At 45.8% G+C, this 72,089-nt stretch overlaps 1 protein-coding gene and 1 non-coding gene across 2 annotated transcripts; both read right to left on the reverse strand.

Annotated features, from left to right (window-relative positions):
- Window positions 1-8,133: 8,133 nt before the first annotated feature.
- Window positions 8,134-48,897, reverse strand: LOC137363009 (late histone H2A.2.2-like). Its single transcript, XM_068027128.1, has 3 exons — window positions 48,842-48,897; window positions 8,799-9,021; window positions 8,134-8,241 (listed from the first exon to the last, which is right to left on the reverse strand). The coding sequence occupies exons 1-3, from the start codon at window positions 48,895-48,897 to the stop codon at window positions 8,134-8,136; spliced, it is 387 nt and encodes a 128-aa protein (XP_067883229.1).
- On the reverse strand, window positions 45,109-45,197 carry trnar-ucg (transfer RNA arginine (anticodon UCG)). Its single transcript is given in 2 exon segments — window positions 45,109-45,144; window positions 45,161-45,197. It is a non-coding gene; the product is annotated as a tRNA-Arg (tRNA).
- Window positions 48,898-72,089: the final 23,192 nt, after the last annotated feature.

Raw genomic sequence — 72,089 nt, forward strand, 5'->3', positions numbered from 1 at the left:
GCTTGCTGCACCTGAATATTTGCTTTCAGCGACTGGTGTACAAGGACACCCAGGTCTCTTTGCACCTCCCCCTTTCCCAATCTGTCACCATTCAGATAATAATTTGCCTTTCTGTTTTTACAACCGAAGTGAATAACCTCACATTGATCCAAGTTATACTGCATCTGCCATGCATTTTCCCACTCACCCAACTTGTCCAAATCACATTGGAGCCTCTTTGCATACTCCTCACAACTCAGTTTCCTCCCCAGCTTTGTGTCGTCTGCAAACCTGGAAATGTTCCCTCACCCAAGTCATTAATATATATTGTGAATAGCTGGGGCCCAGGCACTGCTCCCTGTAGTACGCCACACTTCACTGCCTGCCACCTGGCAAAAGGCCCGTTTATTCCTACTCTCTGTTTCCTGTTTGTCAACCAATTCTCAATCAATGCCAGTATATTACCCCCAATCCCATCTGCTTTAATTTTGCACACGAACCTCTTATGTGGGACCTTATTAAAAGCCTTCTTAAAATCCAGATACAACACATCCCCTGGTTCTCCTTTTTCTATTCTACTAGTTCCATCCTCAAAAAGCTCCAGTAGATTTGTTAAGCAAGATTTCCCTTTCGTTAACCCATGCTGTCTTTGTCCAAACACGTTTATGCTTTCCAGGTGTTCTGCTACCACATCCTTCATAATAGACTCTCGCACTTTCCCCACTACTGATGTAAGGCTAACTGGTCCGTAATTCCCTGTTTTTTCTCTCCCTCGTTTTTTAAATAGTGAAAGTTACATTTGCCACCCTCCAATCTGTAGAACATTTAGAAAATTATAATACAATCATGCAGAGTCAACATGGATTTATGAAAAGGAAATCAAGTTTGCCAACATTACTAGCGTTCTTTGAGGATGGAAGAAGCAGGGTAACTGAAGGGGAACCAGTAGATGTAGTGTAGTTGTATTTTGAAAAGGCATTCGCCAAAGTGCCATGCAAAATGTTTCTACAAAAGGTAAGAGCTTGTGGTGTTCACGGGTAATATATTGTTTATTTGATTTATTTAGAGATACATTACTGAAACAGACCCTTCAGCCACCGAGTCTGTGCTGACCATCAACCACCCATTTATACAAATCATACATTAATCCCATTACCCTCTCACATCCCCAACTTCCCTCAATTCCCCTACCACCTACCTATACTAGGGGCAATTTATAACGGCCAATTTACCTATCAACCTGCAAGTCTTTGGCTGTGGGAGGAAACCGGAGCACCCGGCGAAAACCCATGCGGTCACAGGGAAAACTTGCAAACTCTGCACAGGTAGTACCCAGAATCGAACCCAGGTCGCTGGTACATGCTTACTAACAAGAAACAGAGAATTAGGATAAATGTGTCATTTTCAGGTTTGCAAACTGGAACTCGTAGAGTGCCACAGGGATCAGTGTTGGGGCCTCAACTACCTCCAGTCTATATTAATGATTTGGATGAAGGGATCGAGTGTATTGTAACTAAATTTGCAGTTGATACAAAGAAAGGTGTGAAAGCAAGTTGTGCGGAGGACACAATGAGTCTGCAAAGAGATAAAGACAAGTTAAGTGTGTGGGAAAAATTTGGCATTTTAAGTATAATGTGGGAAAATGTGAGGTTATCCACTTTGGTATGATGTAGAGAAAAGAAGAATATTATTTAAATAAGGAGATACTGCAGAATGCTGTGGTATAGAGGGATCTGAGTGTCCTCTTATATGAATCACAAAAAGTTAGCATGGAAGTACAGCAAGTAATTAGGAAGGCTATTGGAATTTTGGCCTTTATTGCAATGGGGATGGAGCAGAAATGTAGGGAAGTCTTGCTACAACTGTACAGCGTGTTGGTGAGACCACACCTTGAGTGTGTATACAGTTTTGGTCTCCTTATTTAAGGAGGAAAATACTTGCATTGGAGGTAGTTCAGGCAAACATCACTAGGTTGATTCCAGGGATGAAGATGTTGTCTTATGAGGAACGTTTGACCTGGTTGTGCTACACTCATTGGAGTTTAGAAGAATGAGAGGTGATCTTATGAAACATATAAGATACTGAAGGGGCTTGACAGGGTATTTACTGAGATGATGTTTCCCCTCATGAGGGAATCAAGAACTAGGGGGAACAGTTTCAACATAAGGGGGCACCCATTTTCGATGGAATTGAAGAGGAATTTCTTCTCTCAAAGGGTTGTTGTTCTTTGGAATTCTCTACCCAAGAGGATGGTGGAAGCTGGTCATTGAATATATTCAAGGCTGAGTTAGACTGACTTTTGATTTACAAGGGAGTGAAGTGTTATTGGGACAGGCAGGATAGTGGAGTTGAGACTATGATCAGATCTGCCATGATCTTATTAAATGTTGGAACAGACTCGAGTGGCGGAATGGCCTAATCCTGCTCCTAGTTATTATGTTCTTGCATTATAATGCCAGGTGGAATTAAAAACTTGACTTGTGCAAATATCCCTGCTCCAGCAGGTATTCCCATTCATGGAGCAGTGCAGATGTTGGGTTGTTCCTGGCTGCCACCAAATTGTTATAAAACTACCAAAGAAAACCTGATCAGCAGAAGCTGAGTGCTGCAGTGGAATCAGACACTGACACTCTTTGTGTTACTGATCATCCTGTGTGGTTGGTCATAATGATTATTAATTGAAATATTACATTCATGTCTTTTCGAGCTTCCACCTCAATTGATCTTGAGTTACAAGAGATATTTTTCTTTCTTTCTGTCAGCAAATACTTGAAGGAACCAGAAGGATTGTGATGATTCCCCGGCACAAGGATATGTCCAGTCCACTCCTTCTAACACAGAGTAGGTACATTATCACTCCCAGAGCTCAGAGACACAGACAGGCCATGAGTTCCACAGTCACAGAGAGCAGAAGCAGTCAGACTCACACTGATCCCAAGTTCCAGAGACACATTTTCAATCCAGCAGACAATCAAACAAAGCAGGAGAGGCAGAAGTTGTTTCCAATTCACCCCAACTCAGTACTGCTGAAAGCTAGGTACATCAATCTTAGTTCAAAATCACACCACTATCATATTGAAAAGCACCGGATCAATCCCACAAGAGTGCACCCTAAGCTACAAATTAAATATGAGGTAGAGCAGCTGATGGAAAGGTACAGAATGAATCCTAATAATGTCGCCCAGGCTGCAGACTGAGTGACAGATTACAATGTAGTACAAACATCTGATACAGTATCAAAAGGAAAGTTACAGTATTATGTCAATTAGTGCACACTGCACTACACATTACATACCAATCCAATAATCTCTCCAAGAGCTGTACTGAATGATATCTTATCAATTGAATGATTCTGATTATACTGAGCATGCCATGTGTGAGTTTGAAATATATGTTGTCATTCACAAATGTGTTCATACAGTTACAGACTAAATACTAGTCCAAAAAGCTCAAACTACAACTCAGTAATACACACAGTTAAAATGTGCAGTGATCTATATTTTAAAATACCAGTGAGACAAGAAAATAGTGATACATTATGGCATTAAACAAATAGTTCTCAATACCATCCCGTAGATACATATTAAGTACAGGTACAGAAGAATTCCACACTCATACAGCACCAGCGTCACATAGATACAGAATGTACACTTGCAGACATAACCAGCAGCTGAGAGGTACAAAATTAATCCCACTGTAATGGACTGGCCAAGAGACAGACACATAAAAAATGAATTGTAACGCATATTTCGTCCCAGCGACTGCCAAATGCAAAATGAACCGTGGATATGCGCACGCAGACTGTACCAGAAACTGACTGATACAGAATGAGACCCATACTCATACACGGTACCAGAGGCTAACAAGTAAAGAATAAATACAATATACACTTCCAGTTCCAGAAAATAATATATGCATAACAGATATCACTCACGTACATTAGCAGAGATTGACAGACAACAGAATGAATCCCACAATCTCATTCAGTACCAGATACTGACAGGTACAGAATGAATCCCATACACACTGTACTAGGCACTGAAAGACATAGGAGGAATTGCACATTCACATACAATAGAAAACACTGACAGATACTGTAGGAGTCACATGCTCACAGTCAGTACCAGATACTGTTGAAAAGAGAGTTAATCCCACACTTGCATTCATTGCGAGAGACTGACAGATACATAAAGGATATCGACACTCACATGGAGTAACAGAGACTGACATGCAGAACTTGAACCACACATATGCATAGTACCAAAGTCTGAAAGGTATTGAGTCAATCCCATAATCAGATACAGTGTCAAAGACTGACAGGTACATTCGAGTTCACGTGGCTAGAATACCAGAGATTTTCACGTACAGAATGAACCTTATTTCTCATTCAGTCTGGATACTGATAGATGCACAATGAATCCTACAATCATACTCGATACCAAGTTCAGACAGACACCATATATATTCCCCTCTTATTCACAGTATCATAGACTGACAGGCACAGAGTGAGTCACAAAATCAATTAATTTCAGAGACCAACAGGTAGAGAATTAATCTCACTCTCACAGAAAGAACCAGAGATCGACAGATATACAGTGAGACCATAAAATGACTCACATACAATGACAGACACATAATTAAAACCACTGGCATATATAGTACCTTAGACTGACACATAGAGAATGAACCATACAGTCACATTCTGACTGTAAGATTGATGCATACACAATGAATCTCACACTCACATTTAGTTCTGGACACTGACAGATACCGAATGATATCCACATTCACCCACAGTAGCAGATAGATACAGAAGCTGCCACACATTCACATACAATACTCATGATTGACATACAGAATGAATCAAGCAATCACATTTAGTTTCATGGACTGACACTGAAATAATTTCACACTCAGACACAGTACCACAGACAGATAGATGTAGAATTAAACTCGCTGTCACATAATGTACCAGTAAGTGTGTCAAAATTAATCTCATACAGTACAAAAGATGGATTGAATTTGTCCCACACTCAATGTAATAGGTTTTAAGCAAGTGAAGCGGGGGTGGGGGGAGGTGGGGAAGAGAACAAAAGGGAAGGTGTGTAATAGGGCAGAGGGCAGGAGAGATTAACTGACAAGGAGGTCATGGGGCAAAGGGAGTGTGCTAATGGTGTAGTGAAAGACAAAATATTAGTGCAGAGAGAGTGTTAATGACAGAATAATCAATAGGTCTGTCCAAAAGCACATACTTGAAAAACCAAGTTTAAAAAAAATGATAAAATAAAATAATAAAAAGTGTTGAGAGCCCTGTCAACCACAGTGAGGGGGAAATCGGAAACGAAGTTGATGAAATTTTCCAGTTCGGAGCGGGAGCAGGAAATGACACTGATCCAGTCATCATTGTACCGGAAAAAGAGCTGGGGGTGGGGTCCTGAGTAGGACTGGAAAAAAGAATGTTTGACATACCTGACAAAAAGACAGGCATAACCATTTACAGAGATAGGGCACAAAGAATCATCATGGAAAGAGGCATGAGCTTCAAATCCAAAGCTGAAGTGACAGGATCAGAGGAACAGCTGTTTGTTCTGCAGTGTGGACTTCGGTCAGATCTGTAAACAAGCAGTTCCACAACAAAGGGAGAGAACTCAAAAATTAGATTTCTGTCTTTCAGGAATATTGCCAGGAAGCACCTTTTCACACAAAGAGTAGTGGGAACCTGGAATTCTCTCCGAAAAATCAGATATTTCTGAGGGTCAATTGACAATTTCCAACCTGTGATTGAGAGATGTTTATCCAGTGATGGTCTGAGGGTTTATGAAATCACAGCAGGTAGCTGGAGTTAAGATACAGGTGAGCCAGGATCTAATTGAAAGGTGCAGCAGGCTCGAGGGGCTGAATGGCCTACCCCCATTTCTATGTTCCTATGGCTGCAACAGGGCAGAAACAGCTGCGAACATACGTTGCATTTCATATTTAACAGCAAAAATACCAGCAGTCAGGAGCTGAAAAGGGAAAGATGACCCCTCGATGACCTGAGAATAAGTACAGAATGGCCTCCTTCAGAACTGGTGATTTTATCAGGATAAGATGCCGAACATTAGAAATTAATCCAACGGGAATCGCCATCCTCCGCCTCCAGGAATTGGACAATATAATGCTGGGATGTGGGAGTTTGGTTTGGGCAGGGGGTTGGCTGTGACACCACGAACACTCCCTCTCCACCTCCTCACTCCATCACCCCACCCCCTTCCCCTCTCCATGGGACCCCGGCATCATCCGATCCACAGATACTTTCCAGCAGACATCGCTGGGGAGTGACCGGAGTCCTGGTTCTCTGTCTCCATTTTCCCTGTCCCACCCATGGCCACTGAGGCTCCTCTCCCCCCACCCACCCTGAGAGCAACTAACCCACCTTGTCCATAAATTTAAACTGGAAAAGTGTCTCGTCAAGAGCAGGAGCAGAGGGGAGGCTGTAACCTATCAGAGAGGATTGTGTTCCTGAATCCCCAACTCTTTTTGCCATGTTTCCATTCAATGTCCACACTCTCTCCTTGGTCTGTCCCTGGAGACCTGTCATATCACGATTCTCTCCAGGGAATTTTGAAATATATTTCCCCCATCCCTCCAGGATTGGCCTGGAGTCTCCAGCACTCCCTCCATTGCAGTACTTTCTGAAATACTACACGTGCCATGTAATAGTCAAGAGAGACAGAGGGGAACGAGACAGATCAACAGGATGTCTGGCAGATTCAGTGTGAGACGGTAACACTGCCGGGTAAAGGCCGCTTTCCAACTCCAATCTTAACACAGGAGATTCCCCAAACAGCTGCAATAAGGTGTTTGTAAACTGCTGGAAGAGGATGTGTGTGGAAATGGTGATGTTACTGAGTAGGTTATTTGTTATAGAATGGACTGTGTTTAGGTGGGAATATTACTGAGTGTTAATTGTAGCGGAACCATATTTAAAAGCTCCGGCTTTCTGGAAAGCCTTGACTATGAAGGCCGAGTCTGGAAGGGTTTGCGTGGAGAGCTGGGTTTCGGTTCCACTGTTAATAAAGGGTTTGAAATTGGCGAACCAGAGGAAACTGGAGGTGGAGCTGAAAGATGAGGGGCCGTTCTCTCTCTGTCTGTCACTCTGGATGTCTCCTCCCCATCTGCTCTCTGTTCAATCTTCACTCTGTCTCCTCCCCTTCCTGCTCTCTGCCATTCTCAGGCAGGTCCGGGCGGTCTGTGTAAAGTAGAGCCTGCAAGAGTCTGCTTCTTATATTGTGTAGTGATCTGAGTGAAGAATCATCATGTCTGGCAGAGGTAAAGGAGGCAAAGGACTGGGCAAAGGGGGAGCAAAGCGGCACCGCAAAGTGCTTCGTGATAATATCCAGGGCATCACCAAACCAGCAATCCGCCGCCTAGCTCGCCGTGGCGGTGTCAAGCGGATCTCGGGTTTGATCTATGAGGAGACTCGCGGGGTGTTGAAGGTTTTCCTGGAGAATGTGATCAGGGATGCGGTCACCTACACTGAGCACGCCAAGCGCAAGACGGTCACTGCCATGGATGTGGTGTACGCTCTGAAACGGCAGGGCCGCACTCTCTACGGATTCGGCGGTTGAACAATTTGACCCTTTCCAGCAAACACAAAACAAAGGCTCTCCTAAGAGCCACCCGCCGCCTCACAGAGAGAGCAGTGACCGAGAAATGGGAGCTGGGATAGGCTGTTTGGAACAGTTCAATCAATCTGAAATATTTCAGATTTTCAGCATTCGCAGTATTTTACTTTTAATTCTTTGTTCAATCAATCTGCTGTGTTCGGGATGAAAAAAACTGGAATCCCCGAATTTGACATTTCATTTGCAGCAAGGATGTGCAGTGGATTTGATTTTCTAAACGGGCTGTGTAAACAGTGCCTGAGGCTCGACAGTTAGTTATTTCCCCAGTCCACACATGCCCTCAGTGAAAAGCCACATCACTCCTCCAGAATCACTCATTGTTTTCATAGAATTTCAAAATGATTTCGCTGCAATGAGGGAATCCGAGAGTTTTGCAGCAGCCGTTAAATCGTTCACTGGAACCAAACCCACTTGTGATGTTATTTCTCCCGAGACGGTGTTTCCTGCACTGAAACTGACAGGGTTTGTGAAACTGATCAGTTTCAGCTCAGTCATTCAGGGACCTGGAATTCTCGCAATTTGAGCCCGCGCCATCCAGAGCCCACTTCTGATTGGTCACCCTCTTCTCATTCACATGTCTTAACCAATCGCAGAGCTTCGAATTAGGAAATACAACAAATCACTGGCTTAAATTGGCAGAAAGTTTGAATTCGAAAAAGCCGTCAATTTCAGTGTCGGAAAGAAGCGAATTAATGGTAAATCTGGCGTTAGTTTAAAGCTGTTCGTAAAATCGGGCCAGGACTTTGTGCTGATAAAAGCGGAATAAAAAAAGCTTTTGATGGATTATATATATTACGAAGTTTTAATCTCTAATTTTTTTGTCTACTTATCTGTACACGGCGGTAAGACTCTATTCAGCAATCTGTAACGGGACACATAACTCACTCAGTGTGGAAGTAATAAATTAGACAGGCTTTGGGGTGACAGTGAGAAATCACTGAAACAGATGCTTAAACATTTGAAATAGTTCTCATTCGGTCCTGTTACTGGCATTCTGGAATCCGACAGTAACCAGCCCTTTCACAGAGACTGTGGGTGGCTCTGAAAAGAGCCTTTGGTTTATTAGGTGACATTTTGGCCGCTTTACTTTTTCTGGGAGCTCTGAGCACTGGTTTTCTTAGGCAGCAGCACGGCTTGGATATTAGGCAGCACCCCACCCTGAGCGATAGTCACTCCCCCCAGCAACTTGTTGAGTTCCCCATCGTTGCGGACGGCCAACTGCAGGTGTCTGGGGATGATGCGGCTCTTCTTGTTGTCCCGGGCCGCGTTACCGGCCAGCTCGAGGATATCAGCAGTCAGATACTCAAGCACAGCAGCCAGATAGACCGGGGCTCCGGCACCCACACGCTCAGCATAGTTGCCCTTTCTCAGGAGCCTGTGAACACGGCCCACCGGGAACTGCAATCCAGCCCGGGAGGAGCGAGACTTGGCCTTGGCCCGAGCTTTGCCGCTGGTCTTTCCTCTTCCAGACATTTCCACAATCTCGCAAATACTTTCACAAAGAATGGATAATTTCCGCCGCATTTACTTTACTTATAGACTGAAAACTCTCCCCATTGGCCGGTACTTAATTCACCTCATTTGCCTATATTCATCACCAATCAGGTCACTGACAACAGAAGAGGGCGGGGTTTACCGCCAAAACATCAGAAGCAGAAAATTTATCAATTTCAAAAAGACCGCCAATTTCATTGTCAGAAAGGAGCGGATTAAAATAAATTTCATCCTTCGTCAAATATTTAAAATCCCTTCTCTTTATTTTGTTTTATTCAACTTTTTCCGTCACGAATTACAGACGCGGGTTTAAAATGTTATTTAAATTGTGGATCTTTCTACAATTGCTTTCAAACTGTCCCGGGAGGTACTAAATCCCTGTTCACAGCATTTCCCTGAAGGGAAACATTCAGTTTATCTTCAATCAGAGCCCAGTGTCCTTCTCTGAAAAGAGGAAGCAGGATCGAGTCCTCAAACTGCCCTTAGTCTGCTGTGTAATAATCCCATTCCGGGCTGTTACACTGCAGAGAGTTACTGTTAATAAAATGATGAATCAGTTCACATTTCAGGAATAGAGTGAAGGGACTGAGGTCTGACCCTTACCGCTGAAAGCAGCTGTTAATGCGGTCATTCAGGGGCTGTGCAAAACCACAATAACAGCTTTAAGCAAAAAAGTAAAGGCGGATGAGCGGATTATGGGTTTGAGTTCGGTTTATGGGACAGCAGACAAAAACACAGCAGTGGGACATTTATTATGTTACACATTGTCTGAAAATGATTTCATAGAGATGTTCGGATGCAGCTTTTTCAGAGAGATTGTGGGTGGCTCTTAAAAGAGCCGTTGTGTTTGGGATGTTATTCAGTCCATTGTGCAGTTTTACTTGGAGCTGGTGTACTTGGTCACCGCCTTTGTCCCTTCCGACACGGCGTGCTTGGCCAGCTCCCCGGGCAGCAGCAGGCGGTCTGGATCTCCCGGGAGCTGATGGTGCTGCGCTTGTTGTAATGGGCCAGGCGGGAAGCCTCACCCGCGATGCGCTCGAAAATATCGTTCACAAACGAGTTCATGATGCTCATGGCCTTGGAGGAGATGCCGGTGTCGGGGTGAACCTGCTTCATCACTTTGTAGATGTAGATGGAGTAACTCTCCTTCCTCGACTTTCTCCGCTTCTTGCCGCCCTTTGCTGACGGTTTATTTAAGGTTTTCTTGGCGCCCTTCTTAGCAGCTGCTTTCTTCTTCTCCTCAACCATCTTCAGTTTCAATTTCAGACTCAGAAATAAACCAAACCCCTTCCGAGTGCGGATTAAATAGACAATCCCACAGCTCTATGCTAATGAGGGATGGTGAAAAGTAAAGATTGTGATTGGGTGATTTGGAAAGATGTCCCAACGATTTAATATTGTAATTCGACATTTGGTCTCTTTCGCCATCCAATCAGATTAAATATTTGCAACCAATCACAAATTCCCTTACTGCAATCAGGAAGTATATTTCACAAAGACTCTCTCCAGCCCCAGTTAAAATTGAAAGAGCTGCTCCCTGTGTGGAGCTTCCTGGAAATGTCCTGGCTGTTGTTGGGAGGACACTTATTGACTGATTCTGTGTCGTTGTGTCTCTGCTATTGCATGTGAGTGTGCAATTAATTTTATTTTTAGTCTAGGCTGCTGTGTTTGAGTGTTTTATGTAATTTGGTAACTCATTCTCTGGTGCTGTATGGATTCATTCTGTCTCTGTCAGGTACTGTGTTTGAGTGTGAGGAGATGAGGTGGAGTGATGCCGCAAGGAAGATGGAAAAGAGCATTGGTGCGATGACAGCCTTACTTGACCCCAGTTTGCACTCGGATTGGGTCAGTGATAGATCCGTTGGCAAGGATTACAGCTTGCATGTCGTAGTGCAGTATGTTTGAGGAGGACATTCCATAATCCCTCTCGGTTGGTAGAGTCGAAGGCCTTTGTCAGGTCAGAGAAGGCCATGGATAAAGGTTGCTGCTGCTCCCTACATTTTCTTGAAGTTGTCTTGCTGTGAAGATTATGTTCACTGTGCCTGTTGATGGACAGAATCCACATTGTGATTCCAGTAGGAGCTCTTCAGCCACGGGGAGGAGGCAGTTGAGAAGGACTCTTGTGATGACCTTCCCTGTGGTGGACAGCAGGGATACCCCTCTATAGTTAACACAGTCGGTCATGTCAACTTTTTAAAAAGATGATCACAATTACCGCATCGCGGAGGTCCCCTGACATGCTCTCCTCCTTCTAGATGAGGAAAATGAGACATGTATTTGTGTCGAGTGTTTCTCTGCCATATTTTAGAATTTTGATGTGAATTCTATCTATTCTGGCAGTCTTATTGTTTTTTGGTTGTCCATCTCTAACGTCATGTGTGAATGTGGGATTCATTCTGTACCTGTCACTCACTGGTACTTTGTGTAAGTGTGAGATACATTCTGTATCTGGCAGTCTTCGGTATTGTATGTGAGTGTGGAATACATTCTGTCAGTGGCACTGTGTGTGAGTATTTGATTCATTCTGTCAGTCTCTGGAATGTTATGTGATTTGGGACTTAGTCTGAATCTGTCAGTGGTTCTGTATGTGTGGAATTCAAGCTATATCTGTCAGTATCTCAGTGTGTGTGTGAGTTCATTCTTTATCTGTCAGTCTCTGGTGATTTATGTGAGTTTGGCAGTCACTGAATCTGCCAGGTACTGTAGGAGTATTTGAGAATGATTTTGTTTGTGTCAGTCTTTGCTACTACATAGGAGTGTGGGATTAATTCTGTATCTGTCAGCCTTTGGTAGTGTGTGTGATTGTGGGATGAATTAATTCGCAGTCATTGGTGCCCAGTATGAATGTGGAAATCATTCTGTAACTCAGTCTGATATTGTTATGTGAGGGTGGGAATCACGTGTATCTTTCTATCCCGGGTGCTGACTGTGAGCATGGGATTCATTCTGTACCTGTCGGTGGTACTGTATCTATCTGTGGGATTAATTCTGTACCTTTCAGTCACTGGTATTGTGTATGAAAGTGGGATTAATTCTAGATCCTCCACACATTGGTTGTGTGTGTGTGTGTGTGTGTGTGTGTGTGTGTGTGTGTGTGTGTGTGTGTAAGAACATAAGAAGATACGAAATAGGACAGGAGTAGACCATTTGGCCCATCAAGCCTGCTCTGCCACTCAATAAGATCATGGCTGTTCTGATTGTGGCCATAACTTCACTTTCCTGCCTGCCCCCATAACCATTGACTCTGTTGTCGATCAAAAACCTGTCTATCGCTGCGTTGAATATATTCAATGACACAGCCTCCACAGTCCTCTGGAGAGCAGAATTCCAAAGATTAACAACCCTCTCAGAGAAGAAATTCCTCCTCATCTCCTTCTTGAAAGAGAGACTGCTTATCTTAAACTCTGGCCCCTAATTCTATAATCCCCCACAAGGAGAAACATCCTCTCAGCATCTACCTGTCCAGCCCACTGAGAATCTTACAGGTTTCAATAAGATCACCACTCAATCTTCTAAACTCCAGTGAGTATAGGCACAACCTGCTCAACTTTTTCTCATAAGACAATCCAACATCCCAGCAATCAGTCGAGTGAACCTTCTTTGAATTGATTCCAATGCAAGCATATTCCTCCTCATGTAAGGAGAACAAAACTGTATGGAATTGGGATGTCACTAATGCCCTGTAAAGTTATAGCAAAACTTCCTTACTTTTAAACTCCATTCCCCTTGCTAAAAATGCCAACATTCCATTTGCCTTCCTAATTACTTGCTACACCTTCATGCTAACATTTTTGTAATTCATGTACCTGGACACCCAGATTCCTTGGTACAGCAGCATTCTGCAGTCTCTCTCTATGTAAATAATATTCTGTTTTTCTATTCTACCTGCCAAAGTAGACAATCTCACATTTCCCCATATTATACTCCATCTGCCAAATGTTTTCCCACTGACTTAACCTATCTATATCTCTTCGCAGACACATTGTGTCCTCCTCACAACTTACTTTCCTACCTATCTTTGTACCATCTACAAATTTGGCAACAATATACGTGGTCCCTTCATGCAAGTTATTAATATAGACCATAAATCGTTGAGGCCCCAGCACTGTACCTGTGGCACTCCATTAGTTACAGTTTGCCAATCTGAAAATGCTCCATTTATCCCCACTCTCTGTTTTCTGTGAGTTAGCCAATCCCATATCCATGTGTGTGTAGTTTTCAGTTTGTATCTGTCAGTGCCTGGTACTCTATGTGAGTTTTGGACTCTTTCTCAATCTCTCAGTGCTACTATTTGTGTGTTAGGTTGCTTTAGATGACTCGGGCTGAGGTACTGTGAGTGAGTGCAATAATCAACCTATACTTTTCAGCATCTGGCACTGAGCCTGTGTATCAGCATCACTTTATCTGTCAGTATCTGGTACTCTGTGTGATTGGGGGATTCATTATATAACCTTCCGTCCCTGGGACTGTTTGCAAGTCTGGATTCATTCTGCATAAAATGTCAGCACAGCAGCAGGCCACAGATGTGGTTGGTTTTAAGCAGACAATATGTTTGAAGTTTTGCCAAGTATTAAATATCTGTCACTGTGAACATAATAGCGAAAGATCATGTATCTTTCAATCTGATACAGGATTGATGTGCAAATGTAACTCAGGCTGTACTAATCAATTTGATCAATGCCATTCAGTCTGACTCGGAGGGAGAATCTTGGACTTGTGTGTAAAATGAGCTCAGTCTGGAATTGTACAGTATCTTCCATCTGACACTATGAGGTTTCAGGACTGGTATGTAATTTATAGCTCAGACTAAACTCATCAAATTTATAATGTATCTTTTAGTTTCACAATCCGGATGAGTTTTAAACTGGAATCTGAGTTTGTATCTCAGGTTATACTATATTTCAGAATCTCTCAATCTGATTATGCATTTGAGATTTGGACTAGTATCTAATGTATATGTCTGGACACATTATGGGAATTAATACTGATAATAAACTGATAACATGTGTAAATATTGGGCTGGTATTTAACTTGAATCTCAGATTATATTAGTTTAGTTTAGAGATACAGCATTGAAACAGGCCCTTCGGCCACCGAGTCTGTGCCGACCATCAACCACCCATTTATACTAATCCGACACTAATTCCATATTCCTACCACATCCCCCCTGTCCCGATATTTTCCTACCACCTACCTATACTAGGGGCAATTTATAATGGCCAATTTACCTATCAACCTGTAAATCTTTTGGTCATGTGGGAGGAAACCGGAGCACCTGGAGGAAACCCACGCAGACACAGGGAGAACTTGCAAACTCCACACAGGCAGTACCTAGAATTGAACCTGGGTCGCTGGAGCTGTGAGGCTGCGGTGAGAACCACTGCACCGCCCTTAATTCTGTAACTTTGAAACAGCAACCATGTGTCAGTTCTATGTGTATTTAATTTGTAGCTGAGGTTGCACCATTGTGGGATTGACACACTGATAATTTGATAGTGGGTGAGAATTTGGACTGGGATTTATGAATCTACCTGTCAGTGGTACTGAGTTGGGGTGACATGGAAACAACGTCCGTCTCTCCTGTTCTGTTTGATTGATGTATTGAAAATGTGTCTCTGGAACTATTTCTGCTGTCTGAGACTGTGGAACTGATGACCTGTCTGTGTCTCTGCGCTCTGTGAGTGATAATGTACGGACTGTGTGTGAGAAGGAGCTGGTGACACTCTTCCTTGTAACTTGGGTGGAGGAAACATCACATTTATTCTGGTTCATTCAATTATTTGTCTGTTTGAACAAAAGTATGTTTATAACTAAAATACAGGTGAGATAGAAGATACAGGATTTTAATGAATTTAATCTCTCGAATAATAATGAGCCCCCACAAAGGAAGCCCAGTCATACAAATATCATCATTGTTTGACTGCACTGCAGTAACAGGTTCTTCCCATTCTGTCTCCTTTCCCCGTCGACACACAGCCTGAGAATGGCCTCTCCCTTCCCCCACTCACCCCATGTTCCGGGACCAGTTGATTCTCCATTCCGCCTCTTACAAACAGCCCCCGCCTGCCCCTGAACTTGCCCCGGACTCGATGCTGATCTCTGTGTCTATCTGCGGACACGCTCCCAAAGCGATGTGCTGCTGGAAGGAGGCTGCTGTTTGCTTCCTTCCCCCGGGAACGGGATCTCTCCATTCGCGACTGTTTCAAACCATCTTCTTCCGCTCACAGGCAGTGCTGGGGGAGGGGAGCGCAGGCGCAGATTCAGGCAGCAATTCAGCAAACAGAAACATAGAAAATTTCCGGCGCAGAATGAGGCCATTCGGCCCAACATGTCCGTGCCAGCTCAAAGAGAGCGATCCAGCCTGGTCCCGCAGTTTATTGTTATTGGACAGTGAAGTGTGGAAATAGAAGCGGACAGTCAGAATGTGGGGAGTTACACAAAGAGAATCTATTATAGACACCAGGTGAGAAGTGTGAAGGACACATTTTGAACAGTGGCTGTTTGGTTTCGCTTGAACGGTTAGACCATGGGAGCGGGAACTGGAAATCTGACCTGTGTAAAAGTCCCTGTTCCGTCGGTCAGTCCCATTCATGGCCCAGTGGATTGTTTCTGGATGTCATTTAATTGTTGTAAAACGGCCAAAGCCCCTGGTATGCAGTAGCTGGGGGCTGAAGGACTGCAGTGGAATCAGACACTGACTCTGTTTGTATTGCTGGGTTTCCTTTGTGATTGTTCACAATGATTATTCATTCAAAGATTGTTTTGGTCTCTCTTGTAACATCCACCACACCTCTTCCTGAATTATAATAAATACTTTTTCTTTCTACAGGCAAATACTTGAAGGAAGCAGAATAAATAGAATGATGCCTCAGCACAAGGGGAAGTGCAGCCGGCTTCTCACACACAGTAAGTACAGTATCACTCAGAGAGAAAAGAGACATCAGTTCCACAATCACTGCCAGCAGTACTAGTCAGACTGGCACTGATCCCAAGTTCCAGAGACTAACAGTCAATCCAACAGTCACACAGAGCATGACAGACTGAAGTTGTTTCCATTTCATCCCAACTCCGTCCCACTGACAGGTAGATACATCAATCCCAGTCCAAAATCACACCCGCTATCAGATTGCAAGGCACTGTGTCACTCTCACAAGACAGCAGCCTGAACTACAAATTCAATGTCAGATAGAACAGACAAACAGTACCTGATCGTAAAGTACAGAATTAATCTCAATAATGTAACCAGACTGCAGACTGAGCTACATGTTACACACCACTCCACAAATCTCACAAGTGGTCAGACTGGAGGATACAGTATTAATTCCATTACTGCAGACTGAATGCACTGTTATCTACCAGGACATAAAGCATATTGTAAAATGAAAGGACACAGACCTGAAATGTTAATTGTGTTTCCCCCTCCACAAATGCTGCCTGAACTGCTGAGTATTTCCAGCATTTTTGTTTATTTCATATTTCCAGCATCTACAGACTTTTGCTTTTATTTTCGAGTTAAAGAAACATTGCATTGTGAGGTGGGAGTGACTGCCCTTGACATCAAGGCAGCCTTTGACATGTATGGCAACAAGGCAGCCCTAGCAAAACCAATGTAAATAGAAATCGGGGCAAAATGCTCTGCTGTTTGCAGTCATACCTAGCACTAAGGAAGATGGCTGTGGTTGTTCAGGTCAATCATCTCAGTCTCCGGCCATTACAGCTGGAATTCCTTAGGCTCGTGTTCTAGGCCCAACCATCTTCAGCAGCTTCATCAACGACCTTCCCTCCATCACAAGGCCAGAAGTGTGGATGTTTTCTGATGATTGCCCAATGTTCAGCACCATTCATGACTCCTCAGATACTGAAGCAGCCCATGACCAGATGCAGCAAGACCTGCACAACATCCAGGCTTGGGCTGATAAGTGGCAAGTAACATTGGCATCAGATAAGTGCCAGGCAATGAGCATCTCAAACAAGAGAGAATCTAATCATCTCCCCTTGATGTTCAATGGCATTACCATCACTGAATCCCCCACCATTAACATTGACCATTGGTTACCATTGACCAGAAACTGAACTGGACCAGCCATATAAGTGCTGTGACTGCAAGAGCAGGTCAGAGGCTAGGAATTCTGTGGCGAGTAACTGACCTCCTGTTTCCCCACATCCGTCCACCATTCACAAGGCACAAGTCAGGAGTGTGATGGAATACTGCCCACTTGCCTGGATGAGTGCAGCTCCAACAACACTCAAGTAGCCTGTTTGATTGCCCACATCCACCACCTTCAATATTCACTCCATTCACCACTGATGCACAGTGGCAGCAGTGCGTACCAGCTAAAAGATGCACTGCAGCAACACACCAAGGCTTCTTCGACAGTACCTTCCAAACCTGGAACCTCTACCACCAACAAGGACAAGGGCAGCAGATGCATGGGAACACTACCACCTGCATGTTCCCCTCCAAGCCACACACCATCCTGACTTGGAACTATATCACCATTCCTGCACTGTCGCTGGGTCAAAATCTTGGAACTCCCTTCCAAACAGCACCGTTGGAATTCCTACATCTCAAGGACTGCAGCAGCTCAAGAATGCAGCTCACCACCATTTTGTCAAGGGCAATTTGGAATGGGCAATAAATGCTGGCATAGCCAGTGATGCCTACATCACACTAACAAATGAAAAAAGTGAGGAAATAGTGAAGGGCTTCTATAGAATACATGCAGATATGTTTCCTCTTGTGGTGTTGTCTGAAACAAGAGCCAAAAATATAAAATCGACATTCATAAAACCAATGAGGAATTCATGAAAAAGGTATTAATGTAGTGAGTGGTTAGAATCTGGAATTTGCAACCACAGGGAGAGGTCGAGGCGATAATATCGATGCATTTCAGGGGAGGTGGAACAACTGTATGGGAAGAAAGGAATTGAGGGATATACATATGGGGCTTTATTTTTCTTTATTTGTGCATATGAAGCAGGGTGGCTGGAAATATGTGTCGAGCATCGAGCAGTTGGGACGATCCCAGTGCAGTGTTTTGTCTGGATGGATCTGCCCAGAATACTTGTGATGCAGGAGCTGGGAGCTTCAGTACTTCAGTGGAGACAGATACTGACACTGGTTTTCATTTGTGGGTGTTTTTAATGATTATTAATTGTGAAATTAAATTCACCTCTTTGATATTTTGCACCTCCCCTGTTCTTGAGTTAAGACATATTTTTTCTTCATACAGGCAAATACTTGAAGGAATCGTGATGAATGTGATGGTTGCTGCACTCGAGGCACAAGGAACAGTGCAGCCAGCTCCTCTCACACACAGTAGGTACATTATCACTCAGAGTACAGAGGGATAGACAGTTCATCAGTTCCCTGGTCTCAGACTGCAGAAGTAGTCAGGCCCACATTGATCCCGAGTTCCAGAGACACACTTTCAATCCAACAATCAAACAAAGCAGGAGAGAAATAAGTTGTTTCCATTTCACCCCAATTCAGTCCCATTGACAGTCAGATACCTCAATCCCAGGTCAAAGTCACACTCATTAACAGATTGAAATACAATGTGTCAATCTAAATATAATGCTGACTTAGCTATCAATTAAATATCAGATAGAATTGGCACACAGTATTGATTGAATGGCACAGAATCTAACGTAATGCTGTACCCTGAGATTTAAATTAAATACCATACTCAAAGCTCACATCCATTCATGATAAAGGATGTTTAAACATCCCCATAGTGTACCCTGAGATACAAGTTACATACAAGTTCAACATTCATTACAGAGAAAGTTTCTAAGGTGCTGAAAGATATTGTAACCTGAGACACAAATTAGATACCAGTTCAGAACTCACCCACACTGTGAAATGGAAAGATACAGAATCAATTCCATTAGTGTAGATCACTTTAAATCTGTTTCCCCCAGTCACTGACCTCTCTGCTAAGGTAAATAGGCCCTTCACTTCAACTCCATCCAGGCACCTCAAAATTTTGTATGTTTCAATGAGATTTCCCCTCAGCCTTCTCTGTGCCAAGGAGAACAGCCCCAGCCTATCCAGTCTTTCCTCATAGCTGCATTTTTCCAATCCCGGCAACACCCTCGTGAATCTCCTCTGCACCCTCTCCAGTGCAATTACATCCTTTCTGTAATAAGGTGATCAGAACTGCATACAGTATTCGTTGTGGCCTGACTAATGATTTATACAGTTCCAGCATAACCTCCCTGCTCTTAAATCTATACCTCGGCTAATAAAGGAAAGAATTCCATATGCCTTCTTACCACCTTAACGACCTGTCCTGCTACCTTCAGGGATCTGTGGACATTTACTCCAAGGTCCCTCACTTCCTCTACACCTCTCAGTCTTCTCCAATTAATTGTGTATTCCTTTGCCTTGTTTAACCTCCCCAAGTGCATCAACTCACACTTCTGAATTGAATTCCATTTGCCATTTTTCTGTCCATCTGACCAGACCATGAAGATCTTCCTGCTGTCTACAGCTATCCTCCTTGCTATTTACCACACAGCCAATCTTTGTGCCATCTGCAAACTCATACCCCCTACATTTGCATCCGTGAAGACTACATCAACTGCACTAACCTCATCTATCTTCCTTCTTAATTCTTCAAAATTTCGATCAAGTTGGTTAGACAAGATCTTCCCTTAACAAATCCATGCTGACTATCCTTGATTAATCTGTGCCTTTCGAAGTAACATTTTATCCTGTCTCTCAGAATAGATTCCAATAATTTGCCCACTACTGATGTTAGACTGACTGGCCTGTAATTATTTGGTCTCCCTCACTCCCTTTTTAAACAAAGGTACAACGTTAGCAGTCCTCCAATCCTCCATCACCACACCTGTATCCAGTGAGGTCTGGAAAATGATGATCAGCTCTTCTGCTATTTCCTCTCTTGCTTCTTTTTAACAGCCTGAGGTGCATTCCATCCGGCGCTCGTGATTTATCAACTTTCATATACACTAATCCCATTAATATGTCCTCTCTCCCTCTGTATGGATCACATCCATACTTCACACCCCTCTTCCTTATCTACAATATATGCATCTTCCCCCTCTTTTGTGAAGACAGATGCAAAGTATTTATTCAGAACAATGCCAGCATCTTCTGCCCTACACATAGGTTACCTTTTTGGTCTTTTCTGTGCCCTATTCTTTCCTTATTTATCCTTTTACTCTCAATGTATTGATAAAACATCTTTGGGTTCACCATAATTTTGATTGCCAATATCCTTTTATGCTCTCGCTTAACTTTCCTAATTTCAATGTTGATTTCCCCACTCCACATTCTATACTCCTCTTGGCTTTCTGTAGTATTCAGTTCTCTGTGTTGGGCATAAACTTTCCTTTACTGCCTTATTATACCTGTCAACTCCTTGACATCCATGGGGCTCTAGATTTGGCCTTCCCACCCTTTTTCTTTGTGGGAACATGTTGACTCTGAACCCCTGGAATCTCCCCTTTGAATTCTTCCCACTGCTCTGACACTGATTTACCTTCAACTACCTGTTTTCAGTCCACTTTCGGTAAATCAATCTTCACCTTAGTAAAGTTGGTCTTACCCCAATTGAGAACTCTAACTCCTGTTCTGTCCTTGTCCTTTCCATAATTATATTAAAACTGACTGAATTATGATCACTACCGCCAAATTGCTGTCCCACTGCCGCTCCTTCCACCTGCCCCTCTTCATTTCCTAAAACTAAGTCTAAAACTTCACCCTCTCTTGTTGGACTTGCTACATATTGGCTAAAAAAGTACTCCTGAATGCACCTCAGGAATTCTGCTCCCTCAATTCCCTCTACAGAAAAAGTATCCCAGTTAATGTTTGGGTGGTACAAATCCCCCACTGTTACTGCCCTATTGTTCTTGCACTTCTCAGATATTTGCCTACATATCTGATCTTCCATCTCCCTCTGACTGTTTTGGGGTCTATAGTACACTCCCAGCAGTGTGATTGCCTCTTTTTTGTTCCTCAGCTCAATCTATACGGTCTCATTTGATAAACCTTCCAACACATCATCCCTCCTCACAGCTGTAATAGTTTCTTTGACCAAAATTGCCACTCCCCCTCCTTTTTTATCCCCTTCCCTCTCACGTCTGAAAACCCTGTAACCAGGAAGATTGAGCTGCCATGCCTGTCCCTCCTTTAGCCATGTTTGTGTAATAGCTATGATATCATACTGCCGTGTGTCTAACTGTGCCCTGAGCTCATCTGCTTCATTTGCTATACTCCTTGCATTGATTTAGATATCCTTGAGCACTGCCAACATTTTTTGTTTTGAATTTTCTAATCAGTGTTTCCTCTCTCTTCCAGACTCCATTAATTTTCTGCCTTCCATTTTCATTTCTGATCTGACTCTACCTTCCAGTCCCCATCTCCCTGCCAAACTAGTTTAAACCCTCCCCAACAGCACGAGCAAAACATCCTGCAAGGAACTCCGTCCTGGCTCGGTTCAGGTGCAACCCGTCCAACCTGTCCCAAAAATCGAAAGTCCTCCCTCCTGCACCATTTTTCCAGCCACACGTTCATCTGTCTTATCCATCTATTCCTGTACATTCATCTGTCTTATCCATCTATTCCTGTACTCACTTGCACGTGGCACTGGGAGTAATCCGGAGATTATTACTTTTGATGTCCTGCTTGCTAATGTCTTACCTTGCTCCCTCCGTTCTGACTGCAGCACAACATCCTTATATCTGCCGATGTTGTTGGTTCTGATGTGGACTACCACTGCTGGCTGTTCACCCTCCCGCTTCAGGGTGCTCTGTAACTGCTCAATGACATCCTTGACCCTGGCACCAGGGAGCCAACACTCCATTCCTGGATTCACGTCTGTGGCCATAGAAACACCTGATTGTTCCCTTGACGATTGAATCACCTATCACTATGGCCTTTCCAGTCTTCCCTGTACTCCCCTTTGCTGCTGAGTCACCCATGGTGTCATGGACTTGGCTCCGGCTGCACTCCCCAGGTGAAGCATCATTGTCCTCTATATTCAGAACTGAATACCTGCTGGAGAGTGAGACGCACTCAGGGTGTCCTGCACTACCTGCCTGATTCTTTTTGACTGCCTGGTGGTCACCCATTCCCTCTCTCCCTGCAGACTCTTAAGCTGTGGGGTGACCACATCTATAAACGTGTTATCTATGTCCAAAGAACAAACAACAGTACAGCACAGGAAATGGCCATTCGGCCCTCCAAGCCCGCGCCGATCTTGATGCCTGTCTAAACTAAAACCTTCTGCACTTCAGGGGACCGTATCCCTCTCTTCCCATCCTATTCATGTATTTGTCAAGATGCCTCTTAAACGTCGCTATCTTCCCTGCTTCCACCACCTTCCCCGGCAGCAAGTTCCAGGCACTCACCACCCTCTGTGTAAAGAACTTGCCTCGCACATCCCCTCTAAACTTTGCCCCCCTCGCCTTGAACCTCTGTCCCCTCGTAACTGACTCTGTCACCCTGTGAAAAAGCTTCTGACTATCCACTCTGTCTCTGCCACTCATAACTTTGTCAACCTCTATCATGTCGCCCCTCCACCTCCATTCTCAGTTTTGGGAAAAATAGAGTATATGACTGTATCAGTAAGTAGGAAAAGTTAAAATATGTTGTGACCAGTGGAGAAGTGTGATGAGAATAAACAGATCCTCCTCTGATTTCAACTACACAAGCATTTGTGATTTGGCTCTGTAGCTTAGTTGGTGAAAGCACCTGACGAGTAAATAGAAGAGCCTGGGTTCAACTCCCAGCAGAGCCTTATTTCACATTCGTGATATGCTTTCGAAGTTTTCTTATCAATCATTTACATCTCTGTTTTGTGAACTTGAACTTGGAATTCAAATTACATGATGAATTTCAGTCACAGGAGAAAACAGCCTTTGTGAAGGATGTGAGTTGGGAATGGCTGTTCCTCCTTGTCCAGAAATTCAGTGCTGATACGCCAAAGGCAACTTCTTTGATACAAATTTTTTCACGGTTACATTCAATCTGGAAAACAGCTCGACATTAATCTCACTGAAGGAAAGTGTGACTGCGTAGTCTGTTTCAGAATGTTGGTCTCGTTATGTGTTGCTTTTAACCGAGACTGGGGACATGACGCGAGTGGGAGGGTTGATCCGAGGTTTGGAATATTTGTCAATCAGGAACAAGAAAAATCAAAGGAAGCAAATAAGAAAACCTATGTCTCGTGGGTATTGAGAGACGGTGAGAAGATATCAAACTTTGTTCCATTCAATCCGGCTGCGATGAACTTTGAATTTTTCCGCCTTTTATAAACATTATTTGAAGGGTCTCTGTTACAATGTTCAGTGTTGATGAGAGTGGGGTCTGGGTGAGCAGCTGCTGAGTGTGACAGGGTCAGGACTGTATGCAGTAAGTTCTCTGACACTCTCTCTCCCTCTCTCTCTCTGATGGCTTTGAGTTGATTTTCAAGTGTTTGAATAAATGAAGGAAGTTCCCTCCACCCATTTGTTTGGACAGACAGTGTAGTATAAGGATGTAAAGGGTTAATGCTGAAGATGGTGGGATCAACCCCTCCCACTGTCAGAGTGATGATGCAACAGTCACATGAGATGAGGTTTGGGAGAAGAGAGAGCAGCACCAAGGATGCTAGCTTAAGAGGTTTGATGAATGTGTATATAGTATTGTGTAAATTAGAAAAGAGTTCTTAGTTCTTTCAGCAGGAAATGTGTCCAGAAAATATTCAGGAGTCGGAATGCAGATATTAACTCCAAGTGACAGTTCTGGGTTCATTTAACAAAAAAAAGGTAGCGAATAATATTGCTCACTGATTGAAATCCCCCAGTGAGGAGACAGTTAAACAGGTGATCTGTTGGGACATCCTTCGATCCAAGGTTTCGGCAGCATTTAATCTCCCTTTTTGGTGAAATTCTCTGTTATTTGCATCTTTTTTTAATCAGCTTTCATGGGTGAGTGAAAAACTCAAAAAAACTTAACAGTTCCATTCTTCCTTCTTCCCATCAGTTTCTCTTTTCTGTCTCAGATCAATATAATGATGAGAGTCCCAATTTAATCTGCTGTTTCTGGTGTTTTATCCATTCCAATCAAAATTCAACATTCCAATCAAATCTATTTGTTATTCCACAGTGTCTCTCCATGTGTTTTATTCTGTTGTATTCTCTCACAGTCTGTTTGATGATCAATTTTACATCTCACTCTCTGTTCTGGTGAAGATCAGAAGCAGTGTTATCTGTTTGCACCACCCGACAAGTCGGCCTGAGGCTGTGTCTCATCGATAATGTGGAGTTAGGAACATCGAAACATAGGAGCAGGAGTCGGCCATTCAGCCCATCGAGACTGCCCCGCCATTCAATATGATGATGGCTGAACATCCACTTCAATGCCCTTTTTCCCACACTTTCCTCATATTCCCTTATGTCATTTGTATTTACAAATCTGTCAATCTCTGCTTTAAACATACTCACCGACTGAGCTTCCACAGCCCTCTGGGGTAGAGAATTCCAAAGATTCACAACCCTCTGAGTAACAACATTTCTCCTCATCTCTGTCCTAAGTGGCTTCCCCCTTATTTTGAAATTGTGTCCCCTGATTTTCGAGTCCCCAACCAGGAGAAACATCTTAGTTTTATCTACCCTGACTGTCCTTTAAGTATTTTGTGGGTTTCAATGGGATCACCTCTCATTCTTCAAAACTCTGGAGAAGACAGCCCCAGTTTCCCCAATCTCTCTTCATTGGACAATCCCACCATCCCAGGAACAAGTCTGATGAACCTTCGTTGAACTCCCTCCATGGCAATAATATCCTGCCTAAGGTAAGGAGACCAAAACTGTACACAGTACTCCAAGTGCGGTCTAACCAGGGTTCTATACAATTGAAGCAAGAATTCACTACTCCTGTACACAAATCCTCTTGTGATAAAGGCTAACATACTATTAGCCTTCCTAATTGCTTGCTGCACCTGCATGTTAGCTGTCAGTGACTTATTGACATGGATACCAGGTCACCCTTATACTCTATACCTCAGTTAATAAAGGAAAGGATTCCATATACCTGCTGAACCAGCTTATTAACCTGTACTGCTACTTCAGGGATCTGTGGACATTCACTCCAACGTCCCTCACTTCCTCTACACCATTCAGTGTTTTCCCATTAATTGTGGATTCATTTGCCTTTTTTGACGCGTGCTCTCGCTGTTCCCTGCTCTCCGAGTGAACTCATGCTCCCTCTCTCTCCTGCGCTCTTTCTGCTCCACTCTGCTCTCACTGTTTCCCACTCTCTTAATGTATCAATATTTGTTTGCCTTGTGTTTAATTTAAAATATGGATTAACTGTATTTTACAGTTGTAGGTTTTATTTGGTAGTCCTGTACAAGTTGTGGATTGGTATTTAATATTTAGCTCTGTGAAAACGATTGTGAATGAAAATATAACTTTCAATCTTATACATGGGCTGGTCGGCAAGCTCCAAGTCCTTCATTTTGTAGTAATGGAATTGATACTGTATCTTTCCGTCTTAATCTCTGTGGGATTTTTGAACTGGTATGTAATGCATAACTTGGTCTAACGTTCCGATGTACATTATTGGGATTCAAAAGATGATAGGAAATAGGGGCATTAGGCCATTTAGCCCATCAAGCCTGCTCCAACATTCAAACAGATCGTGACTGATCATCTACCTCTACGCCATTTTTCCTGCTATCTCCATATCCCTTGATCCTGTTAGTATTTAGAAATCTATCGATTTCTGTCTTTAATATGTTCAATGATTGATCTTACACAGCCCACTGGGATAAAGAATTCCACAGATTTCCCACCCTCTGAGTAAAGAAATTCCTGCTCATCTCAGTCTCAAATGGCCTGCCCTTATTCTGAGTCTGTGTCCCCTTGTTCTAGACTCACCAGACAGAGGAAACATCCTATCCATATCTACCCTGTCACATCCTGTAAGAATTTTGTAAGTTTCAATGAGATCACCTTTCATTCTTCGAAACTCCAGAGAATTTCGGCCCTGTTTTTGCAGTCTCTCATCATAAGACAATCCCACCATCCCAGGGGATTAGTCCGGTGAATCTCTGTTGCACTCCCTCTGTGACAAGTCTATCCTTCCTTCAATATGGAAACCAAAATAGTACAGAATACTCCAGGTGCAGTCTCAGCCAGACTTTATACAATTGAAGCAATACACCTTTAACCATGTACTCAAATCCCCATTCAATTAAGCCAACATACCATTTGCCTTCCGAATTGCTTTCTGCACCTGCACACTAGCTTTTAGTGTCTCATGAACAAGGACACCCAGGTGCCTTTGGACATCGACACTTCCCAACCTCTCACTATTTAAGAAATACTCTGTCTTCCTGTTTATTCTCCCAAAGTGGAGAAATTCACACTTATTCACATTATATTCCATCTGCCATGTTCTTGCCCATTCACTTACCCTGTCCAAATCCCCTTGAAGCCTCCTTGCATTCATTCTGCACCTTTCAATCATGTAAATTTTGTCTGTTCTGTTTCAAGTTTTATATTTAAAATGTAACCATGGTGACAGAGTTTATTTAGATCTGATAGTGAGTTTGTTTTTGGACTGCGATTGATGTATCAACCTATCAGCTCTACTGAATTGGAGTGAAATAGAAACAACTTCTGTCTCTCCTGCTGTTGTTTGACTGTTGGATTGAAAATGTGTCTCTCGACTTTGGGATCAGTGTCTGTCTGACTACTTCTTTTGTTTGTTCCAGTGGAACTGATGAGCTGGCAGTATCTCTGTGCTTTGGGAGTGATCCTGTACCGACTGTGTGTTGGAACGAGATCACTGCACTTTTCCTTGTGTCAAGAATCACCACATCCATTCAGGTTCCTTCATGTATTTTCCTGCAGGAATGAAAGAAATGGTGAGGTAGAAGATACAAAAGCGATCAATGTAATCATCCCAATAATAATCATTATGAACAATCACAAAATGAAAACCAGGAACACAAACAGTGTCAGTGTCTGACTCCACTGCAGTACTGCAGTATTCAGCTTCTGTTTACCAGGTGTTTGCAGTGGTTTTACAACAAGTTTGTGACATTCAGAAACAACACAAGCCATGCACTGCTCAATGACTGGGACTGTCCGATAGAGCAGTGACCTTTACACAGTCACATTTCTATTTCAACAGAAAACAAGCAGCCACTATTTAAAATGTGCCTTTCACACTTCTCACCTGGTGTCTGCAATAAACGCTCGTTATTTGGCGGCTATTTTTCCCCCACTGTTCACGATCCAACAAACAGTGAGAGACTGGAACTAAAGCAGGAAAATTCCCTCTTCTTTTGGTGGTGAAATTGTCAGTGATTTTCAATAGTGATTTCTTCCCATTGTGTCTCCCTGAGCCTGTACAGACACTGTCCGAGAATGAACTCTCCCTTCCCCGTGTCCCCGGCTCACTCCATGTTCCGGGAGCAGCTCCTGCTCCACAGTGTCTGTTCCAAACACTCCCCGACTCCCCCTCAACTTCCCAATGCTAATCTCTGAGCACATCTCCGGACACGCTCCCAAAGCAGTGGCTGCTGGAAGCAGATGCTGTTTGTTCCCTTCCCCCGGGCCCGGGAAGTCTCCATTAGCAGCTGATTTGAAGTATCTTCCCCTGATTGAGTGAATGGCCTCACAGACTGGGTTGGGGAAAGGCTGCGCATGCGCTCCACTCCTCATTGTGACGTCCCACTGGGGGCGGGGCAACACCGCGCGTGCGCAGATCTTTGCAGCAATTCAGCATTCAAACATCAATGGGAACTTTCCCCATTTCACCCTCATCAAAGTCCCAAAGAAAGTGAAGAGGGGCTTGGACTGGAGGGAGGGAGGGGCGGGGTAGGGGGAACCTAGAACCCAGAAAGCTGCCCACTTGCCCCATTTAGATGCTCAATTTGCGGTCATTCCCTGCAGGGGGTTTGTTATTATTGAGCCCCTCCTGGTAAAACAATCCGATCGAAAGGGAGAAAGGAGGGAGCCGGTGTGTTTGCTGGGACCTTGCAGAATTCATTTCAGCAGCAAAAGTCCCGGGTTATATTAACCCGAGTGAAACACGCTGTCAGTGAGAGGAAAACCGAACAGCCCTTTTCATCTTTTCATTGGAAACAAAGTAGAGCTGGAAGTGGAGCCTCACAGCTCCAGCGACCAGTGTTCAGTTCTGGGTAATGTCTGTGCGCAGTTTGAGTTCTCCCTGCAACTGCGTGTGTTTCCTCGCACAGCCAAAGACTGGAGGGGCGGGGTAGGGGGAACCTAGAACCCAGAAAGCTGCCCACTTGCCCCATTTAGATGCTCAATTTGTGGTCATTCCCTGCAGGGGGTTTGTTATTATTGAGCCCCTCCTGGTAAAACAATCCGATAGAAAGAGGGGAGAAAGGAGGGAGCCGGTGTGTTTGCTGGGACCTTGCAGAATTCATTTCAGCAGCAAAAGTCCCGGGTTATATTAACCCGAGTGAAACACACTGTCAGTGAGAGGAAAACCGAACGGCCCTTTTCATCTTTTCATTGGAAACAAAGTAGAGCCGGAAGTGCGGCGAGCAGAGCTGACACACAAGCTCAATGACAGGAGAGCTCGGCCGTCCCTGAGTTTCAGCTCCCAGCTCTTACATTTCCTCATCCACACTGTCTTTACTGTGGATGTTCAGGGGTTCCTTGTCGGATCTGAGGACTGTATCCATTAAACATTCTGAGCCAGGAGATCCACACACTCTCTGTTATCAAGATTTATGGGCAGGAATGTTTCAAAACTTTGTCTATTAAATCATTGTATTATTCACAGAACTAATGAGGCAATCGGTTCATTGTTCAGGCCTTGAACTTGGTTTGGGTAGACTGAAAACTGAGAGGTTCAGCACCTTTCCACTTCTTCACTACTGGCCGTGTTGCCTCATGGATAAAGAGTCTGACTTCGGTGTATTTAACGAGGTTATCAGAAGATTGTAGGTTCGATTCATACTACAGTCATTTTGGTCGATCAGTGTTCAGCACCGCAGCCTCACATCTCCAGCGACCCGTGTTCAGTTCTGGCTCATGTCTGTGCGCAGTTTGAGTTCTCCCTGTGACTGCGTGGGTTTCCTCGCACAGCCAAAGACTTGCAGATTGATTGGTAAATTGACCATTGTGAATTGCCCCTAGTGGAGGTAGGTGGTGGGGGATGTGGTCGGGAATATGGGAATAATGTTGGATTAGTCGAAATGGGTGGTTGTTGGTTGGCAGAGACTTGGTGGGCCGAAGGGCCTGTTTCAGTGCTGCATCTATTAATAAATAACTGATTTTTTTGATGAAATAACAGAAAAGGTTGATGAAGGGAAAGCAATGGATGTTGTCTAGATGGATTTTAAGAAAGCGTTTGACAAACTACCACATAAAAGGCTGGGTAACAAAACTGTGGCTCCTGGAATAGGAGGGTCAGTATCTGCTTAGATTAAAAAATGTATGAAATATCAAGAAAAGCGAGTTGTGGTATTTGGTTATTTTTCAGAATGGAAGATGGTGAACAGTGATGGCCACAAGTGTCAGTGTCAGGACCACCATATATATAAATGACTTGAATATTGGAATCACAGAATTGTTACTGCACAGAAGGAGGCCATTTGGCCCATCGTATCTGCACTGACTCTCCAAATGAGCAATTCACCTCATGTCACTTCCCCGTCTTCTCCCCATAATCCTGCACATTCTTCCTTTTCAGATAACAGTCTAATTCCCCTTTGAATTCTTCAATTAAACCTGCCTCCATCACATTATCAGGCAGCTCATACTTTAACCACTCGCTGTGTGAAAAAGTTTTTCCTCATGTCGCTTTTGCTTCTTTTACCAATTACTTTAAATCTGTGCCCTCTCATTCTCGATCCTTTCACAAGTGGGAACAGTTTCTCCCTATCCACTCTGTCCACACCCCTCATAATTTTGAATACCACTATGAAATCTCCTCTTAGCCTTCTTTTCTCTCAGGAAAACAGTCCTAACTTCTCCAATCTATCTTCATAACTGAAATTCCTCATCCCTGGAACCATTCTCATGAATCTTTTCCATAATCTCTCCAATGCCTTCACATCTTTCCTAAAGTGTGGCACCCAGAACTGGACTCAGTACTTCAGCTGAGGCTAGTGTCTTATACAAGTTCAACATGACCTCCTTGTTCTTGTACTCTATGCCTCTATTACTAAAGCCGCGGATACTGTATGCTTTATTAAACGCTCTCTCAAGCAATGACTTATACCCCCAGGTCCCTCTGCTCCTGCACCCCCTTTAGAATTGTACCCTTTATTCTATATTGTCACTCCATGTTCTTCTGACCAAAATGAATCAATTCACATTTCTCTGCATTGAACTTCACCTGTCATCTGTCCTCCCATCCCACCAACTTGTCTGTGTCCTTTTGAAGTTCTACACTATCATCCTTACAGTTCACAATGCTTCCAATTTTCGTATCATCCATAAACTTTGAAATTCTGCCCTGTACACCAAGGTCTCGGTCATTAATATATATCAGGAAAGGCAAGGGTCCCAACACTGACTCCTGGGGAACTCCACTACAAACATTCCTCCAGCCCGAAGAACATCCATTGCTCACTACTCTTTGTTTCCTGTCACTCAGCCAATTCCATATCCATGTTACTGCTGTCCCTTTTATTCCATGAGTTATAACTTTGCTCACAAGTCTGTTGTGTTGCATTGTGTCAAACTCCTTTTGAAAGTCAATAAAAGCAAAATACTGCAGATGCTAGAAATCTGAAATATAAACAAAAAGTGCTGGAAATACTCAGCAGGTCTGGCAGCATCTGTGGAGAGAGAAACAGAGTTAATGTTTCAGGTCAGTGACCATTCAGATGCTGCCAGACCTTTTGAAAGTCCATGTACACCACATCAACAGCATTGCCCTCATCAACCCTCTCTGTTACCTCATCAAAAAACTCCAGCAGGACAGTTAAACATGATTTTCCCTTAAGAAATCCATGCTGGCTTTCCTGAATTAACCCACATTTGTCCATGGGACTATTAATTTTGTCCCGAATTATTCTTTCGAGAAGTTTTCCCACCACCGAAATAGAACTGACTGGGGAGTGAGACGAGGTGAGTTGCTTTAGCAGAGAGCCAGCATGGGTTCGTCAGGCCGAATGGCCTCCTTCTGTGCTTTCGCCATTCTATGATTGTATGATTCCAGCAACAACTGTTGGTGGAGAGGCAGTGATGCAGGAATGGGTTGACAGAAAGGGGAAAGTCTGGGCTGGTCTGTGTTTGCAGCATTTGCAGCTTGTGTTCGGGTTTGTGAATAAAGGTAATTTGGAAGCTGTGTTCCAAATTGAAGTGTTTACTGGAAGGAAGAAATTGATGTAAACAAAGAGTAAAACGTGTGAAGATGAAGCGTGGTGTGATTGTGGATAGCAGTAAATATTGTGTTGGTGAATTATTTCTGTTAATAAACATCCACTGCACCCTCTGCTGCAGGCTGCTGTTTATATCCAGCTGTGTATTAGTGCTGTGTGTGAGCGAGACAAATGTTTGTTTCAACGCTGTTTATAAAGCAATAGCATTGCACTCAAACAGTCCCAGACACAGCAACACACGTACAAAAGCAAAATACTGCGGATGCTGGAAATCTGAAACATAAACAGAAAATGCTTGAAATAGTCAGCAGGTCTGGCAGCATCTGTGGAGAGAGAACAAAGTTAATGTGAGCTAAGGAAACAAACCTGAACTCTTAACTGTTTCTCTCTGCACAGATGCTGCCAGACCTACTGAGCATTTCCAGCATTTTCTGTTTTTATTACAGCAACACCTTTGATCAGCAGTAGCGGTGATAGTGCGAGCCAGGGGGCAGCTGGGAAGGTACGTTTCACTATTAAGTACTTACCTGGCGATTCGGCGGACGCGGACACGGGGACTGCTGGGTAAGTGAACTTATATATTCGGGCAGTGGCTAAACCCGAAACACTACACGTGTAGTGTCTCCCACCCATCCTCCTCCTCCAACCAAAAAAATGGACTCTTGTGTGGAGGGTTTGGTAAGGTAAGGTTTTCCTTTATATTTTTTTATTCTCTGTTGTCAATTTAGAGCAGAGCGGATGGAAGCTAGGGCAGTTGCATGCTCCTCTTGCAGGATGTGGGAGGTAAGTGTCACCACTTGTGTCCCTGCTGACTTCACCTGTGAGAAGTGCACCCAACTCCAGCTCCTCGCAGACCGCGTGAGGGAACTGGAGCTGGGGCTGGATGAACTTCGGATCATGCGGGAGGCAGAGGGGATGATAAAGAGCAGTTATAGGGAAGTACTGACACCGAAGTCGCAGGATAAAGGTAGCTGGGTGACCGTAAGGGGTGGGAAAGGGAATAGGCGCACAGTGCAGGGAGCCCCTGTGGTTGGTGGGGGGGGGGACCTACCAGGGGAAAGCCACAGTGGCCAGGTCTCTGGCACTGAGCCTGGCTCTGCGGCTCAGAAGGGAAGGGTGGAGAATAGGAGAGTGATAGTGATAGGAGATTCAATGGTTAGAGGAACAGACAGGAGATTCTGTGGTCGCGAACGAGACTCCCGGATGGTATGTTGCCTCCCGGGTGCCAGGGTTAGGGATATCTCGGATCGAGTCTACAGGATTCTTAAGGGGGAGGGGGAGCAGCCAGAAGTCGTGGTACATATCGGTACCAATGACACAGCTCAGAAATGGGATGAGGACCTGAAAAGCAAATATAGGAGTTCGGTTGGAAGGTAAAAGGCAGGATGAGCAGAGTAGTAATCTCAGGATTGATACCGGTGCCACGTGCTAGTGAGGCTAGAAACAGAGAGCGAGTGCAGCTGAACACGTGGCTACAGAGCTGGTGTAGGAGGGAGGGCTTCAGTTATGTGGATCATTGGGATACCTTCTGGGGAAGGTGGGACCTGTACAAGAAGGACGGGTTGCATCTGAACTGGAGGGGCAGCAATATCCTGGGCGGGAGGTTTGCTAGAGCTCTTTGGGAGGGTTTAAACTAGTTTGGCAGGGGGATGGGAACCGGAGCTATGGATAAGTGGATGGGGTAGCTGTTGATCAGGCAGATACTGAGTGCAGAGAGTCTGTGAGGAAGGTTAGACAGTTGGAAGGGCAAAGTTGCAGCCAGTATGATGGGTTGAAGTGTGTCTATTTTAATGCAAGAAGTGTCAGGAATAAGGGTGATGAACTTAGAGCATGGATCAGTACTTCGAGCTACGATGTTGTGGCCATTACGGACACTTGGAGATCACAGGGGCAGGAATGGATGTTGGATGTTCCCGGGTTTAGATGTTTCAAAAGGAATAGGGAGGGAGGTAAAAGAAGTGGGGGAGTTGCATTGTTAATCAGGGATAGTATCACAGCTGCAGAAAGGGAGGTCATCGACGAGGGTTTGTCTACTGAGTCATTATGGGTAGAAGTCAGAAACAGGAAAGGAGCAGTCACTTTATTGGGATTTTCTATTGACCCCCTAATAGCAACAGAGACACGGAGGAACAGATTGGGAGGCAGATTTTGGAAAGGTGCAGAAGTTGCAGGGTTGTTGTCATGGGTGACTTCAACTTCCCGAATATTGATTGGAACCTCCTTCGTGCAAATAGTTTGGATGGAGCAGTTTTTGTCAGGTGTGTCCAGGAAGGTTTCCTGACTCAATATGTAGATTTTTTTTTTGTTATTTCCAAAATATACTTTATTCATAAAAATCTGAAAAAATTACATTGCCTAACAGTTTCCAAACAGCACCAAAAAATACAAACATTGCAAGGTAGATCAGTTTCCTTCAATACTGTCATGAGTTTCTTCCCAACCCTTCCGGCCTGACTCAATCTGTAGATTTTTTTTTTCCAAAATATACTTTATTCATAAAAATCTGTAAAAATTACATTGCCAAACAGTTTCCAAACAGCACGAAAAAATACAAACATTGCAAAAGAGATCAGTTTCTTTCAATAATGTCATGAGTTTCTTCCCAACCCTTCCGTTTCACAATTGTCATGTCAATTACAGTTTTACATTTACAGCAATTGAGAATATTAACGATACAGTTCGAGGGGCTTCCCATGGTTCCAACCCCTCAGTCCAGCTTGGTGGGGGAACCTTACACTGTGGTCTTTCCCCATTGAGCCTTTGCTGCGGCTGCCCCAAGCTTTAGTGCGTCCCTCAGCACGTAGTCCTGGACCTTGGAATGTGCCAGTCTGCAACATTCGGTGGTGGACAACTCTTTGCGCTGGAAGACCAGCAAGTTTCGGGCAGACCAAAGGGCGTCTTTCACCGAATTGATAGTCCTCCAGCAGCAGTTGATGTTTGTCTCGGTGTGCGTCCCTGGGAACAGCCCGTAGAGCACAGACTCCTGTGTTACAGAGCTGCTTGGGATGAACCTTGACAAAAACCACTGCATCTCTTTCCACACCTGCTTTGCAAAGGCACATTCCAGGAGGAGTTGGGCGACCGTCTCTTCCCCACCACAGCCAACGCGGGGGCACTGTGCGGAGGGAGCGAGACTTCGGGTGTGCATGAAGGATCTGACGGGGAGGGCCCTTCTCACCACCAGCTAAGCTATGTCTTGGTGCTTGTTTGAAAGTTCTGGTGATGAGGCATTCCGCCAAATGACTTTGACGGTCTGCTCGGGGAACCATCCGACAGGATCCTCCGTTTCCTTTTCCCGTAGGGCCTTGAGGACATTCCGTGCAGACCACTGCCCGATGGACCGGTGGTCAAAGGTGTTTTTCCGCAGAAACTGCTCCACGAAGGATAAGCCGACTAGAGGGGAGGCGATGTTGGATTTGGTGCTTGGCAACGAACCAGGCCAGGTGGCAGATCTCTCGGCGGGAGAACATTTTGGTGATAGTGATCACAACTCCCGGACCTTTACTAGAGTCATGGAGAGGGACAGGAGCAGACGGGATGGGAAAATATTTAATTGGGGGAGGGGGAATTACAATGCTATTATGCAGGAACTGGGGTGCATAAATTGGGAACAGATGTTCTCAGGGAAATGCACGGCAGAAATGTGGAGGTTGTTTCGGGAGCACTTGCTGCGACTGCTGGATAGGTTTGTCCTGATGAGGCACGGAAGGGATGGTAGGGTGAAGGAACCTTGGATGACAAGAAATGTGGAACAGCTAGTCAAGAGGAAGAAGGAAGCTTACTTAAGGTTGAGGAAGCAAGGATCAGACAGGGCTCTAGAGGGTTACAAGGTAGCCAGGAAGGAACTGAAGAATGGACTTAGGAGAGCTAGAAGGGGACATGAAAAAGTCTTGGCGGGTCGGATTAAGGAAAATCCCAATGCGTTCTCCAATTATGTGAGGAACAAGAGGATGGCCAGAGTGAGGGTAGGGCCGATCAGGGATAGTGGAGGGAACTTGTGCCTAGAGTCGGAGGAGGTAGGGGAGGTCCTAAATGAATACTTTGCTTCAGTATTCACTAGTGAGAGGGACCTGGTCGTTTGTGAGGACAGCGTGAAACAGGCTGATATGCTCGAACAGGTTGATGTTAAGAGGGAGGATGTGCTGGAAATTTTGAAAGACATGAGGACAGATAAGTCCCTGAGGCCAGACGGGATATACCCAAGGATATTAAGGGAAGCGAGGGAAGAGATTGCCGCGCCTTTGGCGATGATCTTTGCGTCCTCACTGTCCACTGGAGTAGTACCAGATGATTGGAGGGTGGCAAATGTTATTCCCTTGTTCAAGAAAGGGAATAGGGATAACCCTGGGAATTATAGACCAGTCAGTCTTATGTCGGTAGTGGGCAAATTATTGGAGAGGATTCTGAGAGACAGGATTTATGATTAGTTGGAAAAGCATAGTTTGATTAGAGACAGTCAGCATGGCTTTGTGAGGAGCAGGTCATGCCTCACAAGCCTTATTGAATTCTTTGAAGATGTGACAAAACACATTGATGAAGGAAGAGCAGTGGATGTGGTGTATATGGATTTCAGCAAGGCGTTTGATAAGGTTCCCCATGGTAGGCTCATTCAGAAAGTAAGGAGGCATGGGATACAGGGAAAGTTGGCTGTCTGGATACAGAATTGGCTGGCCCATAGAAGACAGAGGGTGGTAGTAGATGGAAAGTATTCAGCCTGGAGCTCGGTGACCAGTGGTGTTCCGCAGGGATCTGTTCTGGGACCTCTGCTCTTTGTGATTTTTATAAATGACTTGGATGAGGAAGTGGAAGTCTGGGTTAGCAAGTTTGCCGATGACACGAAGGTTGCTGGAGTTGTGGATAGTGTGGAAGGCTGTTGTAGGTTGCAACGGGACATTGACAGGATGCAGAGCTGGGCTGAGAAGTGGCAGATGGAGTTCAACCTGGAAAAGTGTGAAGTGATTCATTTTGGAAGGTCGAATTTGAATGCAGAATACAGGCTGAAAGACAGGATTCTTGGTAGTGTGGAGGAACAGAGGGATCTTGGGGTCCATGTCCAAAGATCGCTCAAAGTTTCCACCCAAGTTGATAGGGTTGTTAAGAAGGCGTATGGTGTGTTGGCTTTCATTAACAGGGGGATTGAGTTTAAGAGCCACGAGGTTATGCTGCAGCTCTATAAAGCCCTGGTGAGACCACACTTGGAATATTGTGTTCAGTTCTGGTCGTCTCATTATAGGAAGGATGTGGAAGCTTTAGAGAGGGTGCAGAGGAGATTTATCAGGATGCTGCCTGGACTGGAGGGCATGTCTTACGAAGAAAGGTTGAGGGTGCTAGGGCTTTTCCCATTGGAACGAAGAAGGATGAGAGGTGACTTGATAGAGGGGTACAAGATGATGAGAGGCATAGATAGAGTGGATAGCCAGAGACTTTTTCCCAGGGTGGAAAGGGCTATCACCAGGGGGCATAATTTTAAGGTGATGGAGGAAGGTTTCGGGGAGATGTCAGAGGTCGGTTCTTTACACATAGAGTGGTGGGTGCGTGGAATGCACTGCCAGCGGTGGTAGTAGAAGCAGATACATTAGGGACATTTAAGCGTCTCTTGGATAGGTAAATGGATGATAGTAGAATGAAGGGTATGTAGGTAGTTTTGATCTTCGAGTAGGTTAAAGGTTCGGCACAACATCGTGGATCGAAGGGCCTGTACTGTGCTGTACTGTTCTATGTTCTATAACACAGGTGTTGGGAGGCTCAGCTTGGCTACTCAATGTTACAAGGACGCTGAGTAACGCCATCGACAACGGGACAGAGAAAAAAACACACAGAAAACTAATAGACTGTGAGGAAGCAAAAGTGAGGAACAGAGAGAGAGAGACAGACAACGAAACTGAGATGGAGAAACAAGGCATTTGTATGATTGTGTTCTCCCTGTTGTGTAACGGTATTTCCTGTTGTGTAAATATGTTTTCTGTTGTGTAAAGATGTACCCTGTTGTTGTGTAAAGGTTTCCCCTGTTATTGTTTTATTTTCTGTTCCTGACCGTCTCCTCACTGTGACCATTTGTCCTGGTTTTATTGTGGCCAACATCACCATCTGGTGGTGGAGAGGAGGCTCTGCAGGAAGGGGTTGACAAAGTGGGAGAGACTCGGCTGGTCCGTGTTTGCAGTTTGTCTTCGTGTGAGCACAAGTGATTTGTTACTGATTGATGTGTTCACTAGAAGGAAAAAGCTGATTGCAATCGAGTGCATCTTGTTATTTTGGGGAACCACTTGATGTTGTGAAAGTGAACTGTTTGTGTTACTACCAAACATAAATAGCAGAGAATGGTTTCAATCCATCGACCTCTGGGTTATGGGCCCAGCACACTTCCGCTGCGCCACTCTGCTAACTGCTGTTTTCAATTTTAGCTGCCTGTTAGTGAAATATGTTCATTTCCCCAATGTTTTTATAAAAATAGGATTGGAGTCGGATTTCTCAAGAATCTCAGCAACACACGTGCTGACGGACTCACCCTCACTGCACAATGACACAAGGACACAGAGTAACAGCACCGACAATGAGGCAGGCAGAGAAAGACACACAGAAAACCAGGAAGACATTATCAGGACCCAGAAAGGAACAGACAGAGAAAGACACACAGAAAACCAGGAAGATATCATCAGGACCCAGAAATGAACAGACAGAAAAAGGTACTGAGCAAACCAGCAAGAGACAGTGAAATAAAAGCAAAATACTGCGGATGCTGGAAATCGGAAATAAAAACAAGAAATGCTGGAACCACTCAGCAGGGCTGGCAGCATCTGTGGAAAGAGAAGCAGAGTTAACGTTTTGGGTCAGTGACCCTTCATCGGAACGAAGAGTTAACGTTTCGGGTCAGTGACCCGAAACGTTAACTCTGCTTCTCTTTCCACAGATGCTGCCAGGCCTGCTGAGTGGTTCCAGCATTTCTTGTTTTTATTATAAGAGACAGCGAGAGACTGATGAACACCACTTGGAGGGAGCTCTGAGGGTGGCAAGGGTCTAGAATGCAGTCTGGCTGGGGGATTTCAATGTCGATCACCATGAGTGGCTCGGTAGCACCACTACTGACCATGCTGGCCGAGTCCTAACGGACAAAGCTGCTCGATTGGGTCTGCAGTAGGTGGTGAGGGAACTAACAAGAGGGAAAAACATACTTGACCTCATCCTCACCAATCTGCCTGCCGCAGTTGCATCTGTCCATGACAGTATTGGCAGGAGTGACCACTGCACAGTCCTTGTGGAGATGAAGTCCTGTCTTCACATTGAGGATACCCTCTATCGTGTTGTGTGCCACTACCACTGTGCTAAATGGGATAGATTTTGAACAGATCTAGCAATGTATAACTGGGCATCCATGAGGTGCTGTGGACCATTAGCAGCAGCAGAATTGTAGTCAACCACATTCTATAACCTCATGGCCCGGCATATTCCCCCACTCTAACATTACCAACAAGCTGGGGACCAACCCCAATTCAATGAAGAGTGCAGGAGGGCATGCCAGGAGTAGCACAAGGCATACCTTGAAATGAGGCATTAGCCTGATGAAGCTACAGCCCAGGACTACTTTCATGCCAAACAGCAGAAGCAGCATGTAATAGACAGGGCTAAGTGATCCCACAACCAACGGATCAGATCTACACCCTGCCACATCCAATGATGAATGGTGGTGGACAATTACACAACCAACAGGAGGAGGTGGATCCACAAATATCCCCAACCTCAATGATGGGGGAGCCCAGCACATCAGTGCAAAAGATAAGGATGGAGAATTTGAAACAATCTGCAGCCAGAAGTGCTGGGTTGATGATCCATCTCGGCCTCCTTCTGAAGTCCCCAGCATCACAGATGCCAGTCTTCAGCCAATTCGATTCACTCAACGTGATATCAAGAAACGACTGAAGGCACTGGATACAGCAAAGGCTATGGGCCCTGACAATATTCCGGCAATAGTACTGAAGACCTGTGCTCCAGAACTTGCCGCGCCCCTAGCCAAGCTGTTCCAGTACAGCTACAACACTGGCATCTACTCGGCAATGTGTAAAATTGCCCAGGTATGTCCTGTACACAAAAAGCAGGACAAATCCAACCCAGCCAATTGCTGCCGCATCACTCTCCTCTCAATCATCAGTTTAGTGATGGAAGATGTCATCGACAGTGCTATCAAGTGGCACTTGCTTTGCAATAACCTGTTCAGTGACGCTCAGTTGGGTTCCGCCAGGGCCATTCAGCTCCTGACCTCATTACAGCCTTGGTTCAAACAAGGACAAAAGAGCTGAACTCAAGAGGTGAGGTGAGAGTGTCTGCCCTTGACATCAAGGTAGCATTTGACTGAGTATGGCATCAAGGAGCCAGAGCAAAACTGGAGTCAATGGGAATCAAGAGGAAAACTCTCCACTGGTTGGAATCGTACCTAGCACAAAGGAAAATGGTTGTGATTGTTGGAGGTCAATCATCTCAGCTCCAGGACATCACTGCTGGAGTTCCTCAGGGTAGTATCCTCGGCCCAACCTTCTTCACTACTTCATCAGTGACCTTCCTTCAATCATAAGGCCAGAAGTGGGGATGTTCACTGATGATTGCAAAATTTAGCACCATTCGCGACTCCTCAGATACTGAAGCAGTCCATGTAGAAATGCAGCAAGACCTGGACAATATCCAGGCTTGGGCTGATAAGTGGCAAGTAACATTCGCGCCACACAAGTGCCAGGCAATGACCATCTCGAACAAGAGAGAATCTAACGATCTCCCATTGACACTCAACGGCATTACGATCGCTGAATCCCCCACTATCAACTTCCTGGGGGTTCCCATTGACCAGAAACTGAACTGGAGTAGCCTTATAAATAGTGTGACTACATGAGCTGGTCAGAGGGTAGGAAGCATGCGGTGAGTAACTCACCTCCTGACTCCCCAAGCCTGTCCACCATTTACAAGGCACAAGTCTGGAGTGTGATGGAATACTATCCACTTGCCTGGATGGGTGCAGCTCCAACAACATTCAAGAAGCTCGACACCATCCAGGACAAAGCAACACGCTTGATTGGCACGCCGTCCACAACATTCACTCCCTTCACCACTGACGTACAGTGGCAGCAGTGTGTACCATCTACAAGATGCACTGCAACAATGCACCAAGGCTACTCAGGCAGCACCTTCCAAATCTATATCCTCTACTGCCTAGAAGGACAAGGGCAGCAGATGCATGGGAATACAACCACCTGAAAGTTCTCCTCCAAGCGACACATCATCCTGACTTGGAACTATATCGCCATTCCTTCCTTCACTGTAGCTGGGTAAAAATCCTGGAACTCCCTTCCTAATAGCACTGTGGGTGTACCTACCCCACATGGACTGCAATGGTTCAAGAAGGAAGCTCACCACCACCTTCTCATGGGCAATTAGGGATGGACAATAAATGCTGGCCTGGCTGGCGACGTCCACATCCCATGAAACAAATAATTAAATACAATAACAGCTCATCTCAATTCTTAGTATTTCTAAATCCCACCAGTCCAACATAAGCTGAACAATTATTGCATGTTGTGATTGACGGTCTGGTCTGTAAACTGCACTGTATCACAGATTGCTGACATTTGCTGACTGGAAGTGAGAACTGCAAAATCGGGACAGTAGTTCACATAGTCTGTCAGTGTGAAAGAATCAGGCAATGTGAGGTAATAGAATTTGTCTGTAAATGTTACACTCATATTGCTTTATATTTTTATATTGAAAATAAAAGTAATCATTTCGTGAAAATAGTGACATGTTGTCCAAACTTTGGAAGCCAGTTGTTTTCGTCTTGCACTCAGCAGGGCAATCCGCAGGAATACCAATTTAAGGGAAAACAACAACTTTCTTCTGTATGAGAATAGAGTGCTGATTGGTTGGCAAGTGAACTCTGATTGGTCGAGGCATTGCCATTCAGAATGCATCAGTTTATGGTAACTGACAGATAACTGCCCAGCTTTGTTTGAAATTTAAACCAGGCAGCTTGACTCTGATTGGTCAAGGCATTGCCCTGTGGAATGAGCCAGTGAATGGCTGTCACTTATTTTGTTTAGCTGAAACTGGCACAACATGTGTGCATGTTCTTTCTGTCTGCAAAGAACAGGGCCCTGTGTATTAATATATGCAGCTGACAGGACACACCAATGCACCACACTGCAAGCCCTACTGACAGTCTTAAATCGGTTGTCAGTGTAATTCTTAGCACACTGAGAATTATTTAGCAAATGTTGTCCTATTGTGGAATCACATCTCATGTTGGATACTGTGTTTTGAGTTTTGCAAGCACGGGTTGGTTGGGTAGGGCCCATTGCGAACAGCGGAAGGGACATGTTATTTGATACAATCCCCCAGTTTTGGGATGTACGGTCTAGAAACCTAGCATCACACTGATATTGAAATTCATATATCACGTTACTTATTTGTGTGATAGGCAGGACGTCTCTTTTGCTTGACAGCAGCATCCTGTTAGTGGCAAACACCACACTTGTTGCTCCTGCATAGTAACAGCAGGAAACAGCTCGCTTCACCTGTTACTCACATACTGGGGATATATTACCCTTCCAGGGTAATTTGAGGGAGACTGGGCACTTTTCAGGGCTCAAAATGACGTGCTTCAGCCCGTTTATAAGTTTGTGCGATATACAGTGAGAAATGATCTGATCAGTGTAGCCATTGTAATGCAGGATGTCTTTGATTCGCCCTATTTCAGCATCAAGCTTGCATGGTGAGCAAATGGCTCAGCCCTATTTATGAGGTTGTCGATAAGACAAATCTTACAGCGCGTGGAACTGTAATAATCCCAACGCGTGTATTGACCAGTGAAGGTAGGCTTGCGGTAGACCGTGGTAGAAAACCCCTTAGCAGATTTCTCAACTAGTACATCAAGGAAAGGGAGCTCATTTGACAGCTCCATGCCAAAGGTGAATTTGAGTGTAGGATGGAGCCCATGAAGACGTGCAAGGAAATTATTTCATGCAGCTGCGGATTCAAATTTAGCAAACGTATCATCTACATATTGGAAATATGCAAGAGGTCGGAGGTTAGGTGTCATTCCCTTAAAAACAGGTTTGTCATGGAATCCAACAAAGATGTTTGTGAGAGCTGTGCCTAGAGGGGATTCCATGGCAACACCAGCGATACATGGTGTCAATAAAACTGAACCCAACTGTGCAAGTTGCCGAGTTCATAAGTTCAATGAATACGGATTCACGCAATGGTGACGGGTCTAGATCACCATGATATAGCACTGCAGTGCAAATATCTATGACTTCCTGAAGTGGTACATTGGTGAATAGGCTAGCAATGTCAAATGAACACATGGACACGACATTGCTATCGATATGCAAGTCCTGTATGGTCTTCGCAAATGTGAAGGAATCCTTCACCGTGTTTGTGGAGAACTTGCTCAAAAACTGGTTGTAACAATTTGCCCAATCATTTGGCAAATTCATTTCAGGATACTATTTACATTACTTCAAATAAAGAAAACACAACGACACAAAGAATTGAGCACAACGCTGAAAGTTTCACAGCAAATAGTCAAATGGGAAATGGATGAAATACAGAAAGAAAAAGCCTAAAATACTGAAAACACTCAGCCAGTCCGGAAACAACTGTGGAGAAGAGAAGCTCGGGTTAATGGTCCAGTTCTGTGACCCTTCTATAGACCTGAAACATTGCTCCTCCCTTCCTCTCTCCACAGATACTGCTGGAACTGCTGAGTGTTCCCAGAATCTTCTGTTATTATTCAGATTTCCAGTGTGTGCAGTATTTCTCTTTTTGAAAATAAAATATTCCCTGACAGGAATGGAACTTAACATAAAAAAATAGGAGTGGGCCATTCGGCCCATCGAAATAGCTCTGCCATTCAATAAGATTTCCTACATCAACTCCAGCTTACCACACTGGCACAGATCCGTTGATTCCCTTAGTATCCAAAAACCTATCGATCTCTCTCTTGGATAAACCCAACGATCATCCACATCTCTAGAGTCACAGAGACATACAGCACTGAAAAAGGCCCTTCGGCCCACCGAGTCAGCGCCGACCAACAACCACCCATTTATACTAATCCTACACTAATCCCATATTCCTACCACATCCCCACCGACCCTATATTTCCCTCCCACCTACCTGAACCAGGGACAATTTATCATGGCCAATTTACCTACCAACAAGTCTTTTGGCTTGTGGGAAAAAACCGGAGCACCTGGAGAAAACCCACACAGACACAGGGAGAACTTGCAAACTCCACCTAGGCAGTACCCAGAATTGAACCCGGGTTGCTGGAGCTGTGAAGCTGCGGTGCTAACCACTGCGCCACTGTGCCGCCCATAATGTGTGATCTCACCAAGGCTCTGTCTAATTGCAGTCAAACTTCTTTATTCTTATAAAAACTCTTCACAATGTTGAACACAACTATTAACTGCCATTCTGCTCCAAGAACAAGGACCCCAGCTTCACACACCCCAGACCCCTATTCTTTCCACATTAGCTGAATTCCTGCATTTCTGATACCATTCCAGTAAATCTCCTCTGCACCCTCTCTGAGGCCTTGACATTCCTGCTAAAGTGTGGAGCATGGAATTAGACACAACGCTCTAACTGAGGCCTATAACCAGTGAGATTTCTAAAGGTCCAGCGTAAATTCCTTGTCTGTGTCCCATACTCCCATTTCTGGTTTCTGACTCAATGTCGGCTCTGAGCTGTTGAAACTGCCTGAATAAATATTTCCACCCAACAAAGCGCTCGGAATGTGAGAAGGGACAAAGTGAGTGACCAAGTACATCAACTCCAAGTAAAACTCCACCGTGCAGTGAAAACACTCGAAACACAACGGCTCTTTTAAGAGCCACCCACAATCGCTCTGAAAAAACTGCACCAACATCTCTCTAGAATTGGTTTATTTCATTTGTTTTAATGCTCAGTAACTCTCTGGAACTTTCTCACTGTCTTTGTGTTTTCTGTTTCAATCTGGTATGGAGTGTCTGGGAAGATGAGTTTCACTGCCTGGGAGGAGCTTTGTGGTTTTCCTGCAGAAACACAAAACAAAGTCTCTTTTCAGAGTCACCCACCGCCTCATCGGGACAGCAGTGACATGGGAACGGGAGCTGGGGTGTGTTTTATGCCGGAAATATCAGTTAATGATTTATGTTGTGCTCTCGTTAGATTCCAATCTCTGAATCGAGCCTTTCCAGCGCACCAGGGTTATGGGGAGAGTTTTCATCGTTTCTTTTCTAAACGTACAGACGATGTTATAAAGTTGCTGATTTATCCAGATGGTGGATTCTCCCCTCACAGTGAAAAGTAACATCACACCTTCACATCTGCCCATTGTTTTATAATTGAATAATTAGTCAAATGGTATTATTTGTGATGTTATTTCCCCCGAGACGGTGTTTCCTGCAGTGAAACTGATCAGTTTCAGCTCAGTCATTCAGGGACCTGGAATTCCTGCAGTTTGAACCCGCTGTCACCCCAGCCCACTTCTGATTGGTCACCCTCTTCTCATAAAGTCAGTGACAGCACATGAGAAGGCCATTCGCCCCATTAAGTCCATGTCGGGTTTCCAATCTGTTCAGTTCCCGACTCAATCCCCAAATCCCTTTGGGTCAAAATGACCATGGCAGGACTCGAACCTGCAATCTTCTGATAACATCATAAAATACACCGAATTCAGACGCCTTATCCATTAGGCCACACAGCCATTAGCTTACTTGAATGATTCAATCAGAGAATCTCGAAGCACAAAATACAAAAAATCATTGGTTGAACCTGTCAACCTGGCAGAATATTTGAATTTGTGAAAGCTGCCAATTTCACTGCGTAAAAGAAGTGATCGACTGGAAAAGTACATAAAAATCTATTTTCCCGTAGCGGTTTAAATAAACTTTTAAAGCACAATTTTGCTTTTACCGACTCAAATTGATGGTGCTACTTTATGAACAGCTTTATTTTGCCAATTTTTGTCAACTTCTCATCCGTAACTGACAGTAAAAGACTCCGTTCAGCAATCTTTCACGCGACAAATAACTCAAACTCGGTGTGGAAGTAATAAATTACAGACTATTGGTAATTCCCCTTCACACAGGCTTCAGGGGGACAGTGAGAAGACACTGAAATAGTTGCTTCATCCTTTTAAAAGGTTACCATTCTGTCCTGTTACTGACATGTTAGAATCAGATTTGTATTTAACAAGATATTTCTGTGAAAACAAAATGCTCAACAGACCAGCTGGGAATCTGGGAATCACTGTAGTAAAATAAAAGGCTTTTGATTGAGAAGACGGGACCGTCTCACCAGCAGCCTGGTTACATTCCCCTCACATCCTTACACAGTGAGCAGCTCTTTCCCTCGAGAAATAGGCAGCAGCAGTTGGAAGTTCAGTAAAAGGATCGGTTCATTGAGACAAGTTTCTGACTGACAGGTGGTGCTGAATATTAATACAAGAAGGCCCTGGAATGGGAAACAAGTGTCCAGAGTGGGGTCTGAAATGAGGACAGGGAAATGGCCAGCACTGACACAGATCATTTCATTATTACATTGATATCTGACTGTCTATAAGGAGAAGCGAGTTAAACACATGATGGTGAAAGGAATGGAAGATGACGCTGATTGTTCTAGATGAAGAGGGATAGACAGAGGTGTGGGTACAGCAGACTTCAGACAGTAATCAGCCCTTTCAGATACTGTGGGTGGATCTGAAAAGAGCCTTTGGGATAGGGAAAAAAGCTCTTTGTTTAAAAACCCTCAAATAGCTACCTTGTAATTGGTCAGGTTACTAATGTTTTAGTTAGTGTAATTTATGAATAATTACTAATTAGAAAGTGCTGTTTGGACAGAGTGTAAAGCTGTGAGTTGATGTGTGAGGGACTTCACTGACTGGGGGAAGGAGGTGCTCTTTGGTCTCTTCTGCCTTTTCAGCCTCCATGGTACAGGGGAAGAAGCTGATCGGTGAGTAACTGGTAAATTATTCTACTTATTACACTTATTACACGAGCAATAATGAGTTTGTAAAGCTACGTAATGGCAGGGCAGCTCGAAAAGTAAAAGTTCTAAATTGGGGGAAGGCAAATTTTACAAAACTGAGAGGTGATTTGGTGGATGTGGACTGGATACAACTACTTGAATGAAACCCAAGGATGTTTTATCAGTCCATGAAGAGCGAGAGGATAACTAAGGAAAGGGTATGGCTTATCAGAGATGTACAAGGGAACTTCTGTGTGGATCCAGAAGATGTGGGCGGGGTTCTTAATTAGTTTTTTGTCTCTGCCTTCACAAAGGAGAGGGATGATGCAGACATTGTAGTAAAAGAAGAGGAGTGTGAAATATTAGATACGATAAGCATAATGAGAGTGGAAGTACTAGAGGGTCTGACATCCTTGAAAATGAATAAATCACCAGGGCCAGATGGTTTGCATCTGAGGTTGTTAAAGGAAGCCAGGGAGTAAATAGTGGATGCGCTGAGGATCATCTTCAAATTCTCACTGGATATGGGGGAGGTGCCGGAGGATTGGAGGTCTGCGAACGTTGTACTATTGTTTTAAAAGGATGTGGTAAGTCTGACCTCGGTGGTGGGTAAATTATTCGAATCAATTCTGAGGGACAGGATAAACTACCACTTGGAAAGACATGGATTAATCAGGGATAGTCAGCATGGATTTGTTAAGGGAAGGTCATGTCTCACTAACTTTATTGAGTTTTTTGAGGAAGTAACAAGGAACATTGATGAGGATAGTGCGGTGGATGTGGTTTACATGGATTTTAGTAAGGCATTTGATAAGGTCCGACATGGCAGTCTGGTCAATAAAATGAAAGCCCATGGGATATAGGGGAATGTGGCAGGTTGGATCCAAAATTGACTCAGTGACAGGAAACAAAGGATAGTAGTCAACGGATGTTTTTGCGAATGGAAAGCAGTTTTCAGTGGCGTTCCACAGGGCTCAGTGTTGGGTCCCTTGCTGTTTGTGGTGTATATTACCACACGGGCAGCACAGTGGCGCAGCGGTTAGCACCGCAGCCTCACAGCTCCAGCGACCCGGGTTCAATTCTGGGTACTGCCTGTGTGGAGTATGCAAGTTCTCCCTGTGTCTGTGTGGGTTTCCTCTGGGTGCTCCAGTTTCCTCCCACATGCCAAAGACTTGCTGGTTGATAGGTTAATTGGCCGTTATAAATTGTCCCTAGGTAGGGAAATAGAGGGACAGGTGGGGATGTGGTAGGAATATGGAATTAGTGTAGGATTAGTATAACACGGATGGTTGATGGTCGGCACAGACTCGGTGGGCCGAAGGGCCTGTTTCAGTGCTGTATCTCTTCAAAAAAAAATAATAACTATTTGGAATTAAATGTGGGAGGCATGATTGGGAAATTTGCTGATGACACAAAAATTGGCCGTGTAATTGATAGTGAGGAGGATGGCTGTTGACTTCAGAATGATATGAATGGATTAATTGAGTGGGCGGAAAAGTGGCAAATGGAATTCAATCTGGAGAAGTGTGAGGTAATGCATTTGGGGAGGGCAAACAAAGCAAGGGAATACACAATAAACGGGAAGATATTGAGATGGGTAGAAGAAGTGAGAGACTTTGGAGTGCATGTCCACAGGTCCCTGAAAGTGACAGGATAGGTAGATAGAGTGGTGAAGAAGGCATATGGAATGCTTTCCTTTCTTGGTCGGCAAAAGCAGGGATGTGATGCGAGAACTGTTTAAAACGGTGGTTTGGCCACAGCTGGAGTATTGCGTACAGTTCTGGTCATCACATTACAGAAAGGACATAATTGCTGTGGAGAGAGTACAGAGGAGATTTACAAGAATGATACTGTGGGTGGCTCTGAAAAGAACCTTTGGGTATTTGATAAAATCCTGGCAGATTGCCTTGGTTTTGGAGCCCGGAGCGCTGGTTTTCTTGGGCAGCAGAATGCCCTAGATATTAGGCAATACCCAGCCCTGAGTGATGGTCACCCCTCCCAGCAGCTTGGTGAGCTCCTCGTCATTCTGGACAGCCAGCTGTAGGTGTCTGAGGATGTTGCGGGTCTTCCTGTTGTCCTGGGCCGCGTTACTGGCCAACTCGAGGATTTCAGCGGTCAGATACTCCAGCACAGCAGCCAGATAGACCGGGGCTCCGGCCCCCACACGCTCAGCATAGTTGCCCTTTCTCAGGAGCCTGTGAACACGGCCCACCGGGAACTGCAGTCCAGCCCGGGAGGAGCGAGACTTGGCCTTGGACCGAGCTTTCCCGCCGGTCTTTCCTCTTCCAGACTTTTCTTTTCCAAAAATATACTTGAGGACATTCCGTGCAGACCACTGCCTGATGGATTGGTGGTCAAAGGTGTTTACCACACAAACATTACCACGAACGCACAGTCCAACTGGATGGAGCATTCCATGGCAATGTCACCAGATCCATCCTTCGCAACACCGGGGTCAGATAGAACCTCAGCACATAGTGACAGTTGGTGTTTGCATACTGGGGCTCTACGCACAGCTTGATGCAGCCACATACTAAGGCAGCCATCAGGTTGAGGGCGACGTTGAGGACATTTTTTCGCCTTTATCCAGAGGTTTGAACATCGTGTCCCTCCAGACCCGGTCCATTTTGCGTCTTCAGATAAAGCGGGAAATGGCTCGGGTGATCGCCACAGCACAGGAGTGGGGTATGGGCCAGACCTGTGCCACTATCAGCAACAACGTGAGCACCTTGCACCTGATGACCAGGTTCTTACCCATAATAGAGAGAGATCGCTGCTCCCACTTGCTCAGTTTATGTTGTACCCTGGCTACTCGCTCCTCCCATGTTTTGGTGCACGTCCCGGCCCTAACAAACCATATCCCCAGCACCTTCAGGTAGTCTGACCTGACAGTGAAGGGGACAAAGGATCGGTGAGCCCAGTTTCCAAGGAACATGGCCTCGCTTTTGCCATGGTTAACATTGGCTCTCGAATCCAGTTCGAACTGGTCACAGATGCTCATCAGTCTGTGAATGGACAGCGGATCCGATCAGAATACTGCAACATCATCCATGTACAGGGAGGCTTTGACCTGAGTGACTCCACTGCCTGGGATTGTCACCCCTCTTATGCCCGCATCCTTCCAAATAGACTCAGCAAAGGGTTCGATACAGCAAACACACAAGGCAGGGGAAAGAGGACAGCCCTGTCTGACTCCAGATTTGATTAGAAACTTTCTGATTCCCACCCAATTTTTTGGACTGCACTACTGATGTTTGTGCAGAGCAGTTTGATCCAATTGCAGATTCCCTCCCCAAACCCCATTTTGGAGAGCATATCCATCATGTATGTGTGTGATATCCTGTCAAAAGCCTTCTCCTGGTCCAGGCTGATGAGGCAGGTGTCCACCCTCCTGTCCTGTACATAGGCGATCGTATCCCTGAGTAGCACGACACTATCAGAGATCTTCCTGCTGGGTACAGTACAGGTCTGATCAGGGTGAATCACCAACTCCAGAGCAGTCTTGACTCGACTGGCGATGACTTTGGACAGAATTTTGTAGTCTACATTAAGCAGTGAGATGGGCCGCCAATTTCTGATTTCTGCCCTCTCCCCCTTCTGTTTGTAGATGAGGGTGATGATGCCTTTCCTCATGGATTCTGACATGCTGCCGGCCAGGAGCATACTCTCGTACACTTCCAGCAGGTCTGGGCTGACCCAGTACCACAGGGCCGAATACAACTCAACTGGTAAGCCGTCGCTTCCGGGAGTTTTCTTCGTCTCAAAAGACTTGATGGCCTTTGTCAGCTTGTCCAGAGTTAGCGGTTTGTCCTGATTCTCCTGCATGCTGTCATCTAAGACCTCTGTGATAGATGACAGGAAGGACTGGGAGGCCATGCTGTCCATAGACTTCACGTCTTACAGCCCAGCATTCAAGGATTTGCTAATCCTTAGTATGTCGGAGTGTGAAGTTGTGACCGAGCCATCCTCTTCCTTCAGGCTGCTGATCACAGAGCTCTCTCTGTGTACCTTTTGGAAGAAGAAACGCAAGCACGTCTCATCCTGCTCAATGGAGCAGACTCTGGACCGGAAGATGATCTTGGAGGCCTCCGTGGCAAAGAGCGAGGCCTGCTGGCTCTTCACCTCCTGGAGCACCTCCTTGACCTCGACACCCATCGACTGCAGCCGGAGCAGATTTTGCATTCTTTTCTGGAGTGCGGACATTTCCCTCTGTCTCTCTCACCCTCTGAACACCTTTGGAGATAAAGAACCTCTTGATATTCACCATGATCGCTTCCCACCAGTGCACCGGATACTCAAAGAGGGTCTCACTGTTCTCCAACTTTTTCAATCTCTTTTGAGTTCCAAAATGTTCTCTGGGGTTAGCAGTGTAGCATTGAGCTTCCATGTCCAACTGCTAACCCGCTGGTCAGCCTGTAAGTGACAGTCAACCAGTAAGAGGCAGTGGTCGGAGAAGAATACCGGCTTGACGTCGGTGGATCTGACCGTGAAAGCAGGGGACACATGCAGGAAGTCAATCCTGGAACGGGCAGACCCGTCCAATCTTGACCAGGTGTATCTACGCTGCTCTCTGTCTGCAGGTTTGCTGAAGACATTGTGCAGTTTGGCATTTTTTACTGTTTCATTTAAGAATTTGGGCGTAGCGTCCAGTTTTCTGTCGTCTTTGCCAGATCGTCCAGCTGCATCAATGATGCAGTTGAAGTCACCTCCAAGAATGACCGGCCTGGATGTCGCCAGCAGCAGTGTGAGTTGCTGGAGGATGGTATGCCCCCGGTATTGGACCGGGGCATATACGTTGCTTAACTGGAGCGGAGCATTGTTGTGCATTACATCTGCTACGAGAAGGCGACCGCCCACCAGCATCTTAACTTCAGAGATGGTTAAATTGCCTCCCCACAGCAGAATCCCCAGGCCGGAGGAACAGGAATCATTTACCCGGACCAGATCGATGACCCATGGGATCACCATCGTGACCATTGCCTGTAAGTGCTGCGGTGCAGGATTCCACACTCCTGACAAAACAGTACGCCGGCTTTGACCTTTGCGAAGTCATCCAAGGTTGAAACACATCACGTGGTGGATTTAACACAATGCATGTTAATCGAAGCAATCTTTATATCCACTATAAAGTTGGGTGTTGCTTACCACACCAGGTGTCCTTGCTAATCCCAGTCCTTGAGTATGTTCCTGCATACCCATAGTGTACGCAAGCTGTTTCACATTCGTTGAGCCCAGAAACCCCTCATGGTTACTCATGAGGGTTTTGTTCCACTGGGGTGACATCGGCAGGTGGGGGACGGGTCTTGTCGGCAGCAAGGCTTGGGTTGTCCTCTGCTGTTGGTGTCTTTCCCCTCGGTCCCTCCTCAAAGACATCACTGTTCCTGACTTCCCGGAGCTGGAGCTGGAGTGCGCAGGACACTTCGCTGCTCTCGGTCTCCCGGAGCTGGGGTGCACTGAGCATCTCACTGGGTTCCATGCTTTTGGTTTGGGGTGCGCTGGGTGTGTCACAGCTTCCAGTGCCCCGGAGCTGGGGGGCTTTATCTTCCAGCTCCTTTGAGTTCTGCTGCTTCTTTTGGAGGTGCCATCGTTCCGGCCCTTCCTCGTGCAGTGAGGAGGAGCTGCTGTCGTCTGTCTCAGACGGTAGCCTCCTCTTGCCATTGGTTTGGGTGGTGACCTGTTCTTTTTTTGGAGCTTTTTTCTTTGTGGTCTTCCTTTGTACCACCTGTCACTGACCTGTTTGTCCATCTGCTGCCTCCTCCTCCATTAATTCTGTCTGTAGAGGAGGAGTTTCCAGGCACGGAGTAGGTGTTGGGTCGCTGGTTGCAGCTGCCTCCCCTTTCTTCTCTTTCTCAGATAGACTTTCATCGCTATGGGGAGGATTGCTTGTTTCCCTCCCAGCACCAGACGTGTTCACCGTTCCTTAACCCGTTCTTTCCTTGGTCCTTGCTGCCTGAGCATAACTGAGGCAGCGTTTGGGCAGGTTTTGTAGAGGTGGCCTGCCCCACCTCACAGGTTGCAGCACTTACTCTGTTTACAGTCCTTGGTCTGATGGCCTTCCTTCTTGCAGTTCTTGCAGACAACCGTGCTGCAGTTAGCTGCCACATGACCAGATTTGCCGCAGGTACGACAAACTCTGGGCTGCTCCGCATAGACCATGAAGCCTCGACTTCCCCCGAAAGCGAAGCTGGAGGGAGGATGGATGATGGCTCCGTTGGCATCGACCTTCAAGGTCACCTTGACCTGCCGCTAACTGGTCCAATTCCCAAATGGGTCCTTGACATGAGTGCTGCTGCCGGCCACCTCGACATACCTGGTGAGGAAGGTGAGTACATCCACGACAGGAACATGAGGGTTGTCGAGGTGGCTTCTCACCACCCGGACACGTTGCGATGGCAGTGTGAAGAGCGGCTCCACTGTGAGGATCGACAGCGGCGCCTGGTTTCCCTTCTCCTTGAACACCTTCAGGAACTTGATGCATCCGCCACGTACTTGGACGTCACGTCAAAATATCCACTGCTGGGGAAGTCCTGCAGGCAGAAGATGTTCGCAGCTTGGAATCCACAGAAATTAATAAGGATTTTCTTAATGAAGAAGGTACGATCAACCGGTGCATCTCCATCATTATCCTTCACTACCACCCGAACGGTGTTACACACTCCCTGGCCTGAAGTTACAGAATTGATTGCAGCCATTTTACTCAAAAACTTACCTGAGACATGATCATGGTCTCTCCCCTGCTCCTCTTCCAGACATTTCCATAATCTCACAAATACTTTCACAAAGAGTGAGGAATTCCTCCCGCACTTCCCTGCTTTACCTTCTGGAGGAATGCAGTCCGGCTACTTCTGATTGGTTACTGTCTGCTGAATCTCATTGGCTGGTTCATGTCACCAATCAGGTAGCTGCTATTTCGCCGATCATCAAAGGGCAATGAGAAAATGGGGTGGAGATTGACAGTGGCAAATTGTCAGAGCTGAAACCCATTCACAAATTTGAAAAGCCCGCCAAAATATTTGTGAAACAAGGAACAGCAGAAATATAATAAATAATATCGTCTGAAGAGTAAAATGTATTTCACTCTCTCCTGATATTGTGTTTCTCCTCATTGTCCGTCACAGATACCAGACTTACTTTCCTTCCAGGAGCGGAGCGGAGAGGAGTGGACCTGTGGGGAGAGCGCCGATAGCAGAACCAATAAATTGAGCCCAAGGATCGCGGACCAGTCACTCACCTTCCGTGAGAGGATTGGACCTGTGGGGAAAACATCGAGAGTGGAGCCGATAAATTGAGCCCGAGGATCGTGGCCCAGTCACTCACCCTCCGGGAGAGGAGCAGAACTGTGGGGAGAACACCGACAGTGGAGCCAATACATTGAGCCTGAGGATCGCGGCCCAGTCACTCACCTTCCAGGAGAGGAGCGGACCTGTGGGGAGAACACCGAGAGTGGAGCCAATAAATTGAGCCCAAGGATTGCGGCCCAGTCACTCACCTTCCGGGAGAGGAGCGGACCTGTGGGGAGAACACCGAGAGTGGAGCCGATAAATTGAGCCTGAGGATCGCGGCCCAGTCACTCACCTTCCGGGAGAGGAGCGGAGAGCAGTCCAGGCACGCCGGAGTTTGAAAAGAAAGTGAGCAGTGATGTCACAGGAAGGCTGCAAGGTGATTGGTTGGTGAGTGTCTGCTGTTAGGGAGTTACTCTAAATAGCTGGGTAAGTAACTAAAAGTAAAGGGAAAGGTCTACAGTTTTTTCAATAAAGGATGTCGTGTTTTTTGGGGGGAGAATCAAGGTCCCTAGTGTAAATAATTTAATTTTTGGGTAATTTAAGGGGATAAATTAAGGGTAAGTCATGGCAGGGCAGTTCGGCAATGTGGAGTGATCCTCCTGTGCAATGTGGGAAGTCAGGGAGACTTCAAGTATCCAGGGCGAACACGTGTGCAGGATGTGTCTCCAGCTGCAGCTACTCGAAATCCACGTTTCGGATCTGGAGCGGCGGCTGGAGATACTGTGGAGCATCTGCGAGGCTGAGATCATCATGGATAGCACGTATAGGGAGGTGGTCACACCGCAGGAAAAGACTGCTCAGGTAGAAAGGGAATGGGTCACCACCAGGCAGAGTAGAAGAACTAGGCAGGTAGTGAAGGAGTCCCCTGGATCCATCTCCATTTCTAACAGATTTTCCACTTTGAATACTGTTGGGGGTGATAGCTTCTCAGGGGAATGCAGCAAGCACCAAGTCTGTGGCACCACAGGTGGATCAGCTGCACAGGAGGGGCGGAAAATGAGTAGAAGAGCTATAGTGATAGGGGATTCTATCGTAAGAGGTATAGATAGGCATTTCTGTGGCTGCAAACGTGACTCCAGGATGATATGTTGCCTCCCTGGTGCTAGGGTCAAGGATGTCACAAAGAGTGGCTGCAGGACAAGGGGGAGCGTGAACAGTCAGAGGTTATGGTACACATTGGCACCAATGACATAGGTAGAAAGAGGGATGAGGTCCTGCAACCAGAATTTAGGGAGCTAGATAGCAGATTAAAAAGCAGGACCTCAAAGGTTGTAATCTCTGGATTACTCCCAATGCCACATGCTAATGAGTATAGGAGTAAGAGGGTAGAGCAGATGAATGCTTGGTTGAGGATATGGTGCAGGAGGGAGGGCCTTAATTTCCTCGACCACTGGGTCTGTTTCTTATTCCTATCACAGAGACATGGTTGAGGGAGGGGCTGGACTGGCAGCTCAGTATTCCAGGGTACAGAATCTACAGGCAAGACAGGTGAAGGGGTAAAAGAGGAGGTGGCATTGCACTGTTGATCAAGGAGTCAATTACTGCAGTAAGGAAGGATGATATCTTAGAAATTCCTCAAATGAGGCCATATGGGTAGAACTTAAAAACAAAAAGGGGACAATCACTTGGCTGGGAGTGTACTACAGGCCTCTAAACAGACAGGAAGAGATAGAGGAGAAAATATGTCGGCAAATCTCAGAGAGGTGTAAGAATCTTCTTCTTCTTTGGCCTCCTTGTCTCGAGAAACAATGGGTAAGCACCTGGAGGTGGTCAGTGGTTTGTGAAGCAGCGCCTGGAGTGGCTATAAAGGCCAATTCTAGAGTGATAGACTCTTCCACAGGTGCTGCAGATAAAATTGGTTGTCAGGGCTGTTACACAGTTGGCTCTACCCTTGCGCTTCTGTCTTTTTTCCTGCCAACTGCGAAGTTTCTTCGACTCGCCACACTTTAGCCCCTCCTTTATGGCTGCCCGCCAGCTCTGGTGATCACTGGCAACTGACTCCCACGACTTGTGATCAATGTCACAGGACTTCATATTGCGTTTGCAGACGTCTTTTAAGCGGAGACATGGACGGCCGGTGGGTCTGATACCAGTGATGAGCTCGCTGTGCAATGTGTCCCTTGGGGATCCTGCCATCTTCCATGCGGCTCACATGGCCAAGCCATCTAAAGTGCCACTGGCTCAGTAGGGTGTATATGCTGGGGTTGTGTTGGAGATATGGTTCTGCCACCTGATGCCAAGGATTCTCCGGAGGCTGCGAAGATGGAACGAATTGAGACGTCGCTCTTGGCTGACATACGTTGTCCAGGCCTCGCTGCCGTAGAGCAAGGTACTGAGCACACAGGCTTGATACACTTGGACTTTTGTGTTCTGTGTCAGTGTGCCATTTTTCCACACTCTCTTGGCCAGTCTGCACATAGCAGTGGAAGCCTTTCCCATGCACTTGTTCATTTCTGCATCGAGAGACAGGTTACTGGTGATAGTTGAGCCTAGGTAGGTGAACTCTTGAACCACTTCCAGAGCGTGGTCACCGATATTAATGGATGGAGCATTTCTGACATCCTGTCCCATGATGTTCTTTTTCTTGAGGCTGATGGTTAGGCCATATTCGTTGCAGGCAGCCGCAAACCTGTCGATGAGACTCTGCAGCCACTCTTCAGTGTGAGATATTAATGCAGCATCGTCAGCAAAGAGGAGTTCCCTGATGAGGACTTTCCGTACTTTGGTCTTCGCTCTCAGACGGGCAACCTGCCACCTGATCTTGTGTGGAGGAAAATTCCTTCTTCTGAAGGGTTGAACGCATGTGAGAGCAGCAGGGAGAAGAAGATCCCAAACAATGTAGGTGCGAGAACACAGCCCTGTTTCATGCCACTCAGGGTAGGAAAGGGGTCTGATGAGGTGCCGTTATGCTAAATTGTGCCTTTCATATTGTCATGGAATGAGGTGATGATACTTAGTAGCTTTGGTGGACATCCAATCATTTCTAGTAGTCTGAAGAGACCATGTCTGCTGACGAGGTCAAAGGCTTTGGTGAGATCTATGAAAGCAACGTAGAGGGGCATCTGTTGTTCACGGCATTTCTCCTGTAGCTGGTAAAGGGAGAACAGCATGTCAATGTTGGATCTCTCTGCTCGAAAGCTACACTGTGCCTCAGGGTAGACACGCTCAGCCAGCTTCTGGAGCCTGTTTAAAGCGACTCGAGTGAAGACTTTCCCCACTATCCTGGACAGGGAGATTCCACGGTAATTGTTGCAGTCACCACGGTCACCCTTGTTCTTATAGAGGGTGATGATATTGCCATCGCGCATGTCCTGTGGTACTGCTCCCTCGTCCCAGCACAGGCAAAACAGTCCGTAGAGTGCTGGAAGTATAGCAGGCTTGGTGCTCTTGATTATTTCAGGGTAATGCTGTGCTTCCCAGGTGCTTTTCTGCTGGCTAGAGAATGAATGGCATCACTGAGTTCCGATTTTGTTGGCTGTACGTCCAGCTCATCCATGACTGGCAGAGACTGGGCTGCATTGAGGGCGGTCTCAGTGACAACATTTTCCCTGGAGTACAGTTCTAGGTAGTGCTCCACCCAGCAGTCCATTTACTTCCTTTGGTCAGTGATTATGTCCCCTGATTTAGATTTGAGCGGGGCGATCTTCTTGATGTTTGGCCCAAAAGCTCTCTTAATGCCATCATACATTCCTCTGATGTTTCCAGTGTCAGAGGCCAGCTGAATATGACTGCATAGGTGTTGCCAGTAGTCATTTGCACAGTGCCTGTCTGTTCTTTGTGCAGCGCTTCTGGCTGCTTTAAGAGCTACGGATGTTAACTCGCTGGGGGCTTTCTTGTAGTTCAACAGTGCAATGCGCTTAGCGGCTATGAGAGGTTCCAGCTCTTCAAAGTGTGATTGAAACCAGTCTGCATTCTGCTTCACACGTTTGCCATAGATGATCATAGCTGAGTCATAGATGGCAGCTCTGATGTGGGCCCACTTGGTCTCTGCATCCCCTGTCGGAGTGTTTTGAAGGACTTTATCAAGTGAATTTAGAAACTTGCGTAACAGCTGTGGATAAGAAATTCTGCTAGTGTTGATGCGCAGGCGGCCCTTCCGCTTGGAGTGATGCAGCTTCTTTGGTTTGAGTCTAACCTTGCTGCATACCACACACTGCACACCACACACATCCTTGTCCACTCAACACAGTATTAGACTGGCAGTAAAGTAAGCTTGGATGCAGCTTGCTGTGAAATGGCATGAGACTGACATCTCTTGGTGTGAAATAGAACTGCAAGAGGGAAATTGATTGATAATAAAAAGCAAGGTGGGAGTGTAAGCTGTGAGGGGGATACAAAGGACCGGATTTTATTTGGTTCACTCCCCCCGAGATTCCGGCCCTGCTCCAATTCTGGTCTTTTGAGCATCGCTGATTTTTATCGCTCCACCGCTGGCAGCTGTGACATCAACTGTCCAGGCCCGAAGCCTGTGATTTCCCTCCCTGAACTCTCTGCCTCTCGACCTCTCTTCCCTCCTTTAAAACACTCATGGAAGCTACTTCTGTGACCAAGCTTTTGGCCATCTGCTCTAATACGGTCTTGTGTGGCTTGGGGTCCAAATTTGCTTTCCGACACTCCTGTGAAGTGCCATGGGACGCTGTATTACGTTAAAGGTGCTCGATAAATTTACACACAGGTTGTTGTTGTTTTTGGTCTGGAATGTATTGCCTGAGAGAATGGTGGAAGGAGACTCAATCGTAAGGTTGAAAAGGGAATTTTGATAAATAGTTGAAAGGAAATGAAAGAGCTGCCACAGGCACGATGGGCCGCCCTGGTTGTAGATGTCGTCGTCGTCATCCTTCCTTCTACGTGAGATGATGGACTTGCAGCAAATCCATTGGTGATGGGATAGTTTCCCATGGTGCACTTTGTCCGATAGATGAAGAGGTCAATCTGTGAGAGGCAGGTTCTTCCACAAGTGACACATATGAGGTGGGATTATCAGGTGTCGCTGTTTTCCATGTCGGCACCTGCTGTCGAACTGCTGTAGTCCCTGATTGTCATGGTGATGCACACACCAGTCCAGGGGTAATATCACCATTTCCCTCTGTTGTTGGCCAGTGTCTCCCATGTGTGAAAATCGATGTTTCGGGCCTTCATGTCCTGCTTGCAGGCATCCTTGAAGTGGGGCTTTGGGCATCCAACTGGTCTTCTGTCTCCGGCTACCTCCCCGTACAGAATACCCTTGGGAATGTGTCATCTTCCATCCTGCAAACGTGCCTGAGCCAGCAAAGTCACCTCTGCTTGACGAGTGTGAGCATACTCGGGAGATTTGCTTTTGAAAGCATTGTTACATTTGTGATTTTGTCCAGTGATTATTTGCGCAGTGTCTCACTGTCTCTTGCACAACTGCCTTGGCTAATTTCAAGTCATATAATGTTCTGGCTGCTGGTTTCATGTTGTGCGTCAGGTCGGTTCTGCTTTTTGCTTCAATAACAGATGTCATCTCTGCTGAGTAGGTGGGGAAGAGACAGTTGCCCACCTCCTTCTGGAATGTGTCTTTGCAAAGCAGGTGTGGAAAGAGATGCAGTGGTTTTTGTCGAGGTTCATCCCAAGCAGCTCTGCAACACAGGAGTCTGTGCTCTCCTGGCTGTTCCCAGGGACGCACACCGAGATAAACATCAACTGCTGCTGGAGGACCATCAATTTGGTGATAGACACTTTTTGGTCTGCCCGAAACTTGCTGGTCTTCCAGCGCAAAACGTTGTCCACGACCGAGTGTTGCAGACTGGCACATTCCAAGGTCCAGGACTACGTGCTGAGGGACACACTAAAGCTTGGGGTAGCCACTGCAAAGGCTCAATGTGGAAAGACCATTGTGTAAGGTCCTCCTGCCATAGTGAACTAAGGAACTGGACCCATGGGAAACCCATCTGGCTGTATACACCAAATATGGTTTTGCTGTAAAATGTACATGGCAGGTAAAGTGGAATGGAAGGGTTGTGAGGCAACTCACTCCTGTATTGAAGAAAACTGATTTCATTCACACTTTTTGGAATGTCATAGAGTCATGGTGAGATACAGCACTAAAACAGGCCCTTCAGTCCACCGAGTCTGTGCTGAACACCAACCACCCATTTACAGTAATCCTACATTAATCCCATATTCCCTCCCACATCCCCACCTTCCCTCAATTCTCCTACCACCTACCTACACTCGGGCAATGTACAATGGCCAATTTACCTATCAACCTGCAAGTCTTTGGTTGTGGCAGGAAACCAGAGCACCTGTCGGAAACCCACGCGGTCACAGGGAGAACTTGCAAACTCCACACAGGCAGTACCCAGAACCGAACCCGGGTCGCTGGAGCTGTGAGGCTGCAGTGTTTTTTTCCAGATTTTTATGAATAAAGTATATTTTGGAAAAACAAAATTCTAATGAAGTAGGCGCAGTCGATGGGTGCACCTCCTTCACTATCTTTCACCGCCACCCTAACGGTGTTACACACCCCCTGGCCTGGAGCTCTGGTGTTGGTTGCAGCCATTTTTACTTGACGCTTTCCTGGGACAAGTACTAAATCCTCAACTGACAGGGAAACCACCACCACGGTAGATCTCCAATCCCAAAGGGCGGAAGGCCCTAAATACGGTGCTGAAACCACCTCCCACCCCCAAAAAAACACAAAAACAGCACCTGCATTATCAAATGCCACTGATCACGGTCTCTCCCCTGCCAGCTAAGTCCAAGCATTGAGGTGGAGAAGTGCGTACTTGGAGCTGCGAAGAAACGAGCACGAGTGTTTATAGCAAAAAATATTTGGGAGCAGAAACACTGTCCAGCAACAGCTAGTAAATTCTATTTTTGATTCATATAATCAGGGGTGAGCACAAAAGCAGACCCCCAACTATTACAAATTCTGCTGTTGAGTATCCCACATTTGAAGACATCGCAGGCATCAGCAAATCCACAGTACAATAGGTTAGCCTCATCGTGGGAGAACTTTTTTCTTTATTTCCAAAATATACTTTATTCATAAAAATCTGCTAAAATTACATTCCCAAACAGTTTAAAACAGCATCAAGTCAAAAAATACAAACAGTGCAAAGGCGATCAGTTTCCTTCGACACAATCATGAGTTGCCTCACAACTCTTCCATTTCACGATTGTCATGCCAATTATAGTTTCACATTTACAGCAAAAGTAAATATCAACAAAACAGTTCGAGGGGTTTCCCATGGATCCAGCCCCTCAGTTCAGCTTGATGGGGGGACCTTACTTTTTTTTTTAATTTCCAAAATATACTTTATTCATAAAAATCTGTAAAAATTACATTGCCAAACAGTTTCCAAACAGCACCAAAAAATACAAACATTGCAAGGGAGATCAGTTTCCTTCAATACTGTCATGAGTTTCTTCCCAACCCTTCAGTTTCACAATTGTCATGTCAATTACAGTTTTACATTTACAGCAATTGAGAATATTAACGATACAGTTCGAGGGGTTTCCCATGGATTCAGCCCATCACTCCAGCTTGGTGGGGGAACCTTACACTGTGGTCTTTCCCCATTGAGCCTTTGCTGCGGCTGCCCCAAGCTTCAGTGCGTCCCTCAGCACGTAGTCCTGGACCTTGGAATGTGCCAGTCTGCAACATTCGGTGGTGGACAACTCTTTGCGCTGGAAGACCAGCAAGTTTCGGGCAGACCAAAGAGCGTCTTTCACCGAATTGATAGTCCTCCAGCAGCAGTTGATGTTTGTCTCGGTGTGCGTCCCTGGGAACAGCCCGTAGAGCACAGACACCTGTGTTGCAGTGCTGCTTGGGATGAACCTTGACAAAAACCACTGCATCTCTTTCCACACCTGCTTTGCAAAGGCACATTCCAGGAGGAGGTGGGCGGCCGTCTCTTCCCCACCACAGCCAACACGGGGGCACTGTGCGGAGGGGGCGAGACTTCGGGTGTGCATGAAGGATCTGACGGGGAGGGCCCTTCTCACCACCAGCCAAGCTACGACTTGGTGCTTGTTTGAAAGTTCTGGTTATGAGGCATTCCGCCAAATGACTTTGACGGTCTGCTCGGGGAACCATCCGACAGGATCCACCGTTTCATTTTCCTATAGGGGCTTGAGGACATTTCGTGCAGACGACTGCCTGATGGACCGGTGGTCAAAGGTGTTTTCCCGCAGAAACTGCTCCACGAAGGATAGATGGTACGGCATGTCCCAACTGCACGGAGCGTTCCGCGGCAATGTGACCAGGTCCATCCTTCGCAACACCGGGGACAGATAGAACCTCAGCACGCAGTGACACTTGGAGTTTGCGTACTGGGGATCTACACACAGCTTGATGCAGCCGCACACGAAGGTGGTCATCAGGATGAGGGCCACGTTGGGTACATTTTTCCCGCCCTTGTCCAGAGATTTGAACATCGTGTCCCTCCGGACCCGGTCCATTTTAGATCCCCAGACGAAGCGGAAAATGGCTCGGGTGACTGCCACGGCGCAGGAGTGGGGTATGGGCCAGACCTGCGCCACGTAGGGCAACAACGTGAGCGCCTCGCACCCGATGACCAGGTTCTTACCCACAATGGAGAGAGATCGCTGCCCCCACATGCCCAACTTTTGTCGTATCTTGGCTACTCGCTCCTCCCATGTTTTGGTGCACGCCCCGGCCCTTCCGAACCATATCCCCAGCACCTTCAGGTAATCTGACCTGACGGTGAAGGGGACAAAGCATCGGTCAGCCCAGTTCCCAAAGAACATGGCCTCGCTCTTGCCATGGTTAACTTTGGCTCCCGAGGCCAGTTCGAACTGGTCGCAGATGCTCATCTGTCTGCGCACGCACAGCGGATCCGAGCAGAAAACGGCGATGTCATCCATGTACAGGGAGGTTTTGACCTGAGTGCCTCCGCTGCCTGGGATTGTCACCCCTCTTATGCTCGCATCCTTCCTAATAGACTCAGCAAAGGGTTCAATACAGCAAACAAACAAGACCGGGGACAGAGGACAGCCCTGTCTGACTCCAGATTTGATCGGGAAACTTTCAGATTCCCACCCGTTGATTGAGACTGCGCTGCTGATGTTTGTGTCGAGCAGTTTGATCCAATTGCAGATTCCCTCCCCAAACCCCATTTTGGAAAGCACGTCCATCATGTCGGTGTGCGATATCCTGTCAAAAGCCTTCTCCTGGTCCAGGCTGATGAGGCAGGTGTCCACCCTCCTGCCCCGTACGCAGGTGATCGTATCCCTGAGTAGCGCGAGACTATCAGAGATCTTCCTGCCGGGTACAGTACAGGTCTGATCGGGGTGAATCACCAACTCCAGAGCAGACTTGACTCGACTGGCTATGACATTGGACAGAATCTTGTAATCAACATTAAGCAGTGAGATGGGCCGCCAATTTCTGATTTCTGCCCTCTCCCCCTTCTGCTTGTAAATGAGCGTGATCATGCCTTTTCTCATGGATTCTGACATGCTGCCGGCCAGGAGCATACTCTCGTATACTTCCAGCAGGTCCGGGCCAACCCAGTCCCACAGGGCCGAGTACAACTCGACCGGTAAGCCGTCGCTCCCGGGAGTTTTACTCGTCTCGAAAGGCTCGACGGCCTTTGTCAGCTCGTCCAGAGTTAGCGGCTTGTCCAGTCTCTCCCTCCTGCTGTCATCTAAGACCTCTGTGATAGATGACAGGAAGGACTGGGAGGCTCTGCTGTCTGTGGGCTTCGCGTCATACAGCCCAGCACAAAAGGATTTGCTGATCCGAAGGATGTCGGACTGCGAAGACGTTACCGAGCCATCTTCTTCCTTCAGGCTGCTGATAACAGAGCTCTCTCTGTGTACCTTTTGGAAGAAGTAACGCGAGCACGTCTCATCCTGCTCGATGGAGCGGACTCTGGACCGGAAGATGAACTTGGAGGCCTCCTTGGCAAAGAGCGAGGCCTGCTGGCTCTTCACCTCTTGGAGGTCCTCCTTGACCTTGACCCCCATTGACTGCAACCGGAGTAGATTTTGCATAATTTTCTGGAGTCGGGACAGTTCCCTCTGTCTCTCTCTCGCCTTCTGAACACCTTTGTGGATGAAGAACCTCTTGATGTTCTCCTTAATCACTTCCCACCAGTGAACTGGAGACTCAAAGAGGGGTTTCACCGTCCTCCAACCTTTGTAATCCCTTTTGAGTTCCTCAACGTTCTCTGGGGTCAGCAGTGTAGCATTGAGTTTCCACGTCCCTCTGCCAACCCGCTGGACGTCCTGTAAGTGACAGTTGGCCAGTAAGAGGCAGTGGTCGGAGAAGAACACCGGCTTGACGTCGGTGGATCCGACCGTGACAGCACGAGACACAAACAGGAAGTCAATCCTGGAACGGGCAGACCCGTCCGATCTTGACTATGTGTATCTGCGCTGCGCTCTGTCTGCAGGTTTGCTGAAGGCGTCGTGCAGTTTGGCATCTTTAACTGTTTCTATTAGGAATCTGGACGTAGCGTCCAGTTTGCTGTCGTCACTGCCGGATCGTCCAGCCGCATTGATGATGCAGTTGAAGTCACCGCCTAGGATGACCGGCCTGGACGTTGCCAGCAGCAGTGGGAGCTGCTGGAAGACGGTCAGCCGCTCGCTGCGTTGTACCGGGGCGTACACGTTGATCAACTGGAGCGGAGCGTTGTTGTACATCACGTCTGCTATGAGGAGGCGGCCGCCCACCACCTCCTTAACTTCGGAGATGGTGAAGTTACCTCCGCGCAGCAGAATACCCAGGCTGGAGGAACGGCAGTCATTACCCCCCGACCAGATCGATGGCCCGTGGGACCACCATCGCGACCACTGCCTGTAGGTGCTGAGGTGTGGTATTCCACACTCCTGCAGAAACAGTAGGTCAGCTTTGACCTTGGCAAGGTAATCCAAGGTTGAAATACATTGCATAGTAGATTTAATGCTACGCACATTAATGGAAGCAATTCTTACACCCATTTTTTACTAAAAATTAGTTGTTGCTTCCCATACCGTTTGTCCTCGCTAGTCCCAGTCCTTCGGGATGTTCCTGCATACCCATCGTGTGCGCAAGCAGTTTCACGTTGATTGGGCTCAGAAACCCCTCCTGATTTTTCATGCAGGGTTTGTTCCGCTCGGGTGACATCGGGGGGGTCTTGTTGGCAGAGAGCATTGGGTTGTCCTCAGCTGCTTCCATCTGTTCCTCTTCGAAAACATCACAGCTCCCGGTGTCCCGGAGCTGAGATGCGTTGGCCACGTCGTTACGTGTGGGGCATTGGGGTTGGACCACGCCGGGCCCATCACAGCTTCCAGTGCCCGGGGGCTGGGATGCTTTACCATCCCTCTCGGAGTTCTGCCGCCTCTTTTGAAGGGGCTGTCGTTCCAGCATTTCCCCGTCCAGTGAAGAGGAGTTGTTGCAGTCTGATTCAGAAGAGAGCCTCCTCTTGCCACTGGTTTGGGTGGTTGCTTTGGGATGTTTTTTCTTTGTGGTTTTCCTCTGGACCACTTGCCACTGACCTGTTTGTGTAGATAGGCTGACTGGAGGGGAAGCTATGTTGGATTTGGTGCTTGGCAACAAACAAGGCCAGGTGGCAGTTCTCTCGGTGGGAGAGCATTTCGGTGATAGTGATCACAACTCCCTGACCTTTACTATCGTCATGGAGAGGGACAGGAGCAGACGGGATGGGAAAATATTTAATTGGGGGAGGGGGACTTACAATGCTATTAGGCAGGAACTGGGTTGCATAAATTGGGAACAGATGTTCTCAGGGAAATGCACGGCAGAAATGTGGAGGTTGTTTAGGGAGCACTTGCTGCGACTGCTGGATAGGTTTGTCCCGATGAGGCAAGGAAGGGATGGTAGGGTGAAGGAACCTTGGATGACAAGAAATGTGGAACAGCTAGTCAAGAGGAAGAAGGAAGCTTACTTAAGGTTGAGGAAGCAAGGATCAGACAGGGCTCTAGAGGGTTACAAGGTAGCCAGGAAGGAACTGAAGAATGGACTTAGGAGAGCTAGAAGGGGACATGAAAAAGTCTTGGCGGGTAGGATTAAGGAAAATCCCAATGCGTTCTACACTTATGTGAGGAACAAGAGGATGGCCAGAGTGAGGGTAGGGCCGATCAAGGATAGTGGAGGGAACTTGTGCCTGGAGTCGGAGGAGGCAGGGGAGGTCCTGAATGAATACTTTACTTCAGTATTCACTAGTGAGAGGGACCTGGTCGTTTGTGAGGACAGCGTGAAAGAGGCTGATGTGCTCGAACAGGTTGATGTTAAGAGGGAGGATGTGCTGGAAATTTTGAAAGACATGAGGACAGATAAGTCCCTGGGGCCAGACGGGATATACCCAAGGATATTAAGGGAAGCGAGGGAAGAGATTGCCGCGCCTTTGGCGATGATCTTTGCGTCCTCACTGTCCACTGGAGTAGTACCAGATGATTGTAGGGTGGCAAATGTTATTCCCGAGTTCAATAAAGGGAATAGGGATAACCCTGGGAATTATAGACCAGTCAGTCTTACGTAGGTTATGGGCAAATTATTGGAGAGGATTCTGAGAGACAGGATTTATGATTAGTTGGAAAAGCATAGTTTGATTAGAGACAGTCAGCATGGCATTGTGAGGGGCAGGTCATGCCTCACAAGCCTTATTACATTCTTTGAAGATGTGACAAAACACATTGATGAAGGAAGAGCAGTGGATGTGGTGTATATGGATTTCAGCAAGGCGTTTGATAAGCTTCCCCATGGTAGGCTCATTCAGAAAGTAAGGAGGCATGGGATACAGGGAAAGTTGGCTGTCTGGATACAGAATTGGCTGGCCCATAGAAGACAGAGGGTGGTAGTAGATGGAAAGTATTCAGCCTGGAGCTCGGTGACCAGTGGTGTTCCGCAGGGATCTGTTCTGGGACCTCTGCTCTTTGTGATTTTTATAAATGACTTGGATGAGAAAGTGGAAGTCTGGGTTAGCAAGTTTGCAGATGACACGAAGGTTGCTGGAGTTGTGGATAGTGTGGAAGGCTGTTGTAGGTTGCAACGGGACATTGACAGGATGCAGAGCTGGGCTGAGAAGTGGCAGATGGAGTTCAACCTGGAAAAGTGTGAAGTGATTCATTTTGGAGGGTTGAATTTGAATGCAGAATACAGGCGAAAAGACAGGATTCTTGGTAGTGTGGAGGAACAGAGGGATCTTGGGGCCCATGTCCATAGATCGCTCAAAGTTGCCACCCAAGTTGATAGGGTTGTTAAGAAGGCGTATGGTGTGTTGGCTTTCATTAACAGGGGGATTGAGTTTCAGAGCCGCGAGGTTATGCTGCAGATCTAAAAAGCCCTGGTTCGACCACACTTGGAATATTGTGTTCAGTTCTGGTCGTCTCATTATAGGAAGGATGTGGAAGCTTTAGAGAGGGTGCAGAGGAGATTTATCAGGATGCTGCCTGGACTGGAGGGCATGTCTTACGAAGAAAGATTGAGGGAGCTGGGACTTTTCTCATTGGAACGAAGAAGGATGAGAGGTGACTTGATAGAGGGGTACAAGATGATGAGAGGCATAGATAGAGTGGATAGCCAGAGACTTTTTCCCAGGGTGGAAAGGGCTATCACCAGGGGGCATAATTTTAAGGTGATGGAGGAAGGTTTCGGGGAGATGTCAGAGGTAGGTTCTTCACACAAGAGAGTGGTGGGTGCATGAAATGCACTGCCAGCGGTGGTAGTAGAAGCAGATACATTAGGGACATTTAAGCGTCTCTTGGATAGGTACATGGATGATAGTAGAATGAAGGGTATGTAGGTAGTTTTGATCTGAGAGTAGGTTAAAGGTTCGGCACATCATCGTGGGCCGAAGGGCCTGTACTGTGCTGTACTGTTCTATGTTCTATAACACAGGTGTTGGGAGGCTCAGCCTGGCTACACAATGTGACAAGGACGCTGAGTGACACCATCGACAACGGGACAGAGAGAAAAACACACAGAAAACGAATAGACTGTGAGGAAGCAAAAGTGAGGAACAGAGAGAGAGAGACAGACAACGAAACTGAGATGGAGAAACAAGGCATTTGTATGATTGTGCTCTCCCTGTTGTGTAACGGTATTTCCTGTTGTGTAAATATATTTTCTGTTGTGTAAAGATGTACCCTGTTGTTGTGTAAAGGTTTTCCCTGTTATTGTTTTATTTTCTGTTGCTGACCGTCTCCTCACTGTGACCATTTGTCCTGGTTTTATTGTGGCCAAAATCACCATCTGGTGGTGGAGAGGAGACTCTGCAGGAAGGGGGTTGACAAAGTGGGAGAGACTCGGCTGGTCCGTGTTTGCAGTTTGTGTTCGTGTGAGCAAAAGTGATTTGTCACTGATTGATGTGTTCACTCAAAGGAAAAAGCTGATTGCAATCGAGCGCGTCTTGTTATTATGGGGAAACACTTGATGTTTTGAAAGTGAACTGTTTGTGTTATTACCAAACATAAATAGCAGAGAATGGTTTCGATCCATCGACCCAGCACGCTTCCGCTGCGCCACTCTGCTATCTGTTGGTTTAAATTTTAGCTGCCTGTTAGTGAAATATGTTCATTTCTCCAATGTTTTTATAAAAATAGGATTGTAGTCGGATTTCTCAAGAATCCCGGACTCAGCAACACACGTGCTGACGGACTCACCCTCACTGCACAATGACACAAGGACACTGAGTAACAGCACCGTCAATGAGGCAGGCAGAGAAAGAAACACAGTAAACCAGGAAGAGATTATCAGGACCCAGAAAGGAACAGACAGAGAAAGACACACAGAAAACCAGGAAGAGATTATCAGGACCCAGAAGGGAACAGACAGAGAAAGACACACAGAAAACCAGAAAGGGATTATCAGGACCCAGAAGGGAACAGACAGTGAAAGGTACTGAGCAAACCAGCAAGAGACAACAAAAGACTGATGATTTATGTAATTGTGTTCTCTGTTGTGTAAAGATATTTCCTGCTGTGCAATATGTTCTCTGTTGTGTTACTGTATTCGCTGTTGTGTGAAGATGTTCTCTGTTATTGTGTAAAATGGTTCCCTGTTGGGTTAAGATCTTCTCAGTTGTGTAAATATGATCCGTCTTGTGTAAAAGTGTTCCGGGTTGTTTAAATATGTTCCCTGCTCTGTAATGTAGAGCTGAGTCTGCACTAATGGAATTGCTACAGTATCTTCCAGTCTGATACTGTATGCGGGCTGGAATGTGATCCAAAGCACAGTCTATACAAATTAAATTGCTATTGTATCTTTTAGTTTCACAATCCGGGGGAGTTTTAAACTGGAATCTCAGTTTGTATCTCAGGTTATGCTATCTTTCAGATTCTCTCAATCTGATATCACACTTGAGATTTAGACTTAAGAAAGCATGTACTGGCATTGGAGGAGTTCAAAAGCGATTCACTCAGCTGATTCCTGAGATGAAGGGGTTGACTTATCAAGAATGGCTAAACAGGTTATTCATTCGAGTTCAGAAGAATGAGGGGTGATCTTTTTGAAACGAACAAGATTCTGAGGGTGCTTAACAGGGTGAAGAAGGGTCTCTGACCTGAAACATTAACTCTGCTTCTCTCTTCACAGATGCTGCCAGACCTGCTGAGTATTTCCAGCATTTCTTGTTTTTATTAACAGGGTAGATGTTGAGAAGATGTTTCCACTAGTGGGGGAATCTCAAACTAGGCGACATAGTTACAGAATAAGGGGACACTCATTTAAAACTGAGATGCAAAGGAATTTCCTCTCTCAGAGGGTAGTGAATGTCTGGAATTCTCTATCCCAGACAGTATTGGAGGCTAAATCACTGAAAGTATTTAAAGAGGATGTAAATAGATTTTTGAAATATTGGAGAGTTGAGGTCCATGAAGAGCTGGCATGAAAGAGGAGTTGAGGTCTGGGGCAGATCAGCCATGATCTTACTGAATGGCAGGGCAGGCTTGAGGGGCCGAATGGCCTACTCCTGCTCCTATTTCTTCTGTTCTTATGTTATGTTATATCTAATGTACATGTCAGGATGCACTATGGGAATTAATACTGAAATTTATAAACTCATAATGTGTGTAAATATTGGGCAGATAATTAACTTGAATCTCAGAGTACTTTATTGTAGTTAATTCTGTAAATTTGAAAAGGGAACTCTGTTCCATAATGAAAACAAGAAATGCTGGAAATACTCAGCAGGTCAGGCAGCATCTGTACAGAGAGAAGCAAAGTTAACGTTTCAGGTCAGTCACCTTTCAGATGCTGCAAGACCTTTTGAAAGTCCATGTACACCACATCAACAGCATTGCCCTCATCATCCCTCTCTGTTACCTCATCAAACAACTACAGCAGGACAGTTAAACATGATTTTCCCTTAAGATATCCATGCTGGCTTTCTTGAATTAACCCACATTTGTCCATGGGATTATTAATTTTGTCCCGAATTATTCTTTCGAGAAATTTTCCCACCTCCAAAATTGAACTGACTAGAGAGTGAAATGAGGTGAGTTGCTCTAACAGAGAGCCAGCACGGGTTCGACAGGCTGAATGGCCTCCTTCTGTGCTGTAGCCATTCTATGATTGTATGATTCTAGCAACAACTGTTGGTGGAGAGGCAGTGATGCAGGAATGGGTTGACAGAAAGGGGAAAGTCTGGGCTGGTGTGTGTTCGGGTTTGTGAATAAAGGTGATTTGGAAGCTGTGTTCCAAATTGAAGTGTTTACTGGAAGGAAGAAGTTGATGTAAATAAAGAGTAAAACGTGTGAAGATGAAGCGTGGTGTGATTGTGGGCAGCAGTAAATATAGTGCTGGTGAATTATTTGTGTTAATAAACTTCCACTGCGCCCTCTGCTGCAGGCTGCTGTTTATATCCAGCTGTGTATTAGTGCTGTGTGTTAACGAGATAAATGTTTGTTTCAACGCTGTTCATAAAGCAATAGCATTGCACTCGAACAGTCCCAGACATAGCAACACACGTTCAAAAGCAAAATACTGCAGATGCTGGAAATCTGAAACATAAACAGAAAATGCTTGAAATAATCAGCAGGTCTGGCAGCATCTGTGGAGAGAGAACAAAGTTAATGTGAGCTAAGGAAACAGACCTGAACTGTTAACTGTTTCTCTCTGCACAGATGCTGCCAGACCTACTGAGCATTTCCAGCATTTTCTGTTTTTATTACAGCAACACAGGTGTTGGGAGGCTCAGCCTGGCTACACAATGTTACAAGGACGCTGAGTAACACCATCGACAACGGGACAGAGAGAAAAACACACAGAAAACCAAGAATAGACTGTGAGGAAGCAAAAGTGAGGGACAGAGAGAGAGGCAACGAGACTGAGATGGAGAAACAAGGCATTTGTATGATTGTGTTCTCCCTGTTATCTAAAGGTATTTCCTGTTGTGTAAATATGTTTTCTGTTGTGTAAAGATGTACCCTGTTGTTGTGTAAAGGTTTTCCCTGTTATTGTTTTATTTTCTGTTACTGACCGTCTACTCACTGTGACCATTTGTCCTGATTTTATTGTGGCCAACATCACCATCTGGTGGTGGAGAGGAGGCTCTGCAGGAAGGGGTTGACAAAGTGGGAGAGGCTCGGCTGGTCCGTGTTTGCAGCTTGTGTTCGCGTGAGCAAAAGTGATTTGTTACTGATTGATGTGTTCACTGGAAAGAAGAAGCTGATTGCAATAGAGTGCCTTTGGAAGCATCTTGTTATTCTGGGTAAATACTTGATGTTTTGAAAGTGAACTGTTAGTATTGTTACCAAACATAAATAGCAAAGAATGGTTTCGATCCATTGATCTCTGGGTTATGGGCCCAGCACACTTCCGCTGCACCACTCTGCTAACTGCTGTTTTCAATTTCAGCTGCCCGTTAGTGAAATATGTTCATTCCCCAATGTTTTTATAAACATAGGATTGCAGTCGGATTTCTCAAGAATCCCGGACTCAGCAACGCACGTGCGGACAGACTCACCCTCACTGCACAATGACACAAGGACACTGAGTAACAGCACCGACAATGAGGCAGGCAGAGAAAGACACACAGAAAACCAGGAAGAGATTATCAGGACCCAGAAAGGAACAGACAGAGAAAGGTACTGAGCAAACCAGCAAGAGACAGCGAGATAAAAGCAAAATACTGCGGATGCTGGAAATCTGAAATAAAAACAAGAAATGCTGGAACCACTCAGCAGGTCTGGCAGCATCTGTGGAAAGAGAAGCAGAGTTAACGTTTCGGGTCAGTGACCCTTCATCAAGGAGGCGAGGACAAATGGTATGGGAAGCAACAACTAATTTTTAGTAAAAAATGGGTGTAAGAATTGCTTCCATTAACGTGCGTAGCATTAAATCTACTACGCGATGTGCTTCAACCTTGGATTACCTTGCCAAGGTCAAAGCTGACCTACTGTTTCTGCAGGAGTGT

This window comes from Heterodontus francisci, unplaced genomic scaffold (assembly GCF_036365525.1).
Source record: "Heterodontus francisci isolate sHetFra1 unplaced genomic scaffold, sHetFra1.hap1 HAP1_SCAFFOLD_51_2, whole genome shotgun sequence".
Lineage (NCBI taxonomy): Eukaryota > Metazoa > Chordata > Chondrichthyes > Heterodontiformes > Heterodontidae > Heterodontus > Heterodontus francisci.

Excerpts from the sequence above, each read along its gene's own strand:
- LOC137363009 (XM_068027128.1), bottom strand. The coding sequence starts at position 48,897 with ATGGATCTGGTGACATTGCCATGGAATGCTCCATCCAGTTGGACTGTG. Across the intron at positions 9,022-48,841 it reads AGTTGGACTGTGCGTTCGTG|GCTCCTGAGAAAGGGCAACT; the intron begins GTAATGTTTGTG and ends CCGTGTTCACAG. Across the intron at positions 8,242-8,798 it reads TGACTATCGCTCAGGGTGGG|CTCTGCGATTGGTTAAGACA; the intron begins GTGCTGCCTAAT and ends CCTAATTCGAAG.